This window comes from Hypanus sabinus, chromosome 1, assembly GCF_030144855.1.
Source record: "Hypanus sabinus isolate sHypSab1 chromosome 1, sHypSab1.hap1, whole genome shotgun sequence".
Taxonomy (NCBI): domain Eukaryota; kingdom Metazoa; phylum Chordata; class Chondrichthyes; order Myliobatiformes; family Dasyatidae; genus Hypanus; species Hypanus sabinus.
This window is the reverse complement of record NC_082706.1, coordinates 183,414,332-183,486,420: the sequence shown is the minus strand read 5'-3', so window position 1 is coordinate 183,486,420 and position 72,089 is coordinate 183,414,332. Positions and strand designations below refer to the sequence as shown.

The 72,089-nt window shown below is 41.1% G+C and overlaps 1 protein-coding gene across 6 annotated transcripts; it reads right to left on the bottom strand.

Annotated features, from left to right (window-relative positions):
• Positions 1-22,095: 22,095 nt before the first annotated feature.
• On the bottom strand, positions 22,096-68,312 carry tmem70 (transmembrane protein 70). Of its 6 annotated transcripts, XM_059983034.1 has the most exons (6): positions 67,952-68,312; positions 58,379-58,481; positions 56,686-57,019; positions 46,113-46,309; positions 36,453-36,561; positions 31,447-33,531 (listed from the first exon to the last, which is right to left on the bottom strand). In XM_059983034.1, the coding sequence occupies exons 1-5, from the start codon at positions 68,156-68,158 to the stop codon at positions 36,500-36,502; spliced, it is 903 nt and encodes a 300-aa protein (XP_059839017.1). In that variant the 5' UTR covers positions 68,159-68,312; the 3' UTR covers positions 31,447-33,531; positions 36,453-36,499. The 6 variants fall into 6 exon arrangements, with proteins under 6 accessions (XP_059839037.1, XP_059839046.1, XP_059839017.1 ...); XM_059983054.1 differs by lacking the exons at positions 31,447-33,531; positions 46,113-46,309 and adding an exon at positions 22,096-22,315 and having other exon boundaries at positions 67,952-68,297; XM_059983063.1 differs by lacking the exons at positions 31,447-33,531; positions 46,113-46,309 and adding an exon at positions 22,288-22,310 and having other exon boundaries at positions 67,952-68,297.
• Between the last annotated feature and the right edge of the window lie 3,777 nt (positions 68,313-72,089).

Genomic DNA, 72,089 nt, shown 5'->3' with positions numbered 1-72,089 from the left:
ACATACAATTCTACAAAATTCAAAAACCTGAGGAGCAAAGGGACTAGGGAGCCCTCTTGCAGGGTTCCGCAAAGGTTAATTTACAGCTGAGTCGGTGGTGAGGAAGGCAAAAACAATGTTAGCATTCATTTTGATTAGAGCAAGGATGTAATATGGAGGCTTTATAAAGCACTGGTGAGACCTCACGTGGAGTATTGTGAGCAGGTTTGGGCCCTTTATCTAAGAAAGGAAGTGCTGACATTGAAGAAGATTCCAGGATTGAAAGATTTGTCCTACGAGGAGCGTTTGATGACTCTGGACCTCTGTTTCCTATGTGGGAGAGTCTAAGACCAGGGAACACAGACTCAGAATAGAGGAACTTCTTTAGTCAGAGAGTGATAAAGCTGTGAAATTCATTTCCATAGGCATCTGTGGAGGCCAAGTCATTGGGTGTACAAGGCTGAAGTTGATAGATTCTTGATTGGTCAGGGCATGAAGGGATACGGGGAGAAGGCAGAGATTGAGGCTGAAAGGGAAATGGATCAGCCATGATGAAATGATGGAACAGACTCAATGGGCCAAATGGCCTAATTCTGCTCCTATATCTTAGGGTCTATGGTCAAAAGTGTTTTGATAGCATCTAATCTCCAAACCTTTAATCAGTCAACGAGTGAGTCACTGCTGGCACTGGCCTGACATCAACCCTTCCCCATGGCAGCTGGACTTCCATTGCCATCCGACCTTTGCCTGTTACAAACATAGAAACAACCCCTGCAAGAACAAGCATAGAATTTGGACAAGTGGAGGCAGAAGTTTCCTCTGGGAGTCTATGGTGGTTTCAGGGATCTGTCAAATTTACAGCAGTCAGTGAGAGAGGACTAAAGGAACGTGCTGTCATTATTGATTCCAGACCCTTTGTGGGATCGGCAATCAACAAGGTGTGAAATCAGAAAAATAATCATGAGAACAGAATTGAGAAAAGGAAGGAGGAGGTAAATTCCTTCTCTTGGTCAGAGCTTGCAGGATTTTTGTTTTCAAGATTGTTTTTCAAGTTCTAACAATGTTAGGTAGATTAGCAAACTGACTGAAACTCTCACACTGGGGCTTATAACAAACTTGGTTCATTACCTAACCCTGGTTAACAGCTAGGGGACCCAGCATCACATGGGTACCAGTGAGAAACCCACCCTCGATAAGCATCACACATTTAGGGTCATCACAATTTGGAAACCAAACAGGAAAGTTGGGATTTTCCAGTGAATGAATATTGATTGGGGTGAATACTGTGTAAGTACTGCCTTCTGCACTCACCAGGAAATAGCAGATCATGCACCAGCATAAAATGACAAAGGAAAAATTTCAACTTTAACAAATGGGTAACAGAAAATTAAAAGGCCCCTTTACAATTAAACCAGTTTAAATGTGCACATAAACATTGGAACAACACACACAAAATGCTGGTGGAATGCAGCAGGCCAGGCAGCATCTATAAGGAGAAGCACTGTTGACGTTTCGGGCCGAGACACTTCGTCCTAACTGCCTGGCCTGCTGTGTTCCACCATCAGCTTGTGTGTGTTGTTTGAATTTCCAACATCTGCAGATTTCCTCGTGTTTGCTACATAAACATTGGAGCTCGTTTCTGCAGTAGTTGGGTGTATTGCTTTACTTATATTGATGAATTCCCATCACCACCCATAGGTTGAACTTCCCTCGAAGAACATCACGAGCAAACTGGCAAACTCAGAAGTACAGGTGTGTCGCCCCCCCCCTTACAAAGGTAGAGTGTTCCTGTGAAACCTTCCTTAAGCCGAAATGGCGGAAAGCGAAGAACCATTCATTTATATGTGGAAATTTTTCATAAAAGTGGAAATCCTCTTTGTAATGCGGAAACAGGTTACTAATGTAGGTCTTTTGTAAAAGCGAAGTGGCGTAAAGCGAACATTCATTAAGCGGGGGACATGTGTACTGGCACTTCCTCCTTGAAAACATTCGTCTGCACAAGGCGTCCCTTGCAGTAGGGTCTCCCCTTCAGGTGGGATCCTCCAAGCATCTTGTATGCACCTTCTCACAGAGGACCCCAAACTAGACTATTGTCCTTCAGAAATCTGATCCTGCCCAGCTGTCTCATATCTTCCATAGCATCCCACGGGCAGAACGTGACGACACACTACCAAGGCAAACCCAGCTGGCTGACACAACCTTTATTAACACAGTCAAGATCCCAGAGGAAAGTTCTTACTGAAGGGAACTAAAAGTTATCTCGATCAATTAGAGAAAGTGGAAAATCTATTTGGTGAGATTTACCCAAAGGTGATGTTCAGTGTGATAAGCTCAATAAAAAGGATCAGGAAAATGGTCAGACAAAAAATATGCATTCAGTTTGAAAACTGCTTCAAGGAATAGAAATAAGGATTGGATAAAGTATTATCACTTAGACTGGCGAAATGGAATCAGATATATTATCACTGAGTTAGATGGTGTGAATTTTGTTGCTTTACAGCAGCAGCGCAGTGAAAAAGCATAAAATTACTGCAAATTACAAAACTATATAAACCATGCAAGAAAAGGAATAATAAGATAGACTCATGGACCATTCAAAAATCTAATGGCAGAGGGGAAGAAGCTGTTTCTGAATCAGGCTCATATACCTAATCCTGATGGTAGTAATGAGAAGAGGGCATGTCACAGCTAATGAGGATCCTTAGAGATGGCAGAGGTGAGGAATAGGAACAGGTGAGCCCTCAGGGCCTGTGCTCTCTGCATTATATGACATATTTATGTGATTGGACTTGGGTTTGAGTGGTGCAGTTCTGCCATTTGCCAAAGACACAAAAACTTGGGTTTTGACAGAGGGTGACTGCAGAAAACTTCAGGAAAATATAATCAGAACGGGCAGACAAGCAGGTACCTTTAAACTACTAATAACCTGGAGTTCCAAATACTGTGGATGAACATGGCTCCTTTGGTTATCCTTAAATATTATGTGAATTAGTGAAATAGATTTGAGTTCTAAGGAAATGGTGCGCTAGGTACAAGGCATTGATTTGTACGGTTGACCCTATCTAGTGGGGGGCACCTTGGGTCCATTCCAAGACTGCATTTGACGCAGTCTTACTGCCTGTTACACAGCTGGTGCCTAGGGCAGCAATGTTAAGATTTTCCACCTCTGTCTGTCCATTCCTTTGCACACGGATATAGAAGGATATCTATATACATATATAAAGGATTCTACACCTCTGATACCAGATTTCTGAATGGGCAACGGACACATGAACACTACCTCAGTATTTTTCCCTCTCTTTTTGCACTACTTAATTTAATTTTTCATGTTCACTTCTTATTGTAATTTATAGGTTTTGTTATTATGTATTGCAATGTACTGTTACTGTAAAACAACAAATTTCAGAACATATATCAGTGATATTAAACCTGATTCTGACTCTGCTTCCAACGATAAGAATTTGGCATTAAGGAATGAAGAGCTTGGAGATTTCCTTTCTCAGAAGGTAATTGGGTGCATTGTGCCAACTAAAAGGTGAAGTCACATGCAAGCACATCAGATTTAAAGGTCACAGTCTCCATTTTTCTTTTGAGGAAGTAAGCAGAGATGAGTCACAGATTATGCATGAAGGCAAACCGATTCTGGTTACCAATGCTTCAGTGCAAACTTTTCTCATCAACAATCACGGACTGCTTGCGCCTACTGTAATTGTCAATAGGTTCTTCAGAGAGACTAAAATCACTGCTGAAAATTAATCTTAATCTTGTATATGCTAGATGTACTTCAATAAACTTATTTTACACATTGAACTTTGCACTCTTAAAAATATGTAAACATAAAACTCCATGTGTATTTTTTTTACTTTTCAATTGACCTATTTTTCTTCTGTTTAGATATTTGGAGTTTTTGTAAGTACAATCAGATTCTGATAAAGTGGGTGGGTTGAAGCCTTATTCCTGCTCCTCAATCAGTGTTGAACAATGACAAATCAAGCTCAACAGGAATCTCAGAGTGACCTTTGAGATTTACAACTGATTTTAGCTTTGTCTTTTCCTACTGCTTCATTGAAGCCGCAGAATTAAAATCAAAAGTTTACCAGTTTATGACCACATGTTCCCTAGATGTGTCAATCAAAATCCTTTGAACAATCACAAAGAAATGAATTTCAATTTAAGTGGCATCATAAAAATATTGCTTTATTTATAAACACTAAACCTAGCATCCATTGTTTAAGGAATAATTTTAATTAATATGTCATCAGTCGTGCTCTGAAATCCAGTATTTCTGCAAAAAAGCTAAGTTTTTGAAAATCTGTTCTGTTATGCCTTTGAAAATTTCTTTCTGCAGCCTCCTTTAGAAAGGCAGAACCATGATGAAAAGCATATGCATCAATATTGTTTCAATGTGGAATGCATTGTTTAAAGCAAGTTGAAGATTAACTTTTAAAATGGAATTAGATAAATGCTCGAAGGGTGAAACTTATGAACAGAAGAGCGCCTGGTAAGAACTGTGTGTGGCCGAATAAATCTGAACATACATATATACACTCAATGGCCACTTTATTAGGTACACCTGCTCATTAATGCAAATCAGCCAATCAGGTGGCAGCAAGACAATGCAATAAAGCTTGCGTACATGGCCAAGAGGTTCAGTTGTTGTTCAGACCAAACATCAAAATGGGGAAAGAAATGTGATCTTGGTGACTATGACCGTGGAATGATTGCAGGTGCCAAAGTGGTTTGCACATCTCAGAAACTGTTGACCTCCTTGGATTTTCGGCTCAACAGTCCCCATAATTTACAGAGAATCGTACAAAAAACAAAGGAAAACATCCAGTGAGTGGCAGTTCTGTGGGCAAAAACACCTTGTTAATGAGAGAGGTCAGCGGAGAATGGCCAGACTGGTTCACACCGTTGCAACAGTGGTGTGCAGAAGATATGCACAACACATCAAACCTTGAAGTGGATGGGCTACCACATCAGGTTCCACTTCTGTACCTAATAAAGTGGTCACTAAGTGTATATGTGCACATATACCTCAGTAGAGATCATCTCAGTCCTCTATCGATAATACAAACTAATACTCTTATTAATGTCACAGGCACAGTTCCAAACATCACCCAAACGGGATACACAGAACAGGTTAACAAGAGGTCTATAATTAGTATGTTATTTATTTAAATGCCAAATGCCTTATTCTGAATTATTTTTTTAAAGACTGAAAAAAGCACAAAACAAGCACCCCAGTGCACCAAATCCGCACAGTCAACCATCCATTTATACTAATCCTACATTGACCCCAGTTTTTTTTAATTCTTCCCATATTCTCACTCAAAACTACCCCAAATTCCCCACTTACCTGCATAGTAAGAGCAATTTCCAGCAGCCAATTAACCCACCAACCTACACATGTTTTGGATGTGTGAGGCAAACGGCGCCCCTAGAGGCCGCCTACAGAGTGACAGGGAGGACATGAAGACAGCACCCAAGGTCAGGAATGAACCTGGTGGTCGGAACGGGGAGGCAGTCCCATACCTATAAAAAATATTCACCCTCCCCCTGGAAGTTTTCATGTTTTATTGTTTTACAACATTGAATCACAATGGATTGAATTTGGCTTTTATTAACAGTGATCAGCAGAAAAGGACTTTTGTGTCAAAGTGAAAACAGATCTCTACAAAGTTGGCTTCTTCCAGGCCTTTACTCTTTTTATTCTTGTTCTGGTATGGAGTTCCAGAGTTTTTGACACTATCATATACATATAAACTATTATTATTGCCCATGTTAGTTTAGGTTTTTTTTATTTCTTAAATATACATTTTTTCTTGTATTTTATACTTTTTTTTCTTTTGATGATTATTTTTAATCTTTTTCATGTATAATCAATACAGATTTGATTGATTATTGTACAATCTTTTTTTTGCTGATAGTTTAATAAGATATTGTTATCTTGTTACTAATTTAATTCTAAGTCTAATGTATTCATAACCTATTTAATACAATACTATGTTATGTTTTTTATAAAAATTAATAAAAAGATTGAAAAAGAAAGATCTCTACAAAGTTGTCTAAATTAATTACAAATATAAAACACAAAATAATTGATTGGATAAATATTCACCCCAGTAATATGAAACACCAGATCATCACTGGTGCAGCCAATTGGTTTTAGAAGTCACATAGTTATTTAAATGGAGATCACCTGTATACAGTCAATGTGTTTCCTTTGATTACCACAAAAAAAAACTGCATCTGGAAGGTCCAACTTCTGCTGAGTCAGTACCCTGGCAAAAACTACACCATGAAGACAAAAGAACACTCCAAGCAACTCCGTGAAAAGGTTATTGAAAACAAGAAGTCAGGACGTGAGTACAAGAAAATTTCAAAGTCACTCAATGTCCCTTGGAGTACAGTTAATTCAATTACCAAGAAATGGAAAAAAAACTGGCACAGCTATAAATATGCCTAGAGCAGGCCACCCTCAAAAACTGAGTGACTGTGCAAGAAATGAACTATCGAGGGAGGCCACCAAGAGACCTATGACAAGTCTGGAAGAGTTACAAACCTCAGTAACTAAGATAGGAGATAGCCAATCTAAGATAGCCTTTTAGGACCGAGATGAGGAAAAACTTCTTCATACAGAGAGTGGTGAATCTGTGGAATTCTCTGCCACAGTAAACAGTTGAGGCCGGTTCATTGGCTATATTTAAGAGGAAGTTAGATATGGCCCTTGTGGCTAAAGGGATCAGGGATCTGGAGAGAAAGCAGGTACAGGGTTCTGAGTTGGATGATCAGCCATGATCATACTGAATGGCGGTGCAGGCTCGAAGGGCCGAATGGCCTACTCCTGCACCTATTTTCTATGTTTCGATGTTTCTAGGAGAGACTGCGCATAGAACTTTTGCCTGGGTGCTTCACCAGTCACAGGTTTATGGGAGAGTGGCAAAGAGAAAGCCACTTTTGAAAAAAACACATATGAAATCTCGGCTAGAGTTTGCCAGAAAACATGTGAGAGATTCTGAAGTCAGCTGGAAAAAGGTTCTATGGTCTGATGAAATGAAAATTGAGCTTTTTGGCCATCAGACTACATGCTATGTCTGGCGTAAGCTAAACACCGCACATCATCAAAAATACACCATCCCTACCGTGAAGCACGGTGGTGGCTGCATCATGCTGTGGGAATGCTTCACTGCAGCAGGCCCTGGAAGGCTTGTGAAGGTAGAGGGTAAAATGAATGCAGCAAAATACAGGGAAATCCTGTAGGAAAATCTGAAGCAGTACACAAGAGGACTGCAACTTGGGAGAAGATTTGTTTACCAGTTCTGGCACTGTAACTCTAATAGTTGCATCACTATGCCACCTTTCTTTAGAATCAGAAACAGAATCAGGTATAGTATCCCCAGCATATGCCACGAAATTTGTAAACTTTGCAGTAGCAGTACAATGAAAATATATGACAATATAACAAAAAAAAATAGTGAATTACAGTGTGTGGGTGCTAAATTAAATAAGTAGTGCAAAAAACAGAAATAAAAGAGTAACGAGGTGCTGTTCATGTGTTCAATATCCATTCAGTTCCTTCCCACAAGCCATCAGACTCCTCAATACCCAGAGCCTGCACTGACACCAACTTACTGCCCTCTACTGTGCCTATTGTCTTGTCTTCTTTATTATTTATTGTAATGTCTGCACTGTTTTGTGCACTTTATGCAGTCCTGGGTAGGTCTGTAGTCTAGTGTAGTTTTTTTTGTGTTGTTTTACGTAGTTCAGTGTGGTTTTTGTATTGTTTCATGTAGCACCATGGTCCTGAAAAACGTCTCGTTTTTACTGTGTACTGTACCAGCAGTTATGGTCAAAATGACAATAAAAAGTGACTTAATTTGACTTGACTTGAAGTGGCACAGGGGAAGAAGCTGTTGCTGAATCATTGAGTGTGTGCCCTCAGGCTAATGGTTACAGTGAGAAGAGGGCATGCCCTGGGTGGTGAGGGTCCTTAATGATTGACATCGCCTTTTTGAGGCACCACTCCTTGAAGGTGTCTTGGATACTACATAGGCTAGTACCCATGTTGGAGCTGACTAAATTTAAAACACTCTGCAGCTTACTTCAATTCCGTGTGGTAGCCCCCCCCCCCCCCACTACTGCACCCACCTCCATACCAGACCGTGATGCAGCAAGTCAGAATATTCTCCACAGTACATCTGTAGAAATTTGTGAGTGATCTAGGTGAAAAACCAAATCACCTTAAAATTCAAATGAAAAATAGCCATGGTCTTGCCTTCTTTATGGCTGCATCAACATAAAACATGGAAATTTACAGCACATTACAGGCCTTTCGGCCCACAATGTTGTACTGACCATGTAACTTACTCGAGAAGCTGCCTAGAAGTTCCCTAGTGCATAGCCCTCTATTTTTCTAAGCTCCATGGACCTATCTAAGAGGCTCTTAAAAGACCCTATTGTATCCGTTTCGAACACCACCACTGGCAGTGCATTCCACGCACCCACCACTCTGTGTGAAAAACTTACCCCTGACATCCCCTCAGTATCTATTTCCCAGCACTTTAAAACTATGACTCCTCATGTTAGCAATTTCAGCCCTGGGAAAAAGCCTCTGACTATCCACACAATCAAAGCCCCTCATCATAAACCTCTACCAGGTCACCTCTCATCCTCTGTCGCTCCAAGGAGAAAAGGCCAAGTACACTCAACTTATTCTCATAGGTACCCTCCAATCAGGCAACATCCTTGTAAATCTCCTCTGCACTCTCTCTATAGTATCCACATCCTTCCTGTAGTGAGGTGACCAGAACTGAGCACAGTACTCCAAGTGGGGTCTGACCAGGGTCCTATATAGTTGTAACATTACCTCTTGGCTCCTAAACTCAATTCCACGGCTGATGGATGCCAACACCCCATACACCTACTTAACAACATTGTCAACCTGTGCAGCAGCTTTGAGTGTCCTGTGGACATGGATCCCAAAATTTCTCAGATACTCCACACTGCCAAGCGTCTTACCATTTATATTATATTCTAGCCTCAAATTGCACCTACCAAAGTGAACCACTTTACATTTATCTGGGTTGAAGTCCATCTGTCACTTCTCAGCCCAGTTCTGCATCCTATCGATGTCCTGCTGTAACCTCTCACAACCCTCCACACAACACCCTCAACCTTTGCATCATCAGCAAACTTACTAACCCACTCTTCTATATAACCATATAACAATCACAGCACGGAAACAGGCCATCTCGGCCCTCCTAGTCCGTGCCGAACTCTTAATCTCACCTAGTCCCACCTACCTGCACTCAGCCCATAACCCTCCACTCCTTTCCTGTCCCATATACCTATCCAATTTTACCTTAAATGACACAACTGAACTGGCCTCTACTACTTCTACTGGAAGCTCATTCCACACAGCTATCACTCTGAGTAAAGAAATACCCCCTCATGTTTCCCTTAAACTTCTGCCCCCTAACTCTCAAATCATGTCCTTTCGTTTGAATCTCCCCTACTCTCAATGGAAACAGCCTATTCACGTCAACCTTATCTATCCCTCTCAAAATTTTAAATACCTCGATCAAATCCCCCCCTCAACCTTCTACGCTCCAATGAATAGAGACCTAACTTGTTCAACCTTTTTCTGTAACTTAAGTGCTGAAACCCAGGTAACATCCTAGTAAATCGTCTCTGCGCTCTCTCTAATTTGTTGATATCTTTCCTATAATTCGGTGACCAGAACTGTACACAATATTCCAAATTTGGCCTTACCAATGCCTTGTACAATTTTAACATTACATCCCAACTTCTGTACTCAATGCTTTGATTTATAAAGGCCAGCGTTCCAAAAGCCTTCTTCACCACCCTTCTACTTCTTCATTCAGGTCATTTATGAATATTAAAAAGAGGAGGGGCCCCAGAAAAGATTCCTGCAGAACACCACTGGCCTGCAACCTCTATGCAGAATCTGAACCATCTACAATCACCCTTTGCCTTCTGTGGGCAAGCCAGTTCTGGATCCACAAAGCAAGGTCTCCTTGGATCCCATGCCTCCTTACTTTCTGAAGGAGCCTTGTATGGGGAACCTTATCAAATGCCTGTATCCATATACAGTACATCCACTGCTTTACCTTCATCAATTTGTTTTGTTACGTCCTCAAAGAATTTACTCAGGCTCATAAGGCATGACTTGCCCTTGACAAAGCCATGCTAACTATCCCTAATCAGATTATGTCTCTCCAAAAGCTCATTAATCCTGTCTCTCAGGATCTTCTCCAACAACTTGCCCACCACTGAAGTCAGACTCACCAGTCTATAATTTCCCTGTTTATCTCTACTCCCTTTCTTGAACAAGGGAACAACATTTGCAACCCTCTGTTCCTCCGTTACTTCACCTGTCCCTATTGATGATGCCAAGATCATCGCAAGAGGCTCAGCAATTTCCTCCCTCACTTTCCACTGTAGCCTGGGGTATATTTCATCTAGTCCCAGTAACTTATCCAACATATCCCATTCCCATTCTGATATGTCAATCCATGGCCTCCTCTACTGTCGAAATGAAGCCACACTCAGGTTGGAGAAACAACACCTTATATTCTGTCTGGGTAGCCTCCAACCTGATGGTATGAATATTGATTTCTCTAACTTCTGTTAATGCCCCCCCTCCCCTTCTTACCCTATCCCTATTTTTTTTCTCTCTCACAATAACTCCTTGACTGTTCGCCATCTTCCTCTGGTGTTCCCCTCCCCCTTTCTTTTTTCCAAGCCTTCCATCCTATGATACTCCCCCTTCTCCAGCCCTGTATCCCTTTTGCCAATCAACTTCCCAGCTCTTAGCTTCATCCCTCCCCTCTTGTCTTCTCCTATCATTTTGGGTCTTCCCCTCCCCCTCCCACTTTCAAATCTCTTATTACATCTTTTTTCCGTTAGTCCTGATGAAGGGTCTCGACCTGAAACATTGACTGTACTTCTTCCTATAGATGCTGCCTGGTCTGGTGTGTTCCACCAGCATCTTGTGTGTGTTGCTTATCCAACTTGATTCTTTCCAAAAACTCCAGGTCCTCTTTCTTAATATCTATATGCTCAAGCTTTTCAGTCCGCTATAAGTCATCCTCACAATTGGCAGTCTTTTTCCCTGGTGAATACTGGAGCAAAGTACCTCCTCCAACTCCATGTACATGTTTCCACTCTCACTCCTGATTGGGTCCTATTGTTACATAGCTCATCCTCTTGCTCTTCACATACTTGCAGAATGCCTTGGGGTTTTCCTTTATCCAGCTCGCCAAGACCTTCCCATGGCCCCTTCTAGCTCACCTAATTCCATTCTTGAGCTCCTTCTTGGCACCCTTGTAATTTTCTGGAGCCCTAACAGTACCTAGTTTCCTGAACCTTTCATCTGTTTTTCTTTTCTTCTTAACTGCAAAGGTAGATTTTCTACATATGTTGTACATCATGGTTCTATCATCCTTTCCCTGTCTCAATGGAGCATAGCTATGCAGAACTCCATGCAAATGTTCCCTGAAAATTTGCCACATTTCTGCCGTGCATTTCCCCTTGAAGTTCCTAATAGCATCATATCTCCCCCTATGTTTTCCCAAATTGTCTGCTCCTATCCCACTGTGGTGAAGGAGATAGAGTTGTGATCACTACCTCCAAAATGCTCTCCCACCGACAGATCTGACACCTGACCAGGTTTATTTCCCAATACCAGATCAAGTACAGCCTCTCCTCGTGTTGGCTTATCTGCATATTGCATCAGGAAACCTTCCTGAACACACCTAACAAACTCCACCTCATTTAAACCTCTTGCGCTAAGGAGATGCCTGTCAATATTAGGAAAGTTAAAATTTCCCATCACAACAACCGTATTATTATTACACCATTCCAGAATCTGTCTCCCTATCTGCTCCTCGATATCCCTGTTACTATTGGGTCTATAAAAAACACCCAGTAGAGTTATTGCCCCTTTCCTGTCTCTGACTTCCACCCACACTGACTCAGCAGACCATCCCTCCATGACTTCCTCCTTTTCTGCAGCTGTGACACTATTCCTGATTAACAATGCACGCCCCCACCTCTTTTGCCTCCCTCTCTTTTTTCTTGTTAAAAAAGTTTCTCTTTTTGAACACTTGCCTTTTCAATTTACACATTTTTAAAAAGAGCGCAGCAGCACATTATCACAAAAGGTAATTAAGAACAACTCAAACAGTTCATCGTTTAAAAGGGCATTGCCTCCCTCTCTAAAGCCTGGCACACTCAGCAGCCATTCCTACTCCTGAGAAATCCAAATCTCTGTAATGGCCACAACGTCACAGTTCCATATATTGATCCATGCTCTAAATTCATCTGCTTTGTTTATGACACTCCTTGCATTAAAATAGGCACATCTCAACTATCAGGCTGAGGGCATCTTTGCTCTAACATCTGCCTATCCTTCCTCACAAACTCCCTACAAACTGTCTCTACTTGTGCTCCAGCCTCCCCATCCTCTGCTTCTTCACTTAGGTTTCCACCCCACTGCAATTCTAGTTTAAACCCTCCCCAATAGCATTAGCAAACCTCCCCGCCAGGATATGGGTCTCCCTCAGATTCAAGTGTAACCCATCCTTTTTGTACAGGTCACATCTGCCTCAGAAGAGGTCCCAATGATCCAGAAATCTGAATCCCTGCCTCCTGCTCCAATCCCTCAGCCATGCATTTATCCTCCCTCTCATTCTATTCCTATACTCATTATTGCGTGGCATAGGCTGTAATCCCAAGATTGCTACCTGCTTCTCAGCTACCTTCCTAACTCCCTGTATTCAGCTTTCAGGACCTCCTCCCTTCTTCTACCCATGTTGTTGGTACCGATACGTACCACAACCTCTGGCTGCTCACCCTCATGATATGTGCTCAAAAACATCACGAACCCTGGCACCTGGGAGGCAAACTACCATCCTTGTTTCTTTTTCACGTCCACAGAATCGCCTGAAATATAGAGTCCCCTATTACCACTGCCTTCCTCTTCCATTCCCTACCCTCCTGAGTCACAGGGCCAGACTCTGTGCCAGAGGCACGGCCACTGTTGCTTTGCCCAGGTAGGTCGTTCCCCACCCCCAACAGCACTCAAAATGGAGAACTTATTGTTAAGGGGGACAGCTACAGGGGTTCTCTCCACTACCTGATGCCCTCCTTTCCCTTTCCTGATGGTCACCCACTTATCTGTTTCCTGTGGCCCCAGGGTGACTACCTGTAGCTCCTCACCTCCTCACTCTATCAAGCCAAAAGTCATCAAGCTGCAGCTTCAGTTCCCTAACTCAATCTCTAAGGAGCTGCAGTCTGATGCACCTGGTGCAGATGTGGCCATCAGGGAGGCTGGAAGTCTCCTGGACATCCCACATCTGACACCCAGATTCGAAACTGGCCTCACAGTCATACCCACTATTCTAATGCACCGAGCCCTGCCAAACGCTCCTTTTTTAAACTCTTTTCCCTGACCTGTGCGAAACTCTCTATTTCTCTCTCTTCGAATCGATTGATCCTCCGCTAATGCTGATACGTTGGGACCAAGTTAGGTCCACAGAGATAGTAACACCCAGGAACTTGAAACTGCTCACTCCCTCTCCACTTCTGATTCCTCTCTGAGGATAGTTGTGTATTCCCTCGCCTTACCCTTCCTGAAGTCCACAATCAGCTCTTTGGTCTTATTGACGTTAAGTGCCAGTTGTTGCTGTGTCACCACTCAGTTAGCTGGCATATCTCACTCCTGCACGTGCTCTCGTCATCATCTGAGATTCTGCCAACAATGGTTGTGTCATCTGCAAATATTACCTTCAACGTTAAACAAAAGTTGCTATTGAAAAATGAGACATTGGTCGAAGTTGTGCCATATCCCAAGTTGAGTTTACAATAATTCACTCTGCAGTAATATATCACGCATTCAATAAAGTGCTTTCCTAATTGACTTGCCATTTACCTCATTTTACACCAATACAAATTAAAGTACTGAAATGTAGCTTGTTTTATTTCAGTTTACCTCCCTAAACTGCTCCCGTCTCTAACGTTTAATCTTATTTCCTTTTCTTCTCTGTGGCGAAATGACAGGGAGACACAAATACTATGTTACAAAAGACAGTAACATGTCTCTTATCTTTATATTATGGTGTGAGTCATGTAGCTTGGAACTCGGTCATTCAGCCCATTAAGTCCACAGTGGGCACCCATCTGCGTTAATCCCATAATTCAGCACCTGGCTCATAACTTTCTATGCCCAGGCAATTAAGTGCTCACTGAGACGCTTCTTAAATGCCATCAGTGACTCTGTTTCCACCATTCTCTGGTAGTTCATTCAAGATACTTGCCACTCTCTGGGTGTACAAGGTCCCCTTAGATCCCCTGTAAATCTAGATTTATTCACTTCTAATAGGAACAGCAAGCTACGCCATTTATACACCCCATAATTTTATATTACTCTGTGTCCCCTCTTAATCTCCTCCACTCGGGAGGAAACAAACCCAGTCCCTCCACACAACTTAAAAAATTCCATCCCAGGCAACAACCTAGCATGGCCGGCTGGTGGCATAGTGGCATCAGCGCTGGACTTCGGGGCGGAAGGTCCCGAGTTTGAATCCAGCCTGCTCCCATGCATGCTTTCCATCCATGCTGGGTTGAGCACAGAGCTAGCAACTCAACCTCATAAAAAAAAGAAATTGCCTACTACAGAAACAACAGCAAAAAGTTGATGGTCTATGCTCTCTCGTGAGTTGAAAGGCAATTTCTCTCTTCTCCCTTCAACAACCTAGTGAATCTCATCTGCACCCTATCCAGTGCTAATAACATCTTTCCCATAGTATGGAGACCAGAATTGCACATAGTCCTCCAAATTCAGACCTATACTTGATACAGCAGAAGAATAACCTCCAACATGTTACAGCAGATAACACCTGGTATCATCATTGCCATCATTTCAATTTATGAGATATCAAAAAGAGAATCATAAAATAAAAGCCAATGATAAAACAAATTATTTGAGATTATTCTCCAAAATAGCAGTGAAAACATTGTTTGACAGCACTGAACAAAGGGACACTGTGCAGTTAAATCCCAGCCTAATTTTGTCCAGAGAGAAAAAATATAAAATTCCAAGCAAAAAGTATTGGGCTGTGATGCAGAAATACACCAAATTTCCACACCTCACAGTGATCCCAAGCAAGTAACTATGGTCCACAGGTTTACAGTTCATCAAAATTTACGATGTCCAAGATTCCAGAAAGATGTCACTGAAAGAAACCCATCTGTACCAACAAGTGCCACAGATCCCCTCTGATATATACAGGTCCTGCCTGGGTTACAAGCGGTTCTCAGGAAGAGAGCCCTGTAGAAAGCTGGGTCAGTAGGGAAAGAAAAATTCAGGACAGCTGACAATGAAGACTTGGGCCTTACCCACCATCAAAGTTAAATAAAGCCACTTGCTGAATTTGCTCCTTAGCAGGTGTCATTACATTTTAAAGCAAAATATTCTGGACAAAATCTTCTAAAATGCACTGTTCAAACTTGGGTTTTTGTTTTTTCTTGCCAACAAAAACTAATGGATTTCATCTGCAAATTCAGTATGTGATTTAATGCCATAAGCACTAATTTACAATTTATTTAATCAATGCACATAGTTTTAATCTATTAGAATTAATCAATAACTTTAATTAATGTTTTGTAGGAGTTACTGGATTATTGCATTCCAAAGAGAAACCAAAGATATCTCTGGTCTCTCTTTGGAATGCAATTCCCCTAATGGCATTAATGGAACAGCTGTCATGTTGATGCAATACTATGGACTTCTTTTTAAATTAACAACTCACAAAAAGAAATGGCTAACAAACAAACTGCTGAAAGAGCTGTTACAAAAATAGAGCCCTGAACATAAACTAGGGCAGGTTTCTGACTAAAGGAGCATGGAGTGTTATTTGACTGGACCAGAAAGGAGGTGAAATGGAAGATTATTTTAAGTTATTCCAGATACATTTGAAACACTGGCAGGTTCAGTATGGCACGTGAAAGTAGCATTAGCCCATCGACCCAGGAATCTCTGCATACTAAAGCAGAAAGTGATAGAGCAAGAAAAACGCTGCTTAAAAGTCTGAGATTAAAAAAATCAGAAAAGAAATTGGAAATGCTCCACTGGTCAGTCAGTCCATGAAGAACGAAACAAGTTAGCTTCAGAACTGATGACCAGTTATCTGAACCGGGAATTGCTGAAGCTGTGACCTATTGTCCACAAAGTATAGGGACAAATGGTTAGGGGGCAGCTTCAGAGGGAGAACAAAGGGAGAGTCCTGACAGAGAAGAGAGGAGGAAAGATCAAATGTTTAAAAGGATTGGTGATGGGAGAAGTAAATATATGAGTTATAAATCTAGAGGAGCAGTAAACGGCTGCATCAAAATAGCTGTGCGTGTGAGAGATGGGAGGGGACAGAAGGTGAGCACTGGAAAGAGAAACGCAGGAAACTGCAAAGATGAGAGGCTGGGAAGGTGGCAGATGAATGTATGGAATCCATGGTGGGAGAATCTCATCTTTGACTGTAGAGAATTCCAACCCCATGCACCAACCCACACTTATTCCATCCCCAAAGACTCTAATGCAACATCCTGCGTTACCATTTCTGAAGTGCCAGGACACGAGAATAGCTATTAAACTCAATATTAAGTCCAAGGGTTTCACAGAAAGATGAATACCAAAAATATTACGATGCCTGTGGAGCAGACTTGATGGGCCAAATGGCCTTATTCTTCTCCTATATCTTGTGGTCTTAGACACTATAAACAGTGGGCTTATGGTAAGCCAAAGAGTGATGTTTGAGAACCTGGCACTGGAAATTCAATGGTTCAAGCCAATGTGTTAATAAGAGAACTTGTTCTTCAAACGTCCTTCACTTACAAACGTTGTCATTGAAGAATATGTGACAGAAACTGGCAAAAATACAGAGCAGGGTTAAGGAACACCAGACCACTTAGAAAGTAATTGACAAATATGTTAGAGTATTTTGATATTCGGGAATGTTTTTGGAAGGCTGGTTAATTGCAAATGTGGCCCCACTCTTCAAAAAGGGAGAGAGGCAGAAGAATGGAAACTGATATCAGTGGTTGGGAAGGTGCTGGAGTCAGTTATTAAGGATGAGGTCTCAGGGTGCTTGGAGGCACATGATACAATAGGCCTTAGCATGGTTTCCTCATGGGAAAATTTTGCCTGAGAAATCTGTTGGAATTCTTTGAAGAATTAACAGGCAAGATAGACAAAGGAGAATTTGTTGATATTGTGTACTTGGATTTTGAAGGGTGCCACATGAGGCTGCATAACAAGCTATGTGCCCATGATATTACAGGAAATATTCTACAATGGATAAAGCAATGGCTGATTGGCAGGAGGCAAAGAGTGGGAATAAAGGAAGCCTTTCTAGGCAGGTTGCCAGTGACTAGTGGTGTTCCACAGGGGTCTGTGTTGGGACTGATTCTTTCTATATTATGCATCAAAAGATTTGGATGATGGGATTGGTGGCTTTGTTGCACAGTTTGCAGATGATATGATGATAGGAGGAGGGACAGATAGCTTTGAGGAAGTAGAGAGGCTACAGAAGAACTCAGCCAGATTAGGAGAATGGGCAAAGAAATGGCAGATGGAATACAGTGTCAGGACGTGTATGATCATGTACAAGAAGAAACAAAAGAGTTGACTATTTTCAAACTGGAGAGAAAATACAAAAATCTGAGGCACAAAGAGCCTTGTGCGGGATTCCCTAAAGATTAATTTGCAGGTTGAGTCTGTGGTGAGGAAGGCAAGTTAACATTCATTTCAAGAGGACTAGAATATAAAAGCAAGGATGTAATGTTGAGACTTTATAAATTACTGGTGAGGCCTTGTTTAGAGTATTGTGAGCAGTTTTGGATTTCTTATCTTAGAAAGGATGTGCTGAGACTGGAGAGGGTTCAAAGAAGGTTCACAACAATGATTCCAGGATTGATTGTCATATGAAAAGTATTTGATGACTCTGGACCTATATTTACTAGAATTCAGAAAAATTAGAGTGACCTCATTGAAACCTATTGAATGGTGAAAGGCCTTGAGAGAGTGGATGTGGACAGGATGTTTCCAATGATGGGAGAGACTAAGACCAGAGGACACAGCCTCAGAATAGAGGGGCATCCTTTTAGAATGGAGATGAGAAGGAATTTCTTTAGCAAGTGAGTGGTGAACCTATGGAATCTGAGGCGAAGTCTTTATGTGTATATAAGGCAGAGGTTGATAGATTCTTAATTGGTCAGGGCATGAAGGCATATAGGGAGAAGGCAGGAGATTGCGGCTGAGAGGAAAATTGGATCAGCCATGATGAAATGGTGGAGCAGGCTCAATGGGCCAAATGGCCTAATTCTGTTCCTATATCTTATGCTCTTATCTAGAAAAATTAAATACAATATAATGAATGAAAATTTACGCATAAACAAATATGGACAAACGACAAATATGCTAAAGAAGTTAAGCTGTGAAAATACAAATATACAGATAGAAAATATTGAGAACATGAGTTGTGGAGTCCTTGAAAATTAGTCCATTGTTTGTGGAATCAGTTAGTGTTGAGGTGAGTGAAGATATCCACGATGGTTCAGGAGCCTGATGGTTGAAGCGTAATAACTGCTCCTGAATCTGTTTGTGTTGGACCCAAGGTTTCTGTACCAGCAGCAAGAAGAGAGTACAGACTGGATGATGGTGATCCTAATCCTAGATGCTGTATTTGTCTGGCAGTGCTCCTTATGGATGTGTTCAATGGAGGGGAGGGTTTTTCCTTTTCTCTATAAGGTGTCAAAACTGTTAGTAAACAAAATTAGACCTCATAATATTGAGGATAATATACTGGTACAGATTAAATGTTGCATAGCAAGCCAGAGAATAAAAGGAATAAATAGATTATTTTTGGGTTGGGAAGATGGGAATTTGCGAGGTTCTGCAGGTTCTAATTCTGTGGTCCCAGTTTTCTCTATGGTTTAAGTGAGGGAGCCAGGAGTGATATATTCAAGTTTGCTGACAAGACAAAACTGCATGGAAGGGCCGGTTGAGAGGATGGTGCAAATATCCAGAAAGCAAAATGAAACCCTCTAGATATGGAACGCAAGGTGAAAGAAGCTGCTTAACCACTTTGATGATAAAAACAGAAAGGCAGAGATTTTTTTTTAAAGGTAGATTAAAATATTTTGGTGTTCAGAGGGTCCTGGGTGTCCTTGTACATGAAGCTCTGAACATGAAGGTACAGCAAACAACGAGAAGCAAAACAGTGAATATTAGCCTTCATTGTCAGAGGATTTGAGTGCAGAATTTGAAATGTCTTCCTCCAGTTACCTAGGCCCTAGTGGGACTGCATCTGGAACATTATGTACAGTGCTTAAAAAGAGTATTCACCCCCCTCCCCCATGGAAGTTTACATGTTTTACAACATTGAATCACAGTGGATTTAATTTGGCTTTTTTGACACTGATCCATGGGAAAGACTCTTTCATGTCAAAGTGAAAACACATTTCTACATGTTGGTCTAAATTTATTACAATTGTACAACACAAAATAATTGAATGAGTAATTATTCACCCCCTTCAAGTCAGTATTTAGTAGATGCAACTTTGCCAGCAATTACAGCCTTGAGTCTGTGTGGATGGGTCTCTATAAGCTTTGCACATCTGGACACTGCAATTCTTCTTTACACTTCCCATTCTTCTTTACAAAATTGCTCAAGCTCTGTCAGACTGCATGGGGATCATGAGTGAACAGCCCTTTTCAAGTCCAGCCATAAATTCTCAATTGGATTATAGTCTGGACTTTTCACTCCAGGACATTAAATTTGTTGTCTTGAAGCCATTCCTCTGTAGCTTGGCTTTATACTTAGGGGTCATCTACTCAAAAACAAATTTTCTTCCAAGTCACAGTTCTCTTGCATACTACATCAGGTTTTCATTCAGGATTCACCTGTATTTTGCTTAATTCATTTTACCCTCTACCTTCACAAGCCTTCCAGGGTCTGCTGCAGTGAAGCATCCCCACACATGATGCAGCCACCACCACACTTCACAGTAGGGATGGTGTGTTTTGGTTAACGTGGTGATTAGCTTATGCCAAACATAGCATTTAGTCTGATGGTCAAAAAGACCAATTTTGGTTTCATCAGACTATAGAATCTTCTTCCAGCTGACTTCAGAGTCTCCCACATGCCCTCTGCCAAACTCTAACTGAGAGTTCATGTGCATTTTTTTTCAACAGTGGCTTTCTCTGTGCCACTCACTCATAAAGCTGCGACTGGTGATGCACCCGGGCAACAGTTGTATGCACAGTCTCTCCCATCTCAGCCACTGAAGCTTGTAACTCCTCCAGAGTTGTCATAGGTCTCTTGGTGGCCTCCCTCACTAGTCTCCTTCTTGCACGGTCAGTCAGTTTTTGAGGATGACCTGCTCTAGGCAGGTTTACAGCTGTGCCATATTCTTTCCATTTCTCGATGACTGACTTAACTATACTCCAAGGGATATTTAGTGACCTGGAAATTTTCTTGTATCCATCTCCTGACTTGTGCTTTTAGTGGACTGCTTATGAGCCAAGAGAAATAGGAGTATTTATTAATTTATTTATTTGAGGATACAATGTGAAATAGGCCCTTCAGGCCCATTCAGCCACACTGTCCAGCAACCCACTGATTTAACCCTAGCCCAATCACAGGATGATTTGCAATCACCAGTTAACCAGTTGACCCGGATCTGGGCCGTACCTTCCAAATATCTGGACCTGACTTGCACTACAGTACTTTCCTTTTCTATTTTCTAATTATGATTTATAATTTAAATTTTTATTATATTTACTTCAATTTGTACTTCAGGGAGCACGAAGCGCAGAAACAAATATCACTGTGATGATTGTACGCTCTAGTATCAATTACTTGGTGACAATAAAGTATTCGTATTTGTATTTGTTTTCCCTTTGACTCAGAAGAGTCTTTTTTTGTTGATCGGTGTTAAAAAAGCCAAATTAAATCCACTGGGATTCAGTAAAACAATAAGACACGAAAACTTCCAAGGTGGGTGAATACTTTTTATAATCAATGTACAGATCTAACCTCCCTAACTCAAGCAAAGAAACACTTTGTGATAGGACTGAAAAAAGTCTCATCTGATTGATTCCAGTGTCGGTGGCTTTGCCACAACGGGACAGTTTAATCGGACTAGGCCTTATCACTCATGGATGTAGAAGAGCAGGACAATTTCATAAACATACAAGTCTTTTATGCGTCTTGTTTGAGTAGATGTGAGGATGATGTTAGCCCTGGCTGGTGTACCCAGAATGAATACCCTGTTTGAAAATAATAGAAGCCAGATTTTTGGGGAGTGAGCTGCATTATGTAAAGGTAATGCTCATATGCCAAGGCAATGCCATCTGCATCAGTTCTGGGCATTTAATGAATTGGAAAAGAATTTACCTTTTCTGGTAGGCATTAACTATCTCAAAACACTCATCAAAATTAACTGATCATTCATATCAATGTTGCTTATGGACCTTTGTGTTTGTAAAACAGCAGCAGTTTTTAACTAGATAACAGTTTCTGTAATTGATATAACTGAATTGCCAAAAAACATAAGCTGTTGTACAAATGTGACATAAAGCATGCAATCTTTCAGAAGCATAAAAACATGGATAGTATGCGTTTGCAATGAAATAAAAGATGGCTCATATGAGAGATAAAACATTTAGGCTGGATTACTTACAATTTAGCTCTGCCAGCCTGTGGATTAAGAGTACCTACAATACTTTGTTTGGGATATTATTATTCCATTGAGTAGATTATTTTTTTCCAGATAAATAAGTTGAATGATGTCGATTTAATGTTTATGCAAGCCTGAAATTCTTTCATGACGTAATACATATATTTAAACATTTTACATATTGCGGTTAAATCCTCAATTTTCTGGATTCGAGTCTGTAATATCTGAGTTTTCTCACCACTCCTTCTAATTCTACTTTATACTTGGGATCATTTTTTTTTTCAATTCTGTCCAGGACTTCTCACACACAAAGAAATTACATTAATATAGTATTTTACCATACTCTCAGGACAATTCAAAAAGATTTCTGTTCAAAAGATGGCTTCTGTAAAGTTGTCCGTCTTTGCCAATTTTTGCACAGCAATTTCATACCATCAGTGAATGAGATAAATTATTAAATGATATGTTTGGCAGCATGATAGAGAGTTAAATATTCCCCTCCAATATTCATTATTCTTTCAAAGACAGATGGGACTCTTTGCTTCACTTGTAGGAAGTCATCTCTGACGATGCTGCACTGATATGAAAAATTAAGCCAGGTTATAATGAGGCACACATGCTATCAAATGAGACAAATTAACAATGCATAGATCATATTAATAATGAGAACTGAACAATAAATAATTTAAGCTCTGAACGTATCATTCAAGTAAATTCAAGGTCAATTTAACCTTTCCAAAATGTGCTGCCTGAAACTGCTCACCATATTCCAACTAACATGAGTTCTGCACCACTGCAAGATAACTTCAACTCACTTGAATTCTAGATCTCGAATTAAAGAGCTCAGCATTTCATTCATCTTTTAATTGTATTCACAACTTACCCAGCCTTTAAATATGGATGCACAGAGGACACGAGTAGATCCAGCTCTCAGGATCTAGGCGGTATCTAACTTTTCTCTATTTTGCCTTCTGTTTTCAGGCAACTATTCTGTATTAAAATGAGTTGCCTTGCCACTGCCTTGCACACTTGCACAATCTATCAACATCCCTTTTTGTAATTTGATACTTCCCTCTACTATGATAATATTCTTCACATTTTTTCTAATATTGGCAACTTAGATATGCATGTCTCTATTCTGCCAGGCTACTTTCCTAGTCACATCAATAATTTAACTTCAGCTATGAACTTCAATTTTGGCAGGAAGTCACTTGTGAAGGATTTTATCAAACATGTTCTCAAAGTCTATCAATAGCAGGGGCTCCCAACCTGGGGTCCACGGACCCCTTGGTTAATGGTAGGGGTCCATGGCATAAAAAATGTCGTGAATCCGACTTAAAGAATCTAAGTATAGACACACAGAATTTTTGAAGAGGTGATGACATTTATTGATTTGTATTTATTTAGACAGGCAGCACAGCAACAGACTCTCCCGGCCCAACGAGCCTGTACTGCCCAGTTGCACCCATGTGACCAATTAACCTACTAACCTGTGTGTCTTTGGAATGTGGGAGGAAACTGGAGCATCCGGAGGAAACCCATGCAGTTACAAGGAAAATGTGACAGTGGCAGAATTGAACCGAGGTCATCGGTGCTGTAACAGCGTTACACTAATGATCCCAAACACCCAGAATTAATGCTGACTCTCTGAGTACACAAATCTCCCAACTATTGATAGATCAGCTATTTGATGTGCCAAGTGATAGTATCAGTCTGTTCTGCAAACTTCCTTGAACTGAATAACTTAGCCAGTATTGTCTGACTTGATGCAGGCCCAATCAACACAACCCAATTGTCTTACACTGCATCTCTTGAGAAGCCAGCCCCGTGCTGTGGACCAGTGCTGTTTGAAATGCTGTCCTTCTGTCTTCAGACTGATCATTGTTTACAATTTAAATTAAGGACTGAAGGGTGGCTCCCACTTATGGCAAGAAGCTGAGCAAGAGATATTGGTTGTAAGTTTAACTTAATCAAAAGCAACTGTTTGATCACTGGAAGTGTCAGCTGCTGTGGTAGAAAGCCAGGCAAAAAGACTCCCCAGGCTTGAACAGTGAATATCCATCACAATAGTTGCATACTTGTTATTCCCTAAATCTGTGTTCAGGAAGAAAGAATCACTCCATTTCTAGACAAGGGGTTTCCAACTTTCTTTTTGCCATGGACCCCTACCATTAGTCAAGTGGTCTGTACACCCCAGGTTGGGAACCCCTATAGTAGTCTTAAAGTTAATTGATCCTAGGACACAATGCCTCAAGTGCATTTTAAAGATTGCATCTCACAAGTGATCATTTAAATGAAGACCTGGTTTAGCACAGACTATTCAGTAGGGGATGGTGTAAAGATCCCGTGAAGATTTCATCAATGTGATTTTACCCATTAACTGATGAAAACTGCCCCCGCCTCCATTTTTCCATCAAATTAGTGCTTTCTGAAAAACTGGAATGTAATTAGACATGAATGAACAAGGACAATTTCAAGAATTACTGTACACTTTCTGCAAACAGATCTTTGATTACAAGAAAGATCTTTTTGAACTATATGCTCTGTAAAATTGTAATAAGCAAACAGCAAACTTCAATAAAGTTGGTATGTTTGTTTATTATAGTCACATGCACCAGGGTACAGTGAAAAGTACTTGTCCATTGAGATCTTCTTATTACAACAATGCATTGTGGTAGCTCAAGGTGAAAACAATAACAGATTGCAGAATAAAGTATTGCAGTTAGAGAGAAGGTGCAGTGCAGGTAGAGAATCAGGTGCAAGTCTATAAGTAATTAGACTGGGTGGCAACAGACAAGTGTTATCATACTAGAAGGTTTTAGAGCCTGTTGGGGAGATGGAGAAGAGAGAATGTGTGGTGTGGGTGGGAACTCTGATTATGTTATCTGCTTTATCAAGACAGTGAGAAGTGTACAGAGTCAATAGAGAGAGGCTGATTTTTGTGATGTAGTGAGCTGTGTCCACAACCTTCTGCAGTTTCTTCCTGTCACAAGTCACAGCTGCCATACAAGGCTGTGATACATTTGGATAGAATGCTTTCCAAAGCATATTGATAAAATGGGTAAGGGTCAAAGGGGACATGCTATATTTCTTTAGCCTTCTGAAGAAGGAGAGACATTGGTGAGTCTTCTACTGTAGGGCATGGCATCTACATAGTAGGAATCAGAATCAGGTTTATTATCACCGGCATGTGAAATGAAATTTGTTAACCTAGCAGCAGCAGTTCAATGCAATACAGAATCTAGCAGAGAAAAATAATAATAAATTAAAAATAAATAAATAAATAAACAAGTAAATCAATTATATATATTGAATAGTTTTTTTAAAACGTGCAAAAACAGAAATACCGTATATTTTTTTAAAAAGTGAGGCAGTGTCCAAAGATTCAACGTCCACTTAGGAATTGGATGGCAGAGGGGAATAAGCTGTTCCTGAATCATTGAGTGTGTGCCTTCAGGCTTTTGTATCTCCTACCTGATGGTAACAGTGAGAAAAGGGCATGCCCTGGGTGCTGGAGGTCTTTAATAATGGACAATGCCTTTCTGAGACACCACTCTCTAAAGATATCCTGGGTACATTGTAGGCTAGTACCCAAGAAGAACCTGACTAGATTTACAACCTTCTGCAGCTTCTTTCAGTCCTGTCCAGTAGCCCCTCCATACCAGACAGTGATGCAGCCCGTCAGAATGCTCTCCACGGTACAACAATAGACGTTTTTGAGTGTATTTGTTGACATGCCAAATCTCTTCAAACTCCTAATAAAGTATAGCTGCTGTCTTGCCTTCTTTATAACTACATCGGTATATTGGGAACAGGTTAGATCCTCAGAGATCTTTTGGTCTCAGAGATCTCAGGACAGGCTTTTGTTGATGGTTGCATCTAGGAACTTGAAACTGCTGTGTATTTAATATTTGAGTAATCTTGTACATATTTATTGTTTAAGCATTCTTATTCATTTAAATAATTCATTATGAGTTGTATGTAAAGATGAGTAAATTACGGAGATCGTCATGCTACCACATGATATGTGCGCGCCTTGCTAAAAGTAAACCCGAAGTTAGACTCAAATTTCAGATTCCCTTGTCTTCCTCCACATTCATTTAATGTTTTGAAGTTACAAAGCATAACAGAAACTCTCAACAATCACCTTTACAGCAGCTTTGCTGTAAACAGGAGCATGTGCACTGCACCCCTTCACCACACCATTTCTGCATGTCAATGAGTAGCTCTTGTGTTTGGCTGACATTGAGGGAAGGGTCGTTGTCTTGACATCAGGCTCTCATTCTTCTTCCTGAACTTTGACTCATCGTTATCTGAAACACAGCCCACTGCAGTGTTATCATCTGCAGGCTTGTAGATGGGGTTACAGTAGGTTCTAGCCTCACAGTCGTGAGTGTATAGGGCAGAAGTTCCCAACCTGGGGCCCACAGACCCCTCAGTTGATAGTAATGTTCTATGGCATAAAAAAGACCGGGAACCCCTGGTATTGGGAGTAGAGTAGGAGCACTGAGTATCTGTGATAGAATTAATTGTGACAGTGATGTTGCAACCTATTCTCACTGATAACGGTCTGCTGGATACCAGCAGGAACCAGCCTGTTTATTTGACATAATTCAGCTCTAAAGCCAAAACTCAATCTTATCCAGATTTGTTATCTCCAGAAGCCTGCAACAAGAATGCATAATGCATAGAAAACTTTAAAATTAACCAAGAGTTGGCTAAAACTCCTATCCCAAGGTGCTGTGGGGCCCAGAGTCAGAACTGAACCTTTCAAACAGAAATCCTGAACTGTTTATCTAGAAAATATTTTTTTAAATCTAGCTACATGACAACATCAGCAAAGTAACAAGACACTACAGAAGCCGCACAGTAGTGTACTGATTAGCGCAATCCTTTATTGTACCAGTGACCCGGGTTCAACTCCCACCGCTGTCTGTAGGGAGTTTTACGTTCTCCTTGTGACTGTGTGCGTTTTCTCAGGGTGCTCCGGTTCCACCCACAGTCCAAAGACGTACCGGTTAGCAGATTAATTTGTCATTGTAAATCGCCCTGTAATTAGACTGGGAGTAAATGAGGGGATTGCTGGAAGGCCCTTGCTGCATCTCTATAAATAAATAAAATAAACATTACCAAGATGACTTTGGTAATGTCTAGCTCTGTGTTCAACAGGCAATTTGCAAATATAAATGTGAATGAAAACATTCATTAACAAGTTTCAGACTGCTGATAAACTCAAAAGATTTTTGCCCAGTCACAGCATCTTTGTTGTGCGAATCAAAAGATGCCTGTGTAGAGCACTGAGATTAAAAGCAGTGCGGTCAGAACAGATGGTGCTTTACTCAGAGTTTACAGTGTGATTTGTGGATGATGTGTCGTTGTTTAGAGAATGAGAGGCAGCTGCAGTCAATGTTTACAGGGGTGTAAGAGACACATGCCTTGCGAGGAGTTTGAGGCAGAACAACCTGAGTGATGTCCTTGGGGAATTCCATCTAAAGTTGTTGGGAGTTAGAGAACAAGCAGTGTTCTGAGTTTAAAAAGTAGTTTACAAGGCAGTTTCAAACAGGATTGACAACTCGTTAGGAGAGAAAGGCCAGCAGCAGTATATCATGGTACTACAGGCCAAGGTCCTGTTTAAGTACAATAGTTTGGAACATTTTACCTCACACTCGTAGCAATTTCATTTAGCATCAAGTGTAATATTCATTAATGCTTGAATTTAGAGTCATAGAAAGATACAAAGAGAGACAGGCCCTTCGGCCCATCTTCGTACGATTTCATTTGTGGGTGTTTGACCAGGTTTTAATAAAACCGGTTAAATGAGCTCTGAGTTGTACTGCTGCAAGCCTCATCTGATTTGACCCTCCTGAACATATGTAGTTGGGAAAATGCTTGAAGCTGTCATTAATAGTGAGGCATCTGGAAAGAAATGGATCCATCAGCCAGACACAGCATGGATTCAGCAAAGGCAGGTCCTGTTTGACAAACTTACTGGAGATCTTTGAGGATATAATGAGCATGGTGGATAGAGGGGAAGAGATGGGCATTATTTTCTTGGATTTCCAGAAGGCACTCGATTAGTTGCCGCATAAAAGACTGCATCCATAAGCTAGGGATGCATAGAGGTGAGTGTGATGGATTAATATGGATAGAGGATTGGTTAACTCATAGAAAGCAGAGAGTTGGGATACATGGGTGTTACTCCTGTTGGCAATCAATGGTGAGTGGTGTGCTGCAGGGTTGGTGTTGAGCCAGCAAATGTTCATGATGTACATTAATGATCTGGAAGAGGGGACCAAGTGTAGTGTATCTAAGTTTGCTGATGATACTAAATTGAGTGGAAAAGCAAATTGTGCCATTGTTATGGAGAGTCTGCAGAGAGATATAGATAGGTTAAGTGAGTGGGCAAGGGTCTGGCAGATGGAGGACAATGTTGGTAAATGCGAGGTCATCCACTTTGGAAGGAAAAATGGAAGAGCAGATTATTATGTAAATGGTAAAAAAAAAAACTGCAGCATGCTGCTGTGCAGAGAGACTTGGGAGTGCTTGCGTATGAATCACAAAAGGTTGGTTTGCAGGTGCAGCAGGCTATCAAGAAGGCAAACGGAATGTTGGCCTTCATTGCTAGAGGGATTGAATTTAACAGCAGGGAGGCTATGCTGCAACTGTACGGGGTACCGGTGAGGCCGCAGCTGGAGTACTGCGTGCAGTTCTGGTCTCCTTACTTGAGGAATGATATACTGGCCTCGAAGGAAGTGCAGAGTTGATTCATAAGGTTGACTCCAGAGATGAGGGGGTTAGACTATGAGGAAAGATTGAGTTGCCTGGGACTGTACTCACTGGAATTTAGAAGAAAGAGAGGAGATGTTACATAAACAGATAATATTATGAAAGGGATATATAAGATAGAGGCAGGAAAGCTGTTTCCACTGGTAGGTGATCTAGAACTAGGGGACATAGCCTCAAGATTAGGATGGAGATGAGGAGGAACTGCTTTTCCCAGAGAGTGGTGAATCTGTGGAACTCTCTGCCCAATGAAGCAATGGAGGCTACCTCGGTAAATATATTTAAGACAAGGTTGGATAGATTTTTGCATAGTAGGGGAATTAAGGGTTATGGGGAAAAGGCAGGTAGATGGAGATGAGTCGATGGTCCAATCAGCCATGATCGTATTGAATGGTAGAGCAGGCTCGATGGGCCAGATGGCCTACTCTCGCTCCTATTTCTTATGTTCTAATGAACAGGTTTGCAATGAATTCATAAATAAAATAGCAGCAAAAGAACACATATATTACTTAATAATCCAGTTTCTGCCAATGATTCAGTACTCCTCCACAAGCTGTTTTCAGTATTCACCACGCTAAAAATGGCAAAATGGCAAATCAACTGATAAAATACCTCGTATTTACCAACTTGTTCCTTGAAGTTGTTACAGCCGGGGGTGGTAATGGGGACAAGCTCTGACTACCTATTAAATGCTCCCAGTGATGTGCGCCTCAAATAGCCTCTGACAACCAAGTCCAGCTCCTGGCCTTCATGTGTGGCTTAGCTATAAAGCCCAGTGGAATCATTTCTGCTGACAGGAGAAGGAGTAAAGGTGGGTTACTGGCACCTTAAAACTAGTCGCTTCAGGCAGATGGGGTTTGTCAGGCGAGGTTGACAGCTCATCTCGGAGAAGGAAAACTCTGATCTCAAACCTCCATTGTCTTGCAGCTATACTCACTCATGGGGAAGGCTTCGGGAGTAAACCTCGAGGGGAAAGTCCAAAGTGGGAGTCCCAAAGCAGTCCTACCTTGAGTTCAACGCTGACTGGCCTCTCCTGCGACCCTGCTTGCACCAAACTGTATCGGTCTCTGCCATTCGTTTGGAGAGAGGGAGCTTGTTACATGGGTAACAGCTTGCTCTCCATATCGTACTGCCCTGGCTTGCATACCTAAACAGCTAAGACAAAATATCCATGGGTCAACTATGACCAACAGGGGCCTCAGATTTACCAACAAATCTCACTGTAAGATCATCTGCATAAGATTAAAATAATGTTGCATAAGACCCAAGTGGTTTTACAATGCATACTTAATTTTCTGTGCCTAAACTGATTTAAAATTGAGTTGAATTTTAACATACATATATAATACAATAGATCTTTAAAATACTATTAAACATTTATGATAAAGTACTTTTCAAGGTGGCAGCAAAAACTTACCAGGATACTACCTGGAATGGAGCATTCCAGTTATGAGGAGAGATTGGAGAGGAAGTAGTTAGAGAGACTTGACTGGTGTAAACAAAATAATGAGGGGCATGAGGGTCTTCACACCTCCCCCTCCTGGTTCCACCCATCACCTCGTGTTTCTACCTCCCCTCCTCCCACCTTTTAACTCTACTCCTCATCATTTTTTCTCCAGTCCTGATGAAAGGTCTCAGCCCAAAACGTCGACTGTCCTCTTTTCCACAGACGCTGCCTGGCCTGCTGAGCTCCTCCAGCATTTTGTGTGTGTTGCTTATGAGGGGTATGGATAGGCGAACTGCAGGAAACTATTCCCATGTCAGAGGTAAATAAAACTAGTTGAGAGATTTAGGGTAAGGGTCAAAAGATTTAGAGGGGATTTGAAGCAGACCATTTTCCACCCAGAGAAGATCTGGAATACAGTGTTGGAGAGTAGCTGAAGCGGGGTAACTAACAGTTGTTCAATGGAGAGTTATTCGTCATGTATCTGCAATGGGTGAGTTGTCTCATGAGAAAAGGTTGGATAGCCTGCATCTGCTGTAATTGAAAAAAGTAGAAGATTCATTAAAATGCTTAAGATCTGAGGGTTCTTAACTCATTGAACATGGAAAGGATATTTCCTCATCTGGAAGAACCTAAAGATCACTGTCTAGCACTTAAATTGTTTAGACAAAAGGCTATAAACTAATTGCTGGGATGAATGTGGTAGGTACTGACTGGTGAGTATATACCTGATGGGCCAAATGGCCTAACTCTGTACTGCACCTTCCCACTTAACCCAGCACCTTTTCAATTTTATTGCTTTACAAGGTGTTCAAAATATTAATTGAAAATTGTGCTTTTTCTTTTCTGGCTTGCATCTGAAAGAATGTGTTCAAGTAGTTGGTTTCTCGGATTGTGTAATGAAAACACTGTTGTTGAACATATGAATCAGGAACAGGAGTCAGCGACTCAGCCCTTCAAACGTGCTCCATCACATGGTAAGATTCTAACTACAAACCTGCATTCCTGTCATCTGTTATCCCTTTGCTCAACAGGAATCTGTTGCCAGCTGCCTGGACAATATTCAAAGACCAAGCAGGAGTCCAAAGACTCAATCGCTGAAGAAAAATTATCTCTTCACCTCCTATCTTTGAAGTGTATCCCAAGATTCTTCCAGTGAGGAAGATACCTTTCCTCATGGAATAAATCAAATAAAGGGAAGAAGATAAGGGAGGTGGTGAAGGCGGGGAAGGAGAAGGGAGGAGAAGGCCAGCAAAATGGAGGAAAACAAAAAAGGGTGGGGCAGCGGGGGTGAAGCAGAGGAAAATAATCACCAGAAGTTAGAGAAAAGGATATTCATACCATCAGTTTGGAAACTAGCCAGGCAGAACATGAGGTATGCTCCTAGGGTGGTTGTTGAAAATTGTGCTTTTCCCTTGCCTCGCGAGAGATACAAAAGAGATTCTTGGATAGGCACATGAAAATGGAGAGAATAGAAGGATACTCAAGTTCAAGTTTATTGTCATCTGACTGTACACATAAATAATCAAACAAAACAACTTTTTTCCAGACCACAGCGAACCCACACACAGAACATAAAACAAAATTCTACCATAAATAAGTTCATAAAATATAATTCAAAATGCTTGTAGTGCCCAGGACAGGTAAACTATAAACAGTACAGTTAATAGGTCGCTGTCTTAGTGAGGAGACCTCGGTGTGGCAGGGTATTCATTAGTCAGCCTAAGGAAAGAAGCTATTGTCCAGTCTGGCAGTCTGAGTCCTGATGCTTTTCCTGACAGTAGTAGGTCAAAGGGATTGTGCGATAGGCGGTAGGGTTCATTGACATTGTGTAGGCAGAAGGGATTCGCTTCATTGGAAGTTTAACTAGTTCTGCACAACGCAATGGGCCAAAGGGCCTGTTCCTGTGCTGTAATGATCTGTGTTTAATTAAGACAAGAATAAAATAATAGAATGGTGCAAAGATTGTAGTGCAATCTGGTAGCACATTCCAAAAAAGAGATTGCCCCACACATCTTCCTTGAATTTAGCCTCCTCCCCTCCTTCTCCATCTTAAACATATGCTATTACACATTTTGATCCTGGGAAAAAGATACAAGTAACCTACTTTATCTGTGTCTCTCAGTCTTTTGAACTTCTTTCAGGTCTCTGCTTAGCTTCCACTATTTGAGAGAAAAAAACCCAAGTTGGTCCAACCTCCCTTGAAACCATCATCCTGAACCTTCTCCAAAGCCTTCACATCCTTCCTATAACAGGACAAACAGAACTAAATGCAACTCTCCAGATGCAGCATAACCAGAGATCGGGTTTGAGGAGATCCAAGCGTGAATGCAAGAGACGACCCTGGAACAGCGTGGTTGGTAAGTTATTGGTTGTGGTGTGTTGCATTACAATATACGTGGAGAATATCAGCGAGCTTCTGGTTCAGTAGTAGTGGAGTGTGTTCTGCTGATATTGCTCGCATCAGGTTCCTTAGACTGGGCAAACTTCTCCGCCAAGCCATTTATAACTGGGTGGCACAGTGCAGATGTGATATGTGGTATTCCATTAATTTCTAGGAATGATCGGAACTGCTCCCCCACAAGCTGTGGTCCATTGTCACTGTCTGAGTATTTGGGAGCACCAGTCCTTGCAAAAAGGCTTCTCAACACATCAGCAGTGTGTGAAGCTACAGTTGTCACACTCCTGGCTGCTTTGTAGCTGCATCCACTACTACTGAGAAACTTGGTGCCCATGAACAGTCAGGCAAGATCCACGTGAATCCTCTGCCAGGAGAATGCAGGCCATTCCCAGGGATGGAGAGGTGCTGCTCTTGGCATCTTCTGGACATGTTGGCATCCTACACAGTGCATAGCAAGCTGCTTGATCTGCTGATCCATCCCAGGCCACTAGATAAAGCTTCGAGCTAACACTTTCATTTTAACCACACATAGAAGACCAGCAAGCAACTCCTCCAACATTTTAGCTCTCAGCTTGGATGGTACAACTACTCTCGATCGCCTGATAAGGCAACCTCCGCCATCTCAGCGCTGGTAAAGATGGGAAACAGGAGTGTCTGTTGCACATTTCAGCCATTTTCAGTGATAATGTAGACCCGAGACAGAGTGGGATCTTTTCTGGTTTCCCTTTGGATCATCTCTGTCGTTAATAGGGAGACTTTTGATTTGCATTAGGGGAATAAGTCAAAAGGAGTGTCTTTTTTAGTAAATATTCCTGGCACTTCCATTTCCAAGGGTAAACAGGGCAATTCATCAGCATTTCCATGATTAATTGTCCTGTTGAATTCAATCTTGTAATTGTGTCCTCCAAGAAACAGAGCCCATCCCTGCAGTCGTGTCACTGCTGTTGGTGAAACACCTTTCTCTCAATTGAAAATGGACACTCGTCGTTGATGATGGTAAACTCTCTCCCATACAAGTACTAGTTGAAACATCTTATACTCCAAACCAGACTCAAGGTCTTTCTGTCAATCCGTGTGTAATTTTTCTCTGCAGCGGGAAGGAACCGTAATGCAAAGACCATGGGGTGTTCACTTCCATCACTCATGACATGTGACATGACTGCACCTGTAATATAAGAAGAGGTGTCACAGGAAAGCTTCACTGGATGATGTAATCATAATGTGTCAGTACAGTGTATGACATCATCATTTCCTTACCTTTTTGAGAAACCTCTCGGAGTGTTTTGCCCATTGTCATTTCTTCCCAATCTGCAGTAATGAGTTTAAGAAGTGGAGCACACGAGCTGGGTTTGGCATGTTCTTTGGCTTTGGGGCATCCACCACTGCTTGAATTTTCTCAGCACACTTGTGCTTCTATCGTGTGACCACAGTAAGTGACGTTTGGTTTAAAGAATTCACACTTGTCGTGTCGTGCTCTGAGCCAATGAATTTTAATCTTTTTTAACACTGTCTTGAGGTTTTGGAGATGTTCTTGACTTCTTTACTGGTAACACTGAGTGCCTGGGCAGTTGTGCAGCACCTGGTCCATAGCTTTCTGCCAGGGTGCCAGTGCAGATGCTACTCCAAAAATAAGCCTATTGTAGCAATAAAGCCCTTTGTGAGAACTTAAGGAGAGAAACATTTTGGACTCTTGTTCTATCTCCATCTGCAAGTAGGCCTCAGCAAAGTCCACTTCCCTGAAGTGTTTTCCTCCAGAAAGGTTTGCAAGGATATCCTCTATCCTGGGCAGGGGGCATTGATTTACTTCCAGAACTGCATTGATGGTGGCCATAAAATCAACCACCAATCCTGATAGACTCATTCTTCTTGGCGATTGGAACCATTGGCATTGCCCATGGGCTCCATTCAACCAGGAAATAATTCCTTCAGCCTCCATGTGCTCTAGCTCACTGTCTATTTTATCGTGGATGGTATAAGGAACAGGACAGGCTTGGGTGCAACATTTTCAGTTAACACTATTTTAGGCTCGATATGCTTGCGATTTCCAACGCCATCATTGAAGATTGCTGTGGCATTGTCCAGTATCTTTCTTAATTCACTTTCATATGGTTTCGCCACAAGGGATGTGGCACGTAAATTACAAATGTCATTCTCACAGGAGCTATCTTTTCTCCAGCACAAACTCCTAGTTGGATATCTGAAGGCTTCAGTTTAATATCTTTGAAATGCCCTTCAGACTCATCTTGTGAATGACTGAAACAGCTGAGCCACTGCCCAATTCCACTTGAATTAATTTGCCATTCCCTCTTGTGTAAACCATATTGCTTGTCTATTGTTAACTTTCACACTGTAAGTTTTTCAGGCCACACAGTCCTGTGCCACTGGTATCGTTATCAGATTTTTCATCAACAGTGTGCAGTTCGGTGCTCTTTTTGAAATGCAGCTTGACTTTTTAGCTTTTTCTCTTTCCTGAGCAGTGCATTCATTTTTGCCTGCCCAACTCACTCTGTGTGTCCTACTTTGTTGCATTTTCTGCAAATTTCACCTTTAAATCTGCGTTTATTTGGTCTATGTGAGCGCCAGCCATAAAGGTAGCACTATTTGTTCAGCCAGGCTGGTTTCTGTTTAGATGTTACAATCATATTCACACTCTTTTTCATTCCTGACTGCAACTCAATTGCATCTCCCTCTGCAGTTTCCATTGAAACAGTGATTTTAATTACTCCTTTAAATGTAAGTTATGCTTCAGGTAGGAGTCATTTTTGAATGCTTTCTTTTAAAATTCCACAAGTTAAGTGATCTCTCAGTGCATCATTAAGTCCATCACTGACAATCCTTCAATTCAGCCAAGTGTGCTGAAATGGTCTCCCCTCCCTTTTGAATCCACTTATGAAACCTAAAGCATTCTGCAATCAACAATGGCTTTGCTTCCAAGAGTTCCTGTACTCCTTTTACAATCAGTAAAGCTTATTTCTGCAGATTTGTTTGTGGCAGTCAAACTTTGAAGCAAACTGAATGCGATTAAACCCGAGGCACTTAGCAGAATTGGCACACGCTTCTAATTAGCTATTTCACTTGTTTCAAAATAATGTTGCAATATCTCAGTATACATGAGCCAACTATCCATTGTTTAATCAAACAATCCTTCCAATGTAGCCAGCCATTTTTGATTATTTCAATAATTATTATCACTGGGTGCTTATAGTTTATGAACCCTGAATTCTTTTATTTATGGCCCTTCTTTTTATTCAGAATCTCTGCACGTGCTGGGCTGCATTTTTTACTCGCTGTGTTTTTTAAAGTTCAAACACCTTGCTGCGCTTGAATAGGTCAGCAGCCGTCTCGAGTTCGTTTTAAAAATACCTCATCGCCAGTGTTAATGTTTTGTAACTTCAACACATTAAACTGATTCAAGGAATACACGCGAGTCTGAAATGCAGGTCTAACTTTGAGGTTACTTCAAGCAAGATGATAACGTATGCAATTCACATATTTATACATATAACTCATCATGAATCATTTAAACAAACAGAAAAACTTAATCGAACAAAATGTATAAAAGATCACTCAAATATAACTGAAATAGTAAATACACAACAGTCCCAGTACAGATTCCTGCAGCAACCACTAGTCACAAACCTCCAGCCAGAATATGTTCCAATGAGTACCTCCCTCTGTCTTCAGACCTATTCTGAATTAACCAGGAAAGTCACCCTGGATCCCAAGTATCTAAATTGTTATTTTTATTACTTTAATGTACATGGTTTATTCTGTGGGCTTTACGGAAGCAAGGAATTTCACTGCACTCTGGTTTATATGACAATAAACTGAATCTGAAGCTACGCTCTCAAAATGTTGGAGGTACTCAGCAAGTCAGACAGAAGGGAAGAAAAGTCAAAGCTTCAGACAGAAACCTTCATTCAGAATCTGAAACAGGACTATGAATAACTGGTAAGTTAGAGAGAGTTACTGCATTTCCAGAGCACTTAATTGCTCAGTGACGACATTCACTGTAAGAAAATAATTTTAAATATATCAGCTCCATTATCCAACTATCAATAATTTCTACGGTTACCAAATATTTACCTGGTGATCCTGCTGTAGAGTTCAAAGGCATTGTTGACTTATGCACTTCAGCATTTGTATTGGAATGTTTGCTTTACAGAAACTAACATCTGTTTCACTATGAATCCACCTGCAAAAAGAGATTACAAAAGATTGATTGGTGTGAGTATTCAATGATTCCATTGTAATAATATCACAATGGTAAAAGATAAATTGGATGGACTTTGATCATTTCAAATTCAACAACTCCTACCTTTTATTCTTCTTCCCTTAACAATTTTACTTTCTTTTTTGTCTCGCTGCCCAGCCCTACCTTCAAAGTACATTTTATAATCAAAAAAATGTTTAAATTATACAACCTTGAGATTTGTTTGTTTGCAGATAACCACAAAGCAAGACTCCGAAAAGAACACAATTTAAAAAAAATAATAAAATAAAGACCAACACCCAATGCACAGAGAAATGGGGGGGGGGGGGGAACACAAATCATAGAAACAACAGAAGCAAACAACAACATTTCAAAACAAAATGAGTCCTTAGATCTGAACCCCGGAGCAGCGTGGGTTAAGTCCGAGACTCGGTATCAGTCCATCATATTAGCAAGTATGGAGCACCAGGGCCAGGGGCAGTCTTCATAACCTTAGAGCCACAGAGAGACAGGGGAGTGAACCTCGCGAGTGAAATTGCTTCTTGTCTCTGATCCCAACGCCCTGCCTTTCCAGTATATGGTTTAAATCATTAATATAATACACTTGCAGAATAGAGATGAGTTAGGTGTAATGGTTACCAAAATCACAAAGGAAATATTTAACTGTATGTTCAGAAAAGATGATACAAAAATTGCAATTTGTGATGATTTCAGAATGAACTGCTGAGATGTGGGAGGGAACTAGTGGGGTATTATTTAATAGGGGAAACCAAGTCATAAGAGTACAGCACACATATTGGAACAAAGCTTGGAAATGAGCCATGTTATAGAGAAGCATATACAGTAGGTGGAAACAATAGTTGTGTGCCTGTCATTGCGAGTATGGTTCCTTGGATTTCTTCCTCCCTAGACCTGTAAAAGTTCAAAAGTTATCTTTATTCTTCCATTCCTTGCTATATTGGTTTGAAGAAAACATTTCTCCCTATCTTTAAAGTCAGTAGTGCTTAATGGCATGAACCAACTTAAGGTCATTATACTAAATTCAAATTCCAAAACATTAGTTCCAATTTACATTTTGAATGAGTGGTTCTCTAATCAATTAACCTTTGCAAGTTTATTGTACTTTGTAAAACCTACTCCAAATCTTCCCCATGGAAATTCCCAAAATATTGAGTAATTGAAGTGACCAAAGTCAATCATTGCGAAAAATTGTGTTAACAAAGGAAGTTGGTGTCATGGCGCACAATGGTATTCTTGATGCTAACAACGCTAGCATATTGCTAATGGCAGTTATCATGTGTAAATAAAAGACATGCATGTTGGTTCAAGACTTTGCTAATTCCTAAAAGCAACAAACAAGGAAAGCATTTTAAAAAGTCTTACTTAGAAAAGGAATTACTTCACTAAAGGGAGTTCAGCTCACCAAGCACAAGTGTTAAAAATCAGTGGTGCATTGAATTTTTTTCTGAAGCCTTTCAACATTATATTAAGGAAGCTGCTGGAGACTTCATTATAATAAGTCAAATACAAATGGCTATAGGTGTGGCTTCTCACCTGTAATACAAACAGAGGAGTGTATGAGGTGTCTGGGAGAGGTAGTGCCTCTGGTGGGGGAACATGCTGCATCCTTTTCAGGCAGTTTGTCCATCTTTGGCCCCCACCTGGCACTCAGCTCTCACCTGTGGCTCTCTGTAGCTGTTTGCATGCGACAGCGGCCACACCCCGGGCAACGGCTTCAACAAGCCGGCTAAACCAGGTAAGGGTAGCCGACAGGTCTCAAACCCTTGGTGAGATAGGGAGTTGTCTATCCCAGGCATGTGAAGACAGACTCCAGCGGATTGAGCAGACAAGACCTCAATGGAAGGTCCAACGGTCAAGAAGGCGGTCTCTGCAAGCGCCGTGGAACGGGTAGAGCACAACAAGAAACAGAAGATGTCCTGCTCATCCACTGCGCCTTGTCCCATCTCCAGCCCTCTTGACTCATCTTGCCACTGGATCCAGATGGGAATTGGGAAGAGAGTGAGGCTGACGCTGTGCAACTCTTCCTCACTTAAATCCAAATCAAGCACTAGTCTCCACACCAGCATCAAATGGTATCAAGGTCTTCATCGATGATGATGGACAAACCACAACAAACCTAGGATCTCAATCTAAAACATCGACTTTATTTCCCTCCATAGATGCTGCTTGACTTGCTGAAATCCTCTAGCATTTTGTGTGTGTTGCTCAATGTTTCCAGCATCTACAGGATCTCGTATTCCTATGAACATCAGAGAAGGACACACCATAAGTGAACAGTGCACTGACGATATCTCCTCGTATGATGATGAACCGCTTGCAACTGGATTGCCATGGTTGGAGGGCAACTCAACCCAACCATATTCTCGCCTCATTTCTCAGAAACTGTAAATGTATTGTCCACATATGTAACACTGCCATCTCATCTATTTTGTCTTTAAGTATGTAATAGAGATGTTGTCCTCTCCAAATAAATGTTAAATTACACATAGAAGCTCAAACCGGGATATTTTTAGTGTATATCTGTTTCTGAAGATATCCTATTAAATCAGCTGCTATTATACAGTCAAATCATGAAGCACTTAAGCAGAAATAATCACCTTACAAGGTGCACCATTTCTGAATTGTGTGGCAGGGTGGGAATATTTTTTATCTGTGAATAAATCATAAATTGGTGGCAAGGTTAAGTTAAACTAATGCAATGGAAATATGTAATTAAAAACAGTACGTTATTATTGAGCAAACACGAGGGAATCTGCAGATGCTGGAAATTATTGAGCCTGTGCTCTAGCTTTGTAAATTGGTTATTTCCATTGGCTGGCTAGACTATTTTGATATAACATGTTCTTTGTAAAATAAATAATCAAATAACTAAGAGTAAGAAATGATGCTTAATATGTGGGGCAATATGCTAGGCAAACTGACATTCCCAAAATTAAAGGTTAATGTGGTTTTAAACCAGATTACTCATTTGATTGTTTCAAAACAAGAACTGGTATTATTGATAAATTGAAGAAACCTGGGGAGAGTCTGGGGAGTTGAACACACGTAAAGCAGAGGTGATAAAAGCAATTCTTAGGAAAGTGACTCAGAAGAACTAATTGCTGCAAAGTACTTTTTTGTTAGCCATTGCTCTATATGTGTGCCTGAATGTGCGTGAGCAGAGATAACATGGATTAATTAGGTTTAGTGTCTTTAAAAGATGAATAGTTAGCAGTTATTGCTATGTGAAAATGTGAACATGTGAAAACATCAGGCTTAGCGGTACATAACTGGTGAAGGCCAAGAATGAACATCACAGTGACTGAGAGAGTCACTAAGCAAGAGCATAATTTTTCATTCTACAATTAAAACATTTGTAAGTTATCTCTAGATCTTTGGGCAACCAGAATCAACCAATTCTTCACAAACAAGAGAAAATCTGCAGATGTTGGAAATCTAAGCAAAATGCTGGAGGAATTCAGCAGGATAGGCAGCATCTATAGAAAAAAGTAGTTGACATTTCGGACCAAGAACCTACAGCAGGACTGGTTAAAAAAAAAGATGAGGAGTAGATTTAAAAGGTGGAGGGAGGGGAGGGAGGAATACAAGGTGTTAGGTGAATCTAGGAGGGGGAGGGGGTGAAGTAAAGAGTCGGGAAGTTGATTGGTGAACGAGGTACAAGGCTGGAGAAGGGGGAATAAGATCGGATAGGACAGGCCATGGAAGAAAGAAAAGTGTGTAGGAGCACCAGAGGGAGACGATGGGCAGGCAAGGAGATAAGTTGAGAGATGGAAAAGGGGATGGGGAATGGAGAAGGAGAGAAAGGGGAGTCAATACAGGAAGTTCAAGAAATCGACGTTTATGCTATCAGATCAGAGGCTATCCAGACAAAATATAAGCTTACCGACTGATGGTTATTATAAACCCACGGACTCTCACAGCTAGCTGGACTATACCTCATCCTACCCTGTTACTTATAAAAACGGCATCCCTGTCTCTCAATCCCTCCATCTCCACTGCATCTGCTCTCAGGATAAGGCTCTTCACTCCAGAATGAGGGAGATGTCCTCTTTTTACCAAGAAAGGGGCTTCCCTTCCTCCAATGCTGACCTCAACTGCATCGCTTTCATTTCACGCACATCTACTCTCACTCCATCCACCCGCCATCCTACCAGGGATATGGTTCCTCTTGTCCTCACCTATCACCCCACCAGCCTCCGTGTCCAACACACAATTCTCCTACGGGATCCCACCACCAACCACAATCTCCAATGGGATCCCACCCCCTCCCCACTTTCTGTTTTCTGCAGGGATCAGTCCCTACATGACTCCCTTGTTTATTTGTTCCTCCCCACTGATCCTCCTCCTGACACTTAACCTTGCAAGTGGAACAAGTGCCGCACCTCCTCCTTCACTACTATTCAGGGCCCCAAACAGTCTTTCCTGGTGAGGCGACACTTCACCTGTGAGTTTGCTCAGGCCATTTACTGTGTCCGGTGCTTCCACTGCGGCCTCCTGTATATTGGTGAGACCTGACATAGATTGGGAGACTGCTTCGCCAAGAACCTATGCTCTGTTTGCCAGAAGAAGCGGGATCTCCCAGTGGCCCCCATTATAATTCCACTTTCTATTCCCATTCCAATATGTCTATCCATGGCCTTCTCTACTGTTGTGATGAGCCCACACTTAGGTTGGAGGAGCAACACTTTGTATTCCGTCTGGGTAGCCCCCAACCTGATGGCATGAATATTGACTTCTCGAACTTCCAGTAACATCCCCCCTTTTACCATTCCCCATCCCCCTTTCCGTCTCTCACTTTATCTCCTTGTCTGCCCATCACCTCCCTCTGGTGCTCCTCCCCCCCTTTCTTTCTTCCATGGCCTTCTATCCTCTCTTATTAGATTCCCCTTCTCCAGCCCTGTATCTCTTTCACCAATCAACATCCCAGTGCTTTACATCATCCCCCAATGCTCCCCCACCGGTTTCACCTATCACCTGGTGGTTCTTTCTCCTCTCCCCCACCTTTTAAATCTAATCCTCATCTTTTTTTACTCCTGCTGAAACATTGACTATACCCTTTTCCACGGATGCTGCTTGGCCTGCTGAGATCCTCCAGCACTTTGAGTGTGTTGCCAACAACCAATTCTTGCTGACATTTTTCATTAAAAAATCACTAAGCCTCCCCTGTGGTGAAATGGTTGTAACAGATTTTCTAAGACTCGATCTTAGCCAAGCAACTGACAAAATTTAAACAAATAGCATGATCACAGGAAATCTGTTGTTAAACTGATTGGAAAACACTGCAATATTAAGTCATACAGAATAGAATATAGTTAATTTTCAGGGTGCAAGAGCAATAAAATGAAAAAAAAGAGACAAAGAGCTCCTAGTAAAAACAACAATAAAGCATTCAGAGAATGGATATCCGTGTTACCAGATTAAATGCAAGGTTCCTTCAGCATACTACTGAAACTTTTTCCCTTCTATTTTCACACCCAGCATGGACTGGGAAAGATAAACACATTTTCAAAATGACTAAACAAGGATGCCAGTCTAAGAAAAATGATTTAAGATCAAATTCAGCTTTTATTTTTCCTTTGGAGTCAAGGATCTCAAGTAGCAGAAGGTAAAAAGATGTGAACAGACACTTTCAGGTATATCTAAGCATACCTAAATTTTTTAGGGACATGGAAGCCAGACATTACAGGATCTCCCAAAGTGCAACACCTCATGCTTGCCCAAATGAAACTCTATATGCCATTTCTCATTCCATATCAGTAACTGATCTATAACGCACTGTGATTTTTGATAGTCCTTTACACTCTCCACAACTCCACCAATTTTGGCATCATCTGCAAACTTGCTAAAATACTCATTAGATATTTTAAACTAAGATCCTGATAAACATCGCAGAGGTCCGAACGCTGATCCTTATGAGACACCACTGTTCAAGAACCTTCAACCAAGATAACAGCCTGATCTAACTTCTATGGCCAGTTGTTAAAAAGTAACTTCTAGCACTTAAATGTATTTTAAAAGAATTTTGTTTTAAGTTAATTTAACATTTTTAAGTCTCCACAATACCATTTAAAAATTGTTCAAAGACTATCAAAGTCAGCAGAGTAACTGGATCTTTAGTTAGGGTTTCTGGAGGAATAGATTGAGAAAGGCAAGTGCATCTCTGGGGAAAATGTGGGTTGTGGGGGATGCAAGAGGGCAGCTGGCCAGATTATGCACAATCCAGTCCAATACTAGATGCCAGCAATAATGGGTACCATTTAACATTTATACAAGGGGTGATTGATACATTCATGGCCTAAGGTAGGAGACAATTTGAGAAAACCTAGCACATTTATTTTTCCTACATTTACACATGGTCGTGGATTCTTTCTTTGTAGAAGTCAGCATCTTGGACCTCCAGAGGCGGGCCACAGCGTGGGGTGACTGATAAGGTCATGGGCTGCAGTAGAAGGAGATGAGTAATTAACTTCAAACTTTCTGCATAATCACTCAAAGAGTTGACCTGCATGTGCTTGTAATGAGAGCTGTATAACTCATCTCCTTCTACCTTGGGCCACAAACTTATCAATCACCCATCTGTGGAAACTTTCCGGAGGTCAAAGATCCGCATGCTCCATGAACGCTGAACTAAGTGTGTAAATGTAGGAGGGGACCATATTGAAAAATAAATGTTCTAGGTTTTCTAAAATTGACTCCTACCTTAGGCCATGAACTTATCAATCACCCCTCGGAATTCCATATTTTGTCCCTTCCCTTTCTTAAATAACTGTGTCACAAGAGGTGAGAAGAGAGCATGACCTGGATGGTGGGAGTCCTTGATGATGAATGCTGCTTTCTTGAGGCAGCATTCCTTTTAGATGTGCTCAGTGGTGGGAGGGCTTTGCCCGTGACAGACTGGGCTGCATCCACCACCCTCTGTACACAATTCCATTCTTGAGCATTGTTGTTTCCATTCCAGCTCATGATGCAACCAGTCAGGATGCTCTCCTCTGTACATTTGTAGAAGTCTGTCAAAGTTTTGGATGACATGCCAAATCTGCGCAAATGTCTAAGGAAGTAGTGGTACTACTGTGCCTTTGCTGTGATGGCACTTGCGTGCTAGTCCGAGGACATCCACTGCCTCTCCTTTGCCCACCCTACTTGTTACTTCCTCAAAAAACCCAAACAGATTTGTCAGGCAAGATTTCCCTTTACAGAAACCATGCTGACTTTGACCTGTTTTATCATTAGTCTCGAAGTACCTCGTGTTGTTGCATGAACAAAGTCACTGGAGAAAATTACTGGTTGATACAAAGCAGCTTCTTTATTTGACAAAACAAGGTACAGCAGGCATCATATGGAGACACTTTCCATGGAAAGGTCTGCTGGTCCAATTTGGGGTTCCATATTTTATGTGTCAAACATTGAAGGATAACTCCATATTTACAATGTAAGGACAATGCTTTCTTTGAAACTACATACAACCTTCACACCTTCTGATTCACATCAACACACAGACACCCAAATGAATCAGCATTGGTTGGATTGGAATTCACAGCTTTTAGGAACCCATTGTTCAGAGCTGCACTCCAGATTAAATCCACAATACATTTTCAAAAGAGAAGACTGGTAGCCAAAGTCAATTGCTAAATGCATATGCCATAAACCCAAAAATCACTCCAACACCTCAAAGTTTCATCCTTAATAATTTCTTTCCCTAGTTTATTAAATTGAATATGAACATCGAAAAGCTGCATACATGGAGGGAGAAAGCACTACTGCAGAACAATGAGCTTTCATCAGTGCTGATGAAGTGATAAAGTAAGCACATTTTAACTTGCAAATAATTTGCATTTTAATTGCAAAGAGAAAAGGAATGTCTGCAATGGCTCCGGAGATGAACTCTGTCCAGATGACATCATGTGAAGGGTAGTGAATGATTGTTATCACAGTAAATCTGTATGCAAGAATGCAAATGGTGAGATGGATGAAGCCAGAAGAGAAAGCTAAACTAACAATGCTGAAACTGAGATGAAGGTACATAGCACGTTTATACTGGGTTACATGGGAATACTGAGAAGAAATCAGGTGGAATGCAGGATTATAGACAATAGGTGCAGGAGTCGGCCATTCGGCCCTTCGAGTCAGCACCGCCATTCAATGTGATCATGGCTGATCATCCACAATCAGCACCCCATTCCTGCCTTCTCCCCATATCCCTTGACTCCGCTATCTTTAAGAGCTCTATCTAACTCTTTCTTGAAAGCGTCCAGAGAATTGGCCTCCACTGCCTTCTGAGGCAGAGCATTCCATAGATCCACAATTCTCTGGGTGAAAAGGTTCTAAATGGCCTACCCCTTATTCTTAAACTGTGGCCTCTGGTTCTGGACTCCCCCAACATTGGGAACATGTTTCCTGGCCTCTAGCGTGTCCAATCCCTTAATAATCTTATATGTTTCAATCAGATTCCCTCTCATCCTTCTAAATTCCAGTGTATACAAGCCCAGTCACTCCAATCTTTCAACATATGACGGTCCCACCATCCTGGGAATTACTCCCTCAATAGCAGGAATGTCCTTCCTCAAATTTGGAGACCTAAACTACACACAATACTCCAGGTGTGGTCTCACCAGGGCCCTGTACAGCTGCAGAAGGACCTCTTTGCTCCTATATTCAACTCTCCTTGTTATGAAAGCCAACATGCCATTAGCTTCCTTCACTACCTGCTATACCTGCATGCTTACTTTCAGTGACTGATGTACAAGAACACCTAGATCTCGTTGTACTTCCCCTTTTCCTAACTTGACACCATTCAGATAGTAATCTGCCTTCCTGTTCTTGCCACCAAAGTGGATAACCTCACATTTATCCACATTAAACTGCATCTGCCCACTCACCCAACCTGTCCAAGTCACCCTGTGTTCTCCTAACATCCTCCTCATATTTCACACTGCCGCCCAGCTTTGTGACATCTGTAAATTTGCTAATGTTACTTTTAATCCCTTCATCTAAATTGTTAATGTATATTGTAAATAGCTGCAGTCCCAGCACCAAGCCTTGCAGTACCCCACTAGTCACTGCCTGCCATTCTGAGAAGGACCCGTTAATCCCTATTCTTTGTTTCCTGTCTGCCAAACAATTTTCTATCTATGTTGGTACCCTGCCCCCAATACCATGTGCTCTAATTTTGCCCATTAATCTCCTTTGTGGGACCTTATCAAAGGTTTTCTGAAAGTTCAGGTACACTACATCCACGGGCTCTCCCTTGTCCATTTTCATAGTTACATCCTCAAAAAATTCCAGAAGATTAGTCAAGCATGATTTCTCCTTTGTAAATCCTTGCTGACTCTGTTACTGCTATCCAAATGTGCCGCTATTTCATCTTTTATAATTGACTCCAGCATCTTCCCCACCACTGATGTCAGGCTAACTGGTCTATAATTCTTATAAGGGACAGGCAAACAGCGTTTGCTTTCTCAAGTGTAAAAAAAAGCTGCATACAAACAAAATTTGAAGTCCAAGTGAAGCCATACCATTTGATATGCAAAAAATGAGGGGGAAGGTATACAGATCTGTTGTTTTTCTCTTCCCACTTTCTCTTTCCAACTTGTACTCATTTTCGCACTTTCCCAATTCTGATGTGGAGTCATTGTCCAAACATGCTGAGTTCCTGGCACTTTCAGTATTTGTTAAATCTCTGGTTGAAAAGCAAAACAGACACAGAGGATCCCTGCAAAGCAGAAGGAAAGGAAAGAAATAAGAAAAGTGAAGATATGCTTAAATCTGGTCTTCTTGTTTGCATTGAGGTCAATGCAGTTTGTGCTTGCTTTGAATAACAAAACATGAAGGCAACTTCACAAACACCCAAGGTCCCTGATGACCCTATGATCTGTCTCTGAGGCTGATGTGAGATCATCCTTCAAGAGGGCGACTCTACAAAAAGCATCTGGCCCAGACGATATATCTGGCCGAAAACCTGTGCTAATCATCGGGCATCTTCAACCAGTAGTACTTCCATGATGAAGTGTTTTGAGAAGTTGGTCATAAGGCCATAAGACATAGGAGCAGAATTAGGCCATTTGGCCCATTGAGTCTGCTCAGCCATTCAATCATGACCAACTTTTTTTTTCTCTCTTCCCCAAGCCCAGTTTCCGGACTTCTCCCTGTAACCATCGATGCCATGTCCAATCAAGAACCTATCAATCTCTGCCTTAAATACACCCAATGACCTGGCCTCCACAGTTGCATATGGCAACAAATTCCACAAATTCGCTACCCTTTGGCAAAAGAAATTTCTCTGCATCTCTATTTTGGGGTTGTGCCCTCTTGTCCTAGACTGTTCCACCATGGGAAACATCCTTTCCACATCTACCATGTCTAGGCCTTTCAACATTTGAAAGGTTTCAACTAGATCCTCTCTCATACTTCTGAATTCCAACCAGTACAGACCCAGAGCCATCAAACATTCCTCGTAAAATAACCTTTTCATTCCTGGAATCATCCTTGTGAACCTCCTCTGGACCCTCTCCAATGCCTACACATCTTTTCTAAGATGAGGGGCCCAAAACAGTTCACAATACTCAAGGTGAGGCCTCACCAGTGCCTTATAAAGCCTCAGCATCACATCCTTGCTCTTGTATTCCAGATCTCTTGAAATTAATGCTAACATGGCATTTTCCTTCCTCATCATGAAGCATATCATCTCCTGCCTGAGGAGTGACCTGGATACACTGCAGTTTATCATTACAAAAGTCAAGAGCAGGTGCCATTTCTCTTCACTCAGTTCTGAAACATCTTGAAAATAAAGATGTAAACAGCATGTCAACACTATCATCCCCTCGAAAACCATCACTAAGCTCCAAAGCCTGGCCCTTGGTACCTCCCTGTACAACTGAGTCCATAATTTCCTCAACAATAGATTGGGTGCTACAGTAGCACAACGCTATTACAAGCTCAGGATGTTCCAGAGTTTGGCGTTCAATTCTGGTGTCATTCTGCAAGGAATCTCTATGCGCCTCCCTGTAGAATGCATGGGTTTTCTCCAGGTCCTCCACAGTCCAGATATACTGGGTAGGTTCACTGGTCATTGTAAATTGTCCCGTGATTAGAGCAGAGCTAATTAGCTTTGTCAGGGGTAGCTGGGGCAGCATGTCTCAAAGGGCTGGAAGTGCCTACTACACGCAGTACTAGATAAATAAACAAACATTTAATCCGCCACCACCTTCAACATGGGTGGACAAAAAGGCTGTGCATTTAGCCCCCTGCTCAAATTTATGATTGTGTGGATAAGTACAGCTCCAATACTGTATTTAAGTTTGCTGACAACACCACTGCTGTTGGCTGATTCAAAAGTGGCGATGAATCAACATGTAGGAGGGAGAATGAAGATCTGGTTGAGTGGTGTCACAACCACCTCTCACTCAATGTCAGCAAAAACCAAAACCAAAGAGCTGATTATCAGCTATAGAAGGAAGAAGCCTGAGGTCCATAAGCCAGTCCTCAGTAGGCAAATGGCAGTGGAGAGGGTAGTAGCTTTGAATTTCTTGGTGTTAACATATTAGAGGATCTGTCCTGGGATCAGCATGCAAGTGCAATTACAAAGGCACAGCACCTTCCCTACTTTCTTGGAAGTCTGCATCAATTCAGCATGCCACTGAAAACATTCAAAGCTCTACAAATGCAGTGGAGAGTATCTCAACTGATTTCATCAGAGCTTCATATGGAAACGTCAATGCCCAGAAAAAGAAAAGGCAACAGAAAGGGGTGGATACAGCCCAAATCATCATCAGCAAAGCCCGCCCCTCCCCCCACCATTGAGTACATTTACTTGGAGCACTTCCACAAGGAAGCAGCATCAATCATCAAATATCTCCTTCATTGTGGTTATGCCTTTTTCTTGCTACTATTATCAGGTAGGAGGCACATGAGCCATAGGACCCAAACCACCATGTTCAGAAAAGTTATGACGCTGCAACCATCAGGGCTGGATAACTTCAGTCACTACTCTTCTGAACTACAGAATCACTTTCAAGGACTCTTTACATTTTATATTCTCAGTATTATTTTTATTTGCACTATTTGTCTTGTTTACCACAGTGGTTTCTTGATATCCATGACTGTTTATGCAGTATTTTGTAAATTATATTGATTTTTTTTCCATGTAAATATTTGCAAGAAAATGGATCTCAAGGTAATATATTGTAACATATATGTACTTCAATCATAAATATACTTTGCACTTGAACTTGTAAAGCAAACATTCAGAAAAAGTGATGCGGAATGCCAGGTATGGGTGCTTAAGGCAAAGACGATACTAAATTTCTATGAATTGTGGGATAACACAAGATTCCCCAAGCGTGCAACATACATGTAGCTGATATATTTAAGACATGGCTGGATAGATTTTTACATAGTAAGGGAATTAAGGGTTATGGGGTAAAGGCAGGTAGGTGGAGATGAGCCCTTGGCCAGATCAGCCATGATCTTATTGAATGGTGGAGCAGCTCAATGGGCCAGATGACCTACTCCTGATCCTATTTCTTAAGTTCTTCTGTATATGAGAAAGACTGCAAAATTCTATTAATTTATTCAAGACAATTTCCTCTAAGTTGGTTCCTATTGGAGAAGATTTCTACAAACAAGTATTTGTTGACAGTACATGCAATGCCCAGATTATCCAATCTGCAGACATTAAAATTACAATATTATAGGCCATTTTTATCTTACCAGTCTTCAAGCTTGCTTTTCTAACCACCTGCATGCCTGGGATCCAGTCACTCAGCACACCACTGGGAGATGGAACCAGCAGGTGAATATCAGCATTCAGCGCTTCAACTCTACCAAGATTTTCTGTACCCAGCTGGACCAATTACCTCACCAATACGGTAAAGCTATGCTTTTTTTCCAGGCATGGTTTATGACTCATTTTGGGACTCCTGGGCAGGGTGAGGAGAAAATAAATTTGGATAACATTATCCATACAATTCTTTACTCAAGATACCAGTCAACAAGGTGGTGGTTTTTTGACCTTTTTTTCTGCTTTTTTTTTGAAGCCAGTGATGAAGCCATTCTAAAACAGAATACCATTGTGATGGTACTGCATGGTTAATGGCTTTCACGTTAACCATCTGATGAAACTAAGGAAATTGTACTCATCAGTGCACGTACAAAGGGCTGAGCACAGCCTCTTTCATGTTCTAGCTAACATTGAATAGAATGGGGTCAGTGCAAGGAGTTTGTGACAAACTACAGACAGTGTGGTTGCAAATTAATGAGGAATTGTTGACAGGTGTCCAATTGCATTTCAGAACCCAATTTAGAAGTTCACAAAGATTCCGCACATCTAAAACTTTGAAAAATTTCTATAGATGTGTGGAGGAGAGTATGCTGATTGGTTGCATCACAGCCTAGTATGGAAACACCAATGCCCTCAATTGGAAAATCCTACAAAATCACGGGTAAAGCTCATCTACACAGAGCATTGTCATAGGAAAGCATCAGGGACCCCCACCATCCAGGTTATGCTCTCTTCTCGCTGCTGCCATTGGGAAGGTCGTACAGAGGCCTCAGGACCCACAGTTTTACCCATCAGCCATCAGGCTCTTGAACCAGAGAGGACAACTTCACTTCCCCATCACTGAACTGCTCCCACAACCTATGAATAAATTTCAAGGACTCTTCATCTCATGTTTTCCACATTTATTGCTTATTTATTTATTTTCCTTTCTTTTTGTATTTGCAGTTTGTTGTCTTTTGCACATTATTTGTCCATCCATTTGAGTGTGGTCTTTCATTGATTCTATTATTGTTGTTGGATTTATTGAGTATGCTTGCGAGAAAACGAATCTAAGGGTTGTATACGGTGATGTATATTAAATTTGATAAATTTACTTTGAACTTCAAACCAAATTGGGAAGCAATTTTCAACAGTATATCAATTACAAGAGGTGCTAAATAATGGCAACTTTCCAAATTCACTGCAGAGATGCTACAAGGAATCCCAAGAACACCCCTGGAGGGAAAAACAACAATAATTTTCTCACTTATTTGAAATGGTCCCTGATCAAATATTCAATAAACGTATCCAATTAACTACAATTATCAAAATATTAAATGACACACACTCTAATCCAGCTTCCTTGTTCACTGCCCAGCCATATCTAATAACAACTTGTTTATTGCACAAATACACACAATCAAAACTTGATAATTACTAATAAACACATTTGAAGTATAATGACCCCAGACTATTTTTTCAATTGTTGAGCACATGTAAATATATTTAAAGAGAACAAAAAAGGTGAGGTTTTCATATATATGTATATAAAGATTTGCTGTTCATGGTTATACAATAACTAAATTTTCAATTCATATTTCAATGTGAAATCATCTACAATTTCACTGCCTTTCAGACCCAAGTGCAATGTGTAGTACAAATGAGGAAATTATCACCAAACAGATGCACAATTATCAAGTCATCAGAATGTCTGTGAAGATTCATTGCCAGCTAAAATACAACTAGATTTTTTAAAGAATTTTCAGATACTAATAGGATTCTTACTACACTGTCAGAAAAATCATCTGACATCCAGAAGAAAAATACCTGTTCAGAGTTTGGAGAAACAGAAGAGCTTGAATTTCAAAGCAATTATTTCAATATGAAATAAATACAAATATGAAGTGGATATGACAGCAATCAATAGTTAGAAAATTATTCATCGCAAGTATTATGGTTTAGTCTGGTGCTCCTCTCCCAAATTTGAGAAACTAAGTTTCATAACTATGCGATATGTTCTACAATTTAAATTTACTCAGCATCTTGATTGATTCCTGGGATGGCAGGACTTTCATATGAAGAAAAACTGGATCAACTAGGCTTGTACTCACTGGAATTTAGAAGATTGAGGGGGGATCTTATTGAAACGTATAAAATTCTAAAGGGATTGGACAGGCTAAATGCAGGAAGATTGTTTCCGATGTTGGGGAAGTCCAGAACGAGGGGTCACAGTTTAAGGATAAAGGGGAAGCCTTTTAAGACCGGGATGAGGAAAAACTTCTTCACACAGAGAATGATGAATCTGTGAAATTCTCTGCCACAGGGAACAGTTGAGGCCGGTTCATTGGCTATACTTAAGAGGAAGTTAGATATGGCCCTTGTGGCTAAAGGGATCAGGGAATATAGAGAGAAAGCAGTTACAGGGTTTTGAGTTGGATGATCAGCCATGATCATACTGAATGGTGGTGCAGGCTCGAAGGGCCAAATGGCCTACTCCTGCACCTATTTTCTATGTTTCTATCTTCATATGAAAAAGGTGATAATTAATGTGTTTCCACCACCTAGTGGCAAAAAACTTAAAACATTTGCCGATTTAACACTGCAGACAATATCTAATTTCAGAATTGCTTATTTTCACTTAGTAAAACATGAACCATAATATAAAAATTGCCATTAGCAAAGATGATCAAATAAGCAATATAATTTGGTTTAGTGGCAGAGCAATGCCAAACAATGGGCCTCATTTCCTCAAATGGCCTCAACCAGCTCTTGTAAATGCCTTTAAACAAATGGTTCTTCAAATAATGAGCTACATTCTTTTTATTTATTGATAAATTTACATGTATCACCAGGAGCAATATTATCACTGATCTTAATTCTTTGATTTGATTAACTATAAAAAAAGTATGTAGAGCAACACACAAAATGCCGGAGGAACTCCATAAGTCCAGCTGCTGACTCTTTTCCATTGATGCCGCCTGACCTGCTGAATTCCTCAGAATTTTGTGTGTGTTGCTTTGAATTTCAAACATCCACAGATTTTCTTGTGTTTGTGAAAAATGTAGAGCTGGAATGGAGTAGAGCAGATTAAATGTGCCAGATTTCCCGTCTCTATGTCCCAAAAATAGAAAAAAAAATAGAAGTCTGTTTAACACATAATAATTATGACCAAAAATGGCTTTAATTTTCAATTAATATGTAAATATTTAACTTCCTTCTTTTACCAATAGCCTGAAAGTTCTTCATCCAAAAATTATTGGATCATTACAGGAAAAGTTTTTTCTTAAAATACTGGAGCAGAGAGCTTTGTTACAACATGGGAAACAAAAAATTGAACTGAATGAGCTTTATTGTCATTACACATAGGTACAATGAAACTCTGGCTTCCTCTCAGGCACTCAAATGAAGCGGTAGATAAAAACAAGGCAGTAATAGAAAAACGGTATTAAATAGATAAGTAGCAGAAAATAAGTTACAGCAGCACCAGAATGTCACAGTAATGCACAAAGTGCCATTAGTGCAAGTATTTGAGTCCTTGTGTGTGCTCACAGTTTCAGTCATTGTTCTGTGGGAGTGGTGTGAAGGAGGCCACAGCTCTGGGGTAGAAGCTGTTCCTCTGTCTATTTGTTCTGTTAGTGTCCTGAACCTTTTGCTGGATGGAAATGGGTCAGACAGGGAGTGGCCGGGGCGTGTGGAGTCTCTGGTTATGCTGATTACTTTCCTCCCGAGTCTGCTGGAATAGATGATGTCCAGTCCTGGAAGCTCCATCCCATATACTTATTAAGTACACATACTTATTAAATACTACACTCATACAAATATAACTGAATTTCTATAAAGGAATTATACAGTAACACAGCTAGTGAGTTTTATTACAAATTTGTTTTTCCAATAATCAACCTAGATTTTTCCTGGACTCTTAGCAGATTGCTCAGCCAGCTGGTGGAAATGTGAAGGTATTATGAAATGCTTGCCTTCCCTGCCAATTCGAAGAGTTCAAGTTAAATAGAGAAAAGACAAAATGATCTTTCAGAATAACACAAGTGAAAATAATAAGGACAGAAGGCAGGAGAATGGGGCCGAGAGGAAAAATGGATCAGCCATGATGAAATGGCAGAGCAGACTGAATGGGTGAAATGGCCTAATTCTGCTCCGATATCTTATGGTCTTAAAATGCTACACTTAGCAGTCAGGTTTCAGAGGGCATGGATATGACAAAGGGAATCTCTCAGATAGAGTGAGATTTCACAATCTCTACAACACAAAATCAACTCGCTCTCCCTTTCGCAGTTCTAGCAAAGGATATACAACCTGAAAAATCTAACCATTTCTCTTTTTGCAAATGGTTCCTGACCAGCTGAGTGATTCTAGCACTTTCTGTTTTTAAACAACACACACAAAATGCTGGTGGAATACAGCAGGCCAGGCAGCATCTATAGGGAGAAGCGCTGTCGATGTTTCAGGCCAAGACCCTTCGTCAGGACTAAGGGTCGTTTGAATTTCCAGCATCTGCAGATTTCCTCGTGTTTGCACTTTCTGCTTTTGTTTCAGATTTCCAGCATCTACCATTATTTCTAATTTTTATGGTAAAACAAAGTCTACTTAGGAAAGGGCAATATATACAAAGGCAAGTATGTACAACCAATTAGAGACAGCAGGGTAAAAAATGAACAAAGACCAGTATGATTGCTCTTTATCCGAATGTGTGCAGCATCCAGAAGATAGCTGAATTTATAGCACAAACAGAAATAAATAGGTTCGAAGAAACATTGCAAACTGTGATGGCAAAGTAACCAAGTTTGCCAAGTAAATGTTAAGAGTATATTTAATGGAGACACAAGAGACTGCAGATACTGGGAAATGGTCAAACAGCATCATTGGAGGCAAAGAGATATTTGATATTTTGGCACAACTCCGAACATCTAATAACATTTTGCCTTTACAGAAGCTGCTTGACCAATTGAGTTTTTCCAGCAGTGTTTTCTCCCCCACAAGAGGATATTTAAGCTTTAAAAGAGAAAATTGAGAATTAGGAAGGGCAATCCAGATATTAATGGATAAACGAGGGATCTCAACAAGCAACAGTGGGGGGTGGGGGGTGGGGGGAGAGAAACGACCTGAAAAAACTGCAAAGAGCTGAAAACATTGGTGGTAGCTGAAAATAATCCCCCAAATAGTAATAGCACTGAGCATAGTACGTGCTAGGAATTTAGAAGTGCATTTAATAAGGATTATGCAATACTCATGGGAGATTTTAATCTATTTGGAGACTGGGCTAACCAGATTATTAGTTGTGTGGAGGATGAATTCATGGAATATCTCAAGCATGGTTTCCTACAGCTGTACGTGAACAAACAACCACACTATAGCTCACCTAACAGCGGTATCAAGGAAAATACCTCTACTGGGGAAATGATAAGCGGGCACTTAGTAGATAATAGGATTGGACAGAGTCAACTTGGAGTCACATGACGAAAATATGTTTGACTAAATTGTTGGGACTTTGTTTCTAACTCGCAGAAAAGGATACTTGTTTCATACTTGTTTTATTAAATTCCAGAAAGCTTTGGTTAAATATCAAGTGAATATTAAACATGATATAGGGTAACACCCTGAACTTGTCTGACAACTAAGACAAAACAACAGAAAGCTGTAACCAGAAGGGTACCACATGAAACACTGCATTAAAGTTGGTCACATGACTTTTCCTGCATTACAGCAATCAGCAAATGATGCCAAGTCCACCACTTAGTCAGCCTGCTGAAAATCATACGATATAGGAGCAAAATTAGGCCATTTGAGTCTGCTCCGCCATTTCAACATGGCTGATCCATTTCCCTCTCAACACCAAATTCCTGCCTTCTCCCCATCTCTTCGTGCCTTGACTAATTAAAAATCTATCATCCTCTACCTTAAATACTGTACACCTAATGAATTGGCCTCCACAGCCATTATGGCGGTGAATTCTATAGATTCACCATTCTCTGGCTAAAGAAATTCCTCCACATCTACATTCTAAATGGGCATCCCTCTATTCTGAGTCTGTGTCCTCTGGTCTTAGACTTGCCCCACCATAGGAATCAGCCATTTCACATCCACGCTAATAAGGCCTTTCAACATTTGAAAGGTTTCAATGAATTCAAGTCTGGCAGTACTGTGGGCTTTTACTCAAGCAGCAAATACTGTGCATTGCAAATTTATAAATGGGCGAACATCAGTTAGACTATCTGGACTTGTACTTTAGATGAAGTTGGTAATTTACAAATACACACATTAAGTAATATCAATAGTTTATACAAGCCAAAGAAGGTTCCTTTGAAGCAATTTCTTACTATTTTGTAGATTAGCAAATTAGGAAGGGCATAGGCATCAGCACTGAACTTCAAAGCGAATGGTCCCAAGTTCGAATCCGTCTGGCTCCTTGAACACTTTCCACCCATGCTGGGTTGAGTGTCAAGCTAGCAACTTGGCCTCATTAAAAAAAAAGTCAAAATGCTACAGAAATGGTAAAAATGTGACCCAATGCACAAGGCATGAAAAGGAACAACACAACAAATTGGGCTCTATCACAAGCCTACACTTTTTGAACCCTACACGTTTGTATTGAACCTATTCCAAGATCAGAAAGAATGAAAGTAGTATGGGAACAGTGAGATGAAGAGTTACTCCTCATTCATTAAGTTCTAACAGACAAATCCTTATAAAATCAAAAGACACCCAATGGAATCTCTCTTTTGGCCCTCCTAGTCTTTTCAGCTCTCAGTATTAATTGCAGAGGCCCAAGCACATTTTATTACTGATCCTACAAAACACAGTGTGGAGGATATTAAAGTTGAAAAAGAAATAATCATTTTCAAATGATACAAGCATTTCCTATTGAGCAACTTCATTTGCTGCAGTACATCTAAGAATAATTCACAAATACCGTTTAAGCATTTTAGAAACAAAGCTAAAATTGAAAATAAAAATTCAGCAGGTCAAATACTAGAATTGTCCACAGCAATGATTTTGATAAAGCTCCATGAATCCATAGCATCAAAGCCGCTGAACCTATTGTGTATTTTGATACTTCATTTGCATTTCAGGTCGCTAATATTTACATTTTTAAAAATACAATATAAAGTTCTAAGTGTATAAAACTAAAAAGCATTACCAGCTCCAAATGATTAAAGAATTTTACTATGCAAACAAACTGTACACACAACCTCTTCACCCCGACCTCATTTCATTATCACTTTTGTAAATCGTCCAAATCAAAGGAAAAGGGTCGATCGTAACCCATAAGGTGATTATAATCATTTGGATACCAGAAAAGCACTGGATTTACTAACATTGATTTCTTATTTGCATAGAATGTGGTGAACATCTTGTTGACTCCAGGAACTTCAACATCCTTTTGATGGAAAATGGTTTTCTTCTGTTGGAGGAGGGCGTTGTAAGTGACTGCAGTGTAATTGTCAGTTTCTGCATTGTGATATAGGCGAATCACATAACCTTTAGTGAGGAGATGCAATACCACGGGATTTAAAAAAGTAAATAATCCAATTATGCCACAGAATGCTGCTTGTAATGCAGGGCTCTGAATTCCAAGGCCAGAGTGCAGAATGACATAAGGCATCATACAACAACTAAAAATGCTGGTGGAGTAAGAGAAGAACTTCACACCTGGAAAAATGAAAGTTATATATTTAAATGATTAATCAAGTTTACAATTTTAGTAGAAGGCTAAAAACATTTCTGCACAAACATAATGAACCATTTCAGCAAATCAAACACAAGAAATTATACTGTTTTACATTTATTGAATGACCAAATACTTGAAATTAACTGGTGCAGGAAAGGTGTTACAAACTTTGAGAAAAATACAGGTCACATTTAGTCCTTAAAAACTGCGTGATAGGCAGCAGGCAAACAGTGGGCATAAAGGGAGCCTTTTTGGATTGGCTGCCGGTTTCTAGTGGTGTTCCACAGGAGTCTGTGTTAGGACTACTACTTTGTACATTATAGGCCAATGATTTGGATGATGGAATTGATGGCTTTGTGGCCAAGTTTGTAGAAGATACAAAGATAGGTGGAAGGGCAGGTAGGGTTTAGAAAGCAGAGAGGCTGCAGAAAGACTAGGACAGAAGTGGCAGATGAGATAGTGTCCAGAAGTGTTTGGACATGCCCTTTGGTAGACGAAATAAAAGTGTAGACTACTTCCCAAATGGAAAGAAAATTCAAAAGGGTGAGGTGGAAAGGGACTTGGGAGTCCTCGTGCAGGATTCCCTAAAGATTAATTTTCAGGTTGAGTCGGTGGTAAGGAAGGCAAATGCAATGTCAGCACTCATTTTGAGAGGACTAGAATATAATAGCAATGATGCAATGCTGAGGCTGTAAAAGGCACTGGCAAGGCCTGACCTGGAGAATTGTGAGCAGCTTTGGGCCCTTTATCTTGGGAAGAATGTGGGTAAAATTGGGACAAGGTTCAAAGGAGGCTCATGAAAATGTTTCCAGGATTAAAAGCATAATCCATTGAAGAGCATTTGATGGCTCTCGGCCAATACTAACTGGAATTCAGAAGAATGAGGGGCGTTGAAAAGCCTCTCCTGTGGAGAGGTTGTTTTCTATGGTACAGAAGTCTGAGACCAGAGGACACAACCTCAGAATGCAAGGACATCCATTTAAAACAGAGAAGAGGAGGGATTCCTTTAGACAGAGAGTGGTGAATTTGTGGAATTCATTGCCACAGGCAGCTGTGGAGACCGTCATTGGGTATATTAAATTGACAAGTTGATAGATTCTTGATTAGCCAGGGCATAAAGGGTTACATGGAGAAGTCAAGAGATTGGGGCTGAGAGGGAAATGGACCAGCCTTCATGAAATAGCAGAGCAGACTAGTTGGGCCAAATGGCCTAATTTTGCTCCTATCTCTTATGGATTTATAGCCTTAAAATGTTCTTATTCATACACACAATTTCAGGTATTTCTCCTATTCAAATCATTTGTCATCAATAATAATCAGAAAGTAAAGCTGCCCCTTACCAAATACTGCCTTGGCCAAGTTTCCAGTGTAAATCAGTCGCCCCTCCCCAGTGTTTTCATCTGAACAAAAATAACGAAAATGTTGACTGCATGTAAGGTTAACCTGCAAAAGAAAAGAAAAATTCTTACAGTATCAAATAGAATCAAACCATGTCAAACACAATAGCCGGTATCTTTCAGCTGGAAAGCAAACAAGTGTGGATGCTGGAGAAAGAGTTAGCATTTAAAATTCATTCCAAAGAAAATGTCATTGGCCCAAAAAGATAATGTTTATTTTTCATACATGTTGCCTGAGCTCCTAAGGTTTTCCTGTTTTATTGATTGTTTTTTTAATTTCTTTAATTTACATAACAGTGGTAAGTTACAAAAGTCTTCAGAACTGCTTTTAACTAAATAATATATGCTAGGAAACAGAATTTTAAATCAAGTTACTCTCAACAAATAATCAAAGGCTAACTCTAAAAAGGGAAATCTCCCCTTTTCCTTAAACATAGAGCCTCATTCTCAAATCAGAATCTCTTATCCCATCAAGCTCAAAGTGAGCTGGCTATGTCTTTCAGGGTCCTGCCCAGAGTGAGTTTCTGATTTCAATTTCTCCTGCTCTACATGAACGTATTTTCCTTAGCTCAGCAACAATGTTAAAATTAAAGAGCATGTTTACTTAGAATATTAGCATCAATATACCCTATTTAAGGCACAAGAGAGAAGGTTATAGGGCAACTAAAGGTCTGAAGCTGGATAAGTCACCTGGACCAGATGACTCCAGAGTTTTGAAAGAGGAGGCATTAGAAATGATCTTTCATGAATCACTAGATTCTGGAAGACATGAAAATTGCAAAAGTCAGTCCACTCTTCAAGAAGGGAGAGAAGCAGAAGAAAGGAAACATCATTTAGTCATTAAAGATGACTATAAAAGATCATTAAAGGTAACTTTTTAAAATCATTATTAAAGATAAGGTCTCAGTACGTGGAGGCACATGATAAAAAAAGGCCATAGTCATCATGGCTTTCTCAAGGGAAAAATTTGCCTGACGAATCTGTTGGAATTCATTAAAGAAATAACAAGCAAGATAGCCAAAAGGAAATCGGTTGGTGTGTACTTTGATTTTCAGAAGGCCTTTAACAGGGTGCCACACGAGGCTGCTTAACAAGCTGGGAGCCCATGGTATTACAGGAAAGATAAAGCAGTGGCTGATTGCGGGAGGTAAAGAGTGGGAATAAAGGGAGCCTTTTCTGGTTAGCTGCCAATGACTAGTTGTGTTCCACAGGGGTCTGAGATAGGACTGGTTCTTTTTACATTATATGTCAACATTTTGGATGATGGGATTGATGGCTTTGTTGCTAAGTTTTTAAACGATATGAAGACAGGTGGTGGGGCAGGTAGTTTTGAGGAAGTAAAGAGACTACAGAAAGTCAGACAGATTAGGAGAATGGACAAAGAAATGGCAGATGGAATATAGTGTCGAGAAGAGTCATGCATTTGGGTAGAAGAAATTAAAGTGTTGACTATTTTGTAAATGGAGAAAATTTTTTTTTAAACTGAGGTGCAAAGGGACTTGCAAGTCCTTGTGCAGGATTCCCTAAAGGTTAATTTGCAGGTCGAGTCTGTGGTGAGGAAGGTATTAGCATTCATTTCAAGAGGACTAAAATATAAAACAAGGATTTAACATTGAAGCAAGAGGTGAAGAGGGAAGTAGTAAAGGCATCTCAGAAAGAAGCAGTTTTTAAAAAACTGATCGGGGAAAAGCTAGACTGCGCAGGTGCGTGATGTAGTGCAACAAAGGTTTAAAAAGGGAGAGCAATTTTCCAATGGTCTTTTAAATCAAAGCAAGAGGCAAAGAGGGAAGAAGTAAAGGCATCTCAGAAAGAAGCCGTTTTTTTTAATTGATCGGGGAAAAGAGGCTAGACTGCTCAGGCGTGTGACGTAGTACTCCAAAGGTTTAAAAAAAAGACCACCATATACAGCGGCCATCATTGGAGTGGACTGAGGAAGAGTGGGATGGCTTTGGCTCAACAGGCTTCGGCGAGAACAGACAGAGGCGAGGTTTGAACGGAGCACAACCGTGCAAGCGCATGAAAGTCGGCCTCTGAGATCAGCAGGAGAGCAGAGCAGAGGCTGGGGACGAGCTTCACTCCACGTGAGGTAAGGCCGGGTAAGCTCCTTTAATTAATTAATTTGTTTAGGAGTAGGTAATGGAGGCAGCAGTTAGGGCAGTTGAGTGCTCCGTACGCAGTATGTGGGAAGTCAGGGCAATCACAATTGTCCCTGATGACTACACCTGCAAAAGGTGCATTCAGCTGCAGCTCCTGACAAACCATGTCAGGGAGCTGGATGAACTTTGGATCATTGGGGAGGTAGAGGCAGAAATAAACAGGAGTTACAGGGAGATAGTCACCCCTAAGAGTCAGGAGACAGATAGCTGGGTGACTGTCAGGAGAGGGAAGGGGATTAGACAGAATGAGCAGAACACCTCTGTGGCCGTTCCCATCAATAATAAGTATACCGTTTTGGATACTGTTGGTGGGGATGACCTACCAGGGACAAGTTGCAGTGGTTGCGTCTCTGGCACTGAGACTGGACCCTCAGCTTAGAAGGGAAGGAGGGAAAAGAGGAGAGCAGGAGTGATAGGGGATTCGATAGTTAGGAGGCCAGAAAGGAGGTTCTGTGGAAGAGATCGAGAATCCTGGATGGTCTGTTGCCTCCCTGGTGCCAGGGTCCACGATATCTCAGATAGAGTTCTCAGTATTCTCAAGAGAGAGGGTGAGCAGCTGGATGTCGTGATCCATGTAGGGACCAATGACATGGGTAGGAAGAGTGAGGAGGTCCTGAAAGGTGAGGTTAGGGAGTTAAGCGCCAAGATAAAGGACAGAACCTCCAGGATAGCAATCTCAGAATTGCTACCAGTGCAGGTAGGTTGAGAAATAGTAAGATAGCGCAGATCAACACGTGGCTGAAGACATGATGCAGGACAGAGGGCTTTAGATTTATAGATAATTGGGCAGTTTACAAGGGAAGGTCGGACCTGTTCTGGCAGGATGGTTTACATCTGAAGTGGAGGGAAACAAATATTCTTGCAGGTAGATTTGCTAGAGAGGCTCCAGTGGATTTAAACTAGATACAAGGGTGGAGGGGAACCAGAGTGTAGGAACAGATGTATGGGAGAAGGAAGAAAAATATAGTAAACTTGTTTGCACCGTTAAGAGATAAACAGAGAGGAAGAGGTGGATAATTTCTTAAATGCATTTATTTTATTGCTAGGAGCATTTTAAGAAAGGTGGATGAGCTTAAGAGCATGGATTGATACCTGGAAATATGATGTTGTAGCTATTAGTGAAACATGGTTGCAGGAGGGGTGTGAATAGCAACTAAATATTCCTGGATTTCGTTGCTTCAGGTGTGATAGAATTGGAGAGACAAGAGGGGGAGGTGTTGCATTGCTTGTCAAAGAAAATATTACAGCGATGATCTGACAGGATAGATTAGAGGGCTCATATAGAGAGGCTATTTGGGTGGAATTGAGGAATGGGAAAGGTGTAGTAACACTTATAGGTGTGTATTATAGACTACCTAATGGGGAGCGAGAATTGGAGGAGCAAATTTGTAAGGAGATAGCAGATATTTGTAGTAAGCACAGGGTTGTAATTGTGGGAGATTTTAATTTTCCACACGTAGACTGGGAAGCTCATTCTGTAAAAGGGCTGGATGGTTTGGAGTTTGTAAAAAGTGTGCAGGATAGTTTTTTGCAGCAATACATAGAGGTACCAACTAGAGAAGGGGCAGTGTTGGATCTCCTGTTAGGGAACGAGATAGGTCAGGTGACAGAGGTATGTATTGGGGAGCACTTCAGGTCCAGTGATCATAATGCCACTAGTTTCAATATAATTATGGAACAGGATAGAACTGGACCCAGGGTTAAGATTTTTGATTGGAGAAAAGGCTAACTTTGAGGAGATGCGAAAGGATTTAGGAGTGGATTGAAATAATTTGTTTTATGGTAAGGATGTAATAGAGAAATGGAGGCAATTTAAAGGTGAAATTTTGAGGGTACAGAATCTTTATGTTCCTGCAACACACACAAAATGGTGGTGGAACACAGCAGGCCAGGCAGCATCTATAGGGAGAAGCACTGTCGACATTTCGGGCGAAGACCCTTCTCTCAGCCCGAAACATCGATAGTGCTTCTCCCTATAGATGCTGCCTGGCCTGCTGCTTTCCACCAGCATTTTGTGTGTGTTGCTTGAATTTCCAGCATCTGCAGATTTCCTCGTGTTTTCTTTATGTTCCTGTTAGGTTGAAAGGAAAGGTTAAGTTTGAGAGAGCCAATGTTTTCAAGGGATATTGGAAACTTGGTTTGGAAAAAGAGATCTACAATAAATATAGGCAGCATGGAGTAAATAAGATGCTCAAGGAATATAAAGAATGTAAGAAGAATCTTAAGAAAGAAATTAGAAAAGCTAAAAGAAGATATGAAGTTGCTTTGGCAAGTAAGGTGAAAATAAATCCAAAGAGTTTCTACAGTTAAATTAATAGCAAAAGGATAGTGAGGGATAAAATTGGTCCCTTAGAGTGGACAGCTATGTGTGGAGCCGAAAGAGATGGGGGAGATTTTGAACAATTTCTTTTCTTCGGTATTCACTAAGGAGAAGGACATTGAATTGTGTAAGGGAAGGGAAACAAGTAGGGGAAGTTATGGAAACTATGACGATTAAAGAGGAGGAAGTGCTGGCGCTTTTAAGGAATATAAAAGTGGATAAATCTCCGGGTCCTGACAGGATATTCCCTAGGACCTTGAGGGAAGTTAGTGTAGAAACAGCAGGGGGTCTAACAATATTTCATATGCCATTAGAAATGGGGTTGGTGCCGGAGGATTGGCGTATTGCTCGTGTTGTTCCATTGTTTGAAAAGGGTTCTAAGAGTAAAGCTAGCAATTATAGGCCTGTCAGTTTGACGTCAGTGGTGGGTAAATTAATGGGAAGTATTCTTAGAGATGGTATATATAATTATCTGGATAGACAGGGTCTGATTAGGAACAGTCAACATGGATTTGTGCGTGGAAGGTCATGTTTGACAAATCTTATTGGATTTTTTGAAGAGGTGACTAGGAAAGTTGACAAGGGTAAAGCAGTGGATGTTGTCTATATGGACTTCAGTAAGGCTTTTGTCAAGGTTCCACACAGAAGGTTAGTTAGGAAGGTTCACTCTTTAGATGTTAATATTGAAGCAGTAAAATGGATTCAACAGTGGTTGGATGGGAGATGCCAGAGAGTAGGGGTGGATAACTGATTGTCAGGTTGGAGGTCGGTGACTAGTGGTGAGTCTCGGGGATCTGTACTGGGTCCAATGTTGTTTGTCATATACATTAATGATCTGGATGATGGGGTGGTAAATTGGATTAGTAAGTATGCAGATGATACTAAGATAGGTGGCATTGTGGATAATGAAATAGGTTTTCAAAGCTTGCAGAGAGATTTAGGCCAGTTAGAAGAGTGGGCTGAAAAATGGCAGATGGAGTTTAATGCTGAAAAGAGAGAGGTGCCACATTTTGGCAGGAATAATCCAAATAGGCCATACATGGTAAATGGTAGGGCATTGAAGAATGCAGTAGAACAGAGTGATCTAGGAATAATGGTGCATAGTTCCCTGAAGATGGAATCTCATGTGGATAGGGTAGTGAAGAAAGCTTTTGGTATGCTGGCCTTTATAAATCAGAGCATTGAGTATAGGAGTTGGGATGTAATGTTAAAATTGTACAAGGCATCGGTAAGGCCAAATTTGGAGTATAGTGTACAGTTCTGGTCACCAAATTATAGGAAAGATGTCAACAAAATAGAGAGAGTATAGAGGAGATTTACTAAAATGTTACCTGGGTTTCAGCACCTAAGTTACAGAGAAAGGTCTTTATTCTTTGGAGTGTAGAAGGTTGAGGGGGGACTTGATAAAGGTATTTAAAATTATAAGGGGGATAGGTAGAGTTGACATGGATAGGCTTTTTCCATTGAGAATAGGGGAGATTCAAACAAGAGGGCATGAGATGAGTTGAGTTAGGGGGCAAAAGTTTAGGGGTAACACGAGGGAGAATTTCTTTACTCAGAGAGTGGTAGCTGTGTGGAACAAGCTTCCAGTAGAAGCGGTAGAGGCAGGTTCGATATCATCATTTAAAGTAAAATTGGATAGGTATATGGACAGGAAAGGAATGGAGGGTTATGGGCTGAGTGCAGGTCAGTGGGACTAGGTGAGAGTAAGCATTCAGCACGGAACAGAAGGGCCGAGTTGGCCTGTTTCCGTGCTGTAATTGTTATATGATTATATGGTTGAGACTTTATAAAGCAGTGGTGAGCAGATTTGGGCCCCTTAGAAAGGATGTGCTGAAACTAGAGAGGATTCAAAGGAGGATCACGAAAATGATTCCAGGATTGAATGGTTTGTCATAGGAAGAGCATTTGACAGTTCTGGGCCTGTATTCACTAGAATTCAGAAGGGGTGAAAGGCCTTGATAAAGTGGATGTGGAAAAAATGTTTCCTATGGTGGGAGAGTCTAAGACCAGAGGACACAGCCTCAGAATAGAGCGGCATCTGTTTAAAACGGAGATGAGGAGAAATTTCTTTAGCCAGAGCGGCAAATCTGTGGAATTCTTTGGAGGCCGAGTCTCTATGTATATTTAAGGCATGAAGGAACATAGGAGAAGGCAGGAGATTGAGGCTAAGGGGAAAATTGAATCAGCCATGATGAAATAGCAGAGCAGACGATGGGCCTAATGGCCCAATTTTGCTCCTTTTTCTTAAGGTCTTAATGGTATTGCAATGGGGTAATACACGTACAAATTATGTCACTGACATTACAGAAATATTCACCCAGGTCTTTTAGCTTGCTTGCCCTGGCCAGCTCTTTGCGCACATATTCCAAGTATCCCTGTAGCCTTAAAAATCACTTTCTGGTCTCAAACCTGTCCTCATTTAAGCTCTTAAACAAGGGAAGCTGTATCAAAGTTCAGGACTGTAACTCTGGAGATATGGACCCATTCAGCTGTCGGCACTCTGCAGAATACTAAACTAAGTCAGGAATATACAAGGAACAAGAATACATCAGAATCAGTAATATCAGAGCTGAACTATTGGCAGAGGAGAGATTTGTGAACAGGGATTCAAAGATCAATAAGTGCAGGCAAGCAGAACTGTACAGCGATTAAGCTCCGTAGTAAGTATAGCTCAAGTGTAGTGGTAACGAACAATAACTGGCATTTATACAAAGCCTTTAAATAACTAAAATATCCTTATGCACAGTTAAGACACAAGCTTTAAGGAATATCTTCACAAAGTGATGGCCAGGTTTACGGATAGTCACTGCTAACAACCAACAAGTGATTAAACTCATTCATATGCAGGAGGCCAGAGTTTAAGTACAGAAATCCTGGAAGAATTGGCACATAACAAAAGATTCAAGACTATGCAAGAATTAGAAAAGCAATATTTAAAAACTTAAAAGTTAAAACATTGATGAGTTATTGGTAATGTACAGTACGGTGCAAAAGTCTTAGGCACATATATGTAGCTAGGCTTCCAAAAACATTTGCTCAGTCTGACTGTGTTTGTCAACATGGAGTGGAGAGTGAGATAGTAAACCTGGTGGGAGCAAGGGATGTTGGAAATGATGAGGGTGATGCACCGTGGAAAGGGTATAGGACAGGTGGTAGAGGTGTGCCAAGGACAGGGGTTGGCATAGGAGTAAACACACCTAGCCCTGAGATACGGGCAGGTAATTTGATTCCAAACAATTGGTTTATTGATCATTACAGAATGGCTCTCTGGTGCTTCCCACGCCCTGCCCTTTCCCTTCCCGTTTTCCCAATCACAATTCCACCCTCACTGCCCTCTTTCCACTCTCAGTCCACAATAGGGAGCATATCAGAATCAGGATTATCATCACTCACATACATCATGAAATTAGTGTTTTTGTTTTGCAGCAGCAGCAGTACAGTGCAATACATAAATTACTACATAATCATACAAAAGTCTAAAGCACACCAGCTATTTATACATGTGCTTAAGACTTTTGCACAGGTCAGAGAGTACAGGAATAATGATTGAAAGAAGCATGTTGTGAGTTGGATTACAACCTGCAGAATTTTGACCAAGAAACTTATGGAGAATGGAAGGTTTGCCAGCCCTGCAAAAGAATCTAGCAACACAGATAATCACTTCAGCAAGAAAAGTAAAATAGAGGGGTTAGTGATGGCAAAGCTCTCTCAGGCTCAACACCAAATGAAAGCTGGGACTTCAGGCAATTGCCAGAAGATGTAGTTAAGAATGAAGCAACTGGAGTGCTGGGAAGAGATGGTAGACGGAAAGCAATGACATCTGCCTTCCCAACATGCAAGTAGCAAAACCTATTCAAGCTATGAGACTATCTGAAAGTCAGCAGTAGGATCAAAATAAGACATTAGAGCTGAATTGCAGAACCTGATACTCTGAAATGGTACTGGAAAGAGGTCCAGCAGTTGATCTTTGAAGGATTTCTGAAGTTATAGAATGGAAGGAGGAAAAGAAAATATTGCAGATTAATAGAAACATTGAAAACCTACAGCACAATACAAGCCCTTCAGCCCACAAAGTTGTGCCGAATATGTCCCTACCGTCGAAATTACTGGGCTTACCCATAGCCCTCTATTTTTCTAAGTTCCATGTACCTGTCCAAAAGTCTCTTAAAAGACCCTATCATATCCACCTCCATCACCGTTGCCAGCAGCCCATTCCTTGCACCCACCACTCTCTGAATAAAAAAACTTACCCCTAACATCTCCTCTGTATCTACTCCCCAGCACCCTAAACCTCTGTCCTCTTGTGGGAACCATTTCACCCCTGGGGAAAAAGCCTCTGAGCATCCACACTGTCAATGCCTCTCATTGACAAATTGCCAAAATACAAGGATGGGATTGCACTGGAGTGTTGCTGAGGGGATTTACCAGTTGTGCCTGGATTGGAACATTTCAGCTATAACGAAAGACCGGAGAGGCTGGGCTTGATTTTCCTGAAAATGTAAACAATTGAAAAATGTTCTGATAGAGACAAAATTATCAAGGCTAATAATCAGAATCGTTTCCCCCAGTGTGTAAACGAGGGCATTAGCGTTGCACAGAAGGGCTTTGACCAAATGCAGGAAACTGGGATTAGGATGGATGAGAACGATTAGGACTGGGTCAAAGTGCCAAATTCGGTGGTGTAAATCTCGATAACTATGGATAAAGATGGAGACAGATAACAAGAGTACCACCCAGCTACACAAAGCGGTGACAAGAAAAAAGGAAATGTAAACAGTAAGACGCACAAAGATGAACATGACGAAAAGTGGTGAGAGGTGTAATGCATGTAATTTGCGCCAATATGTAACTGGAATGGATCAGGTAAATGCTCAGCACTGTGTTCCAACCTACAAATATGTATCGTCAACTATATCAAAAGTTGACTGTAACCTCCAAAGATCAATGGTTCCCCGGTGTTAACGGGTGCTAAGAGAGCCAGAACGGTACGGTGACCAGGCTCCTCTCTGTCCTCCGCGCCGCCCACCCATCTTTTACCTGGGCACCAATACAGCTGGCTGCGACCTGGGGCCTTCCCAAAACCTCCGACCGCCCTCTGTCCAGGTCCTGGTGAATAGAGCCGCTTTTGTTGCCACTAATGATACAGAAGGACCTGGCGGCTGCATACGCATATCCCGCCTTCGCCGCTCTCCCCGTAAAACCGGCACCGGATCGCAAAACCAGAGCTAACGCCGCCATGCTCATTGAAGGAAGCTCCCGCTGCGCGCTGCCTCCAAGCACGGGGCCACAGCATTGGCTGTTGGCATTCACCAACCACGGCTAAGCTTATAGCAGTGCGTCCGCCCCCTCCCATTCAGACTTTTTGCTGGAGTGGGATCCAATTGGAGCTTCAGCTTTTTCTCTTTAAACCACTACCGCCTCGGATCGAGAAGTGGAGAGTGTACTAATAAATCATGATTAATGTAGTTAACTGAATGTATGCTATTTTATTTACTTTCACATATAAAGCGGTTTACATTCCACCTCAGGTCAATGTCAAGCAGGCTTTAGATCATCTGAGTAATGGGACCAACATGCACGAAACAGCTCACCAACCCTAACGCTTTCACATCGTTTGGGGAGATTTTAACCAGGCCAGTCTGAAAATATGACCAAGCAACTACCATCAACAGATCACTTGCAATACCAGAGAAAACAGCACAGTGGACCATTGCTACATCACCATCAAGAATGCCTACCGTGCTATTCCATGCCCTCACCAGGAAGTCTGATCACCAGGCTGTACTTAGACTCCCTGAGTATACACAGAGACTGAAGACTGCAGCACCAGTAGTGAGGACCAAGAAAGTTTGGACAAGGGAAGCACGGGAGCTCCTACAGGACTGGACTGTATTCAGGGAAACATCTCTGAATCTGGATGAGTATGCTGCAGTCGTTCAGACTTCATTAAAACCTGTGTGGATGAATGTGTGCCTACAAAGACTTACTGCACATTCCCAAACCAAAAGCATTGGATGAATCAGGAGGTACGTCATCTGCTGAAAGCCAGATCTGTGGCATTCAAGTCTGGCAACCCAGGCCTGTACCAGAAAACCAGGTATGACTTGCAGAAGGCAATTTCAAGGGCGAAGAGACAATTTCGAATGAGGTTGGAGATGACAGTGGATGCACAGCAACTCTGGCAAGGTCTGCAAAACATTACTTCCTACAAAGTGAAACCCAATAGCATGAATGGCAGCGATGCTTTACTACCAGAGGAACTCAATGCCTTCTATGCAGCTTTGAAAGGGAGAACACATCTACTGTACAGCTGTGAAGATCCCTGCTGCACCTGTTTTCTCTGTCTCAGAGGCCAATGTTAGGCTGTCTTTAAAGAGAGTTAACTCTCACAAGGAATAAGGTCCTGATGGAGTACCTGGTAAGTCTCTGAAAACCTGTGCCAACCAACTGGCGAGAGTATTCAAGGACATTTTCAACCTCTCACTGCTATGGGCGGAAGTACCCACTTGCTTCAAAAAGGCAACAATTATACCAGCGCCTAAGAAGAATAATGTGGGCTGTCTTAATGACTACCATCCAGTAGCACTCATATCAACAGTGATGAAATGCTTTGAGATGTTGGTCATGACTAGACTGAACTCCTGCCTCAGCAATGTCCTGGACCCACTGCAATTTGCCTATCACCACAATAGGTCAACGGCAGTTACAATCTCAATGGCTCTCCACACGGCTTTAGACCACATGGACAACACAAACACCTATATCAGGAGGTTGTTCATCGACTATCGCTCAGCATTTAATACCATTATTCCCACAATCCTGATTGAGAAGTTGCAGAGCTTGGGCCTCTGTTCCTCTCTCTGCAATTGGATCCTTGAATTCGTAACTGGAAGACCAAAATCTGTGTGGATTGGTGATAACATATCCTCCTCACTGACGATCAACACTGGCGCACCTCAGGGGTGTGTGCTTAGCCCACTACTCTACACACTGTATACCCATGACTGTGTGGCTAGGTGTAGCTCAAATACCATCTATAAATTTGCTGATAATTCAACCATTGTTGGTAGAATCTCAGGTGGTAACAAGAAAGCGTGCAGGAGTGAGATATGCCAACTAGTGGAATGGTGCCACAGCAATAATCTGGCACTCAACGTCAGTAAGATGAAAGAGGTGATTGTGGACTTCAAGAAGGGTAAGGAACACATACCAATCCTCATAGAGGGATCAAAGGTGGAGAGAGTGAGCAGCTTCAAGTTCCTGGGTGTCGAGATCTCTGAGGATCTAACCTCAATATATTGATGTAGTTATAAAGAAGGCAAGACGGCAGCTATACTTTATTAGGAGTTTGAAGTGATTTGGCATGCCAACAAATACACTGGAAAAACCTCTACAGCTGTACCATGGACAGCATTCTGACAGGCTGCATCACTGTCTGGTTTGGAGGGGCTACTGCACAGGACTGGAAGACGCTGCAGAAGGTTGTAAATCTTGTCAGTACTAGCCTACTAAGTACCCAGGACATCCTTAGGGAGTGGTGTCTCAGAAAGGGAGTGTCCATTGTTAAGGACCTCCAGCACCCAGGGCATGCCCTTTTCTCACTGTTACCATCAGGTAGGAGACACAGAAGCCTGAAGGCACACACTCAGCGATTCAGGAACAGCTTCTTCCCCTCTGCCATTCAATTCCTAAATGGACATTGAACCATGAACACGACCTCACTTTTTTTAAATATACAGTGTTTCTGTTTTTGCACATTTTAAAAAATCTATTCAATATACATAATTGATATACTTGTTTATTTATTATTTTATTTATTACCTTTTTTCCTCTGCTAGATTATGTATTGCATTGAACTGCTCCTGCTGAGTTAACAAATTTCACGTCACATACCAGTGATAATAAACCTGATTCTGATTCTGAGATGCTGGAGGAACTCAGCGGGTCAGGCAGCATCTATGGAAAGGAATGAACAGTTGACTGTTTGACTGGTGAATCTGTGGAATTCTTTGCCAGGTCTTTATGTATTTTTAAGGCAGAGGTTGATATATTCTTGATTGGTCAGGGCATGAAGGGATATGGGGGGGGGGGGGCTAGAGCAGGGTAGGCAGGAGATTGGGACCAAGAGGAAAGAATGGGGGAGCAGACATGTTGGGCCAAATAGCCTTACTCTGCTCCTATTTTGTAAGGTTTATATCTTTCTATTGATACTACCCAACCTGTTGAGTTCCTTCAGCATTTTGTACCTGTTACTCTGGATTTCCAGCATCCGCAGAATCTTGAGTTTACTTTCACTCCATTTCTGTGAGTTCACACGTGACTGATGGAGCCAATGTGTGAACCACAGTCACTACTGCAGTGGATCAGGAGAGCACAGGATGGGCTGTATTATGCTCTTTCCACCTCTTGTGCCTGCTGTCAACTCATAACCTTATAGGTCTCCACTTCTATGCTAGGCATTCCCAGAAACTGCGATGATGTCTTATGTTTTCAAAGAGGCTTTCAGATCTTAAATAAACCTTTTCCTGTCTACTCTTTGACAGAACTTGATAACAGACCATCCATATGGTATTAGGCATGTCTGAGGATGATTTGAACCAATGCTAGGGTGTTGGTCCAAAAAACTGCATTGATATTTATTGTCTTATCCTGCAAGTGGATTTGAAGAATTTTGTGCCAACAGGGGTAGAATCTTTGAGATAAATATTTTTGGTAGTGTAATGTTCAGATGCATATAGGAATATGAAGATTATTATAGCCTGGTAGATGGTGTGTTTTGTTCCCAATTTGATGACTTGAATACACTTTGTGTCAGATTACCAAAAGGTGGCACATTGAAAGTGATAATGAATTTCATCATCTGTGTTTGCTTTATGAACCAACAGCTCGAGAGCAGAGCCAGTCTCGGAGTATACCAGTCTGAAGCAAGACTCAATCATTTCCCTGAGAGACCGTTTAGCCTCAGTACTGCACCTCACCTCCAGCAAACTTCCAGTTAATAAGAACTATTATAGGCGGATACGATAGGGTCTTTTAAGAGACTTTTGGACAGGTACATGGAACTTAGAAAAATAGAGGGCTATGGGTAAGCCCAGTAATTTCGACGGTAGGGACATATTCGGCACAACTTTGTGGGCTGAAGGGCCTGTATTGTGCTGTACGTTTTCAATGTTTC

Coding starts and splice junctions, on each gene's coding strand:
- tmem70 (XM_059983024.1), bottom strand. CDS start 68,158: ATGAGCATGGCGGCGTTAGCTCTGGTTTTGCGATCCGGTGCCGGTTTT. Junction 58,482..67,951: donor CCAGCTGTATTGGTGCCCAG/GTAAAAGATGGG, acceptor TTTCTTTTGCAG/GTTAACCTTACATGCAGTCA. Junction 57,020..58,378: donor CTTGGCCAAGGCAGTATTTG/GTAAGGGGCAGC, acceptor TCATTTTTCCAG/GTGTGAAGTTCTTCTCTTAC.